This window comes from Leucoraja erinacea, chromosome 17 (genome assembly GCF_028641065.1).
Source record: "Leucoraja erinacea ecotype New England chromosome 17, Leri_hhj_1, whole genome shotgun sequence".
Taxonomy (NCBI): domain Eukaryota; kingdom Metazoa; phylum Chordata; class Chondrichthyes; order Rajiformes; family Rajidae; genus Leucoraja; species Leucoraja erinaceus.
Genome location: NC_073393.1, coordinates 37,710,000 through 37,782,088, shown reverse-complemented (window position 1 = coordinate 37,782,088; position 72,089 = coordinate 37,710,000). Strand labels below are relative to the sequence as shown.

General features: G+C 43.4%; 1 protein-coding gene across 1 annotated transcript; it reads right to left on the bottom strand.

Annotated features, from left to right (window-relative positions):
- Positions 1-36,457: 36,457 nt before the first annotated feature.
- tmem231 (transmembrane protein 231) lies at positions 36,458-63,190 on the bottom strand. The gene is made up of 7 exons (XM_055648978.1): positions 62,965-63,190; positions 54,872-55,038; positions 51,734-51,862; positions 47,591-47,734; positions 44,509-44,590; positions 44,296-44,399; positions 36,458-38,762 (listed from the first exon to the last, which is right to left on the bottom strand). The coding sequence occupies exons 1-7, from the start codon at positions 63,101-63,103 to the stop codon at positions 38,598-38,600; spliced, it is 930 nt and encodes a 309-aa protein (XP_055504953.1). The 5' UTR covers positions 63,104-63,190; the 3' UTR covers positions 36,458-38,597.
- Positions 63,191-72,089: the final 8,899 nt, after the last annotated feature.

Genomic DNA, 72,089 nt, shown 5'->3' with positions numbered 1-72,089 from the left:
GTGGCGCAGCAGTGGAGTTGCTGCCTTACAGCACTTGCAGCGCCAGAGACCCGGGTTCCATCCTGACTGTCCGTACGGAGTTTGTACGTTCTCCCCATAACCCTCCGAGATCTTTGGTTTCCTCCCGTACTCCAAAGGCATACAGGTTCATAGGTTAATTGGCTTGGGTATAAGTGTAAATTGTTCCTAGCGCATGTCGGATGGTGTTAATGTGCTAATGTGCGGGGATCACTGGTCGGTGCAGTCTCGGTGGTCCAAAGGGGCTTTTTCTGCGCTGTATCTCTAAGCTAAACTGAACTAAACTAAACTTCAGAAGTACTTTGCTGGTATGGGAATATTCTGAAAGATGTTATATAAATGCAACCCACACTTTTCTACTGGGTGCTGTGCTTCCAAATGGTAGTAGGAGCAATTCTTGCAGGAAATGTGATCTCTCTCACATATTTGAGGCACAATTGAACAAGGACTTCAATAATGGTTGGAATTTATAGTAATTTGAGGATAGTATTATTCTATGAACTTAAGGGCTTGGGTCAGGACTGCCTGCACTAATTGAATGTAAAATTCATTCCGTCAGCAAAACAAGGATTTCTCAGTTTTCAGCAGATTTAACAGCTAAGGTGTGAGTGGCTGAACTGGAGATGTCTCAACCGACTGCCAGCCGGGGTCGGGCGGTCAAGGGTGACAATGCACAAATGGGGCTACATCGAGGGCACAACAACCTGTGACTGTGGCACACGGACCCAGACAATGCAACACCTACTGCAATGCCCATTGCTGGACAATCCATGTACTACTGCAGACCTTGCACTTAACACTCCAATAGCGCAACGATGTGTTCAGCAGTGGCCAGCCACTATACAGCATAAGGACATGAAAAAAGAAGCAGATTTAACAGCAGGTTCTTTGAGTGGAGTGGGTGGAGGGGGGAGGAGGAGAGGATGGAGACAGGGCAGGGACAGAACACAGGGTGAACAAACATATTCAGCTGACTCTTGCAAAATTGCTAAAAGAATGGAAGTGCAGAAAAATCCACATTTCCCTAAAATTGCTTTTTGAAGATTACCCTGGAAATGAGATTTTTGCATGTGAATTTGCATAATAATATGTCCAGCAGTTTAAATGAACATAATTTATGCGTTTTGGGTGCGATGAAGAAGGCAGTACACGTTGTTGACAATGTGCCCATGAGAATTATAATAAAGAAACTTCATTTGGAGATGTAGCAGAATCTGGCATCATTTCTTTTAATTTTACAATTGACAGATTGCTCAAATTTGCCCTAACGCATGGGAGTTGGAAATGAGTCATGGCATTCATCCAGCAATGTGACCTGCTGGCAAATTTATCCACAATGTAAGGATGTTAGTTTGAATTCTCCAGTTGTTTTGTTTGCGCTTACAGTAGTGCAACTGAGAAACTCCTTCTGTATAAGTTTAGTTTAGTTAAGAGAAATAGCGTGGAAACAGGCCCTTCGGCCCACCGAGTCTGCGCCGACCAGCGATCCCCACACATTAACACTACCCTACACGCATCTGGGACAATTTTACATTTACACAAAGCCAGTTAACCTGTACGTTTACACAAAGCCAATTAATCTATCTATTTGGAGTGTGCGAGGAGACAGGAGAAGATCTTGGAGAAAATCCATGCAGGTCACGGGGAGAAGGTACAAACCCCATACATCCATGTGTTCAGGATCAAACCTGGGTCTCTGGTTACACCATTGTGCCACCCTAAGTATAAGTGGAAGAAAAGGAGCAACAGCTTTTTTAAATATTTCGGTCCTACCTCTTAATCTTCAAATGGTCCAAGACCCTTTAAGGGCCTCAAAATGCAGTCTATATCTATAATAGACCTATCCGGACAATGGGAGGATTGCCAGGGCATCCTAGGAACATTCCTGCCACGTGTCCAGTCACTGTATACAAAGGTGTATAAATAGGTATTCCCCTTGGAAGAAAGTATGACTGAGAGAAAGAACAAAAAGAAAAAGAAGAGGACTATGTGTAAGTGGAGGAGGAACAAGGATCTCAACATAGAACAGTACAGCACAGAAACAGACCCATTTGCCCATAATGTCCCTGCCAAACGCAATGCCCATTTAAACTAATCTCCGCTGCCCGCACATGATCCATGTTCCTCCATTCCCTGAATATCCATCTGCCTATCTACAGTGAAAGCCTCCTAAATGCCCCCAGTGTATATGCCTCGATTACCACCAGCCAGCGCGTTTCAGGCACCAACCATTCTCCAGCACAAACATCTATCTACATCTATCTATCTATCTATCTATCTATCTATCTATCTATCTATCCTCTTCTATCTATCTATCCTATCTATCTATCTATCTATCTATCTATCTCTCTATCTATCTATCTATCTATCTATGGCAAGGAGAATAAAATCCCCGGAGATGGGGCTGAGTCCACAAGCCGTGCTGAGTGAGCCCGCAAGTGTGGAGTCGGGGAAACCGCTGTGCGGAGTCGGGAGGTGCTGTGTGGTGCCGCGCGCGGACGGTGGCCGCTGAGTGGATTCCCTCCCCCCCCCACACACACACACACCCTCCCCTCCTCCACACACCCACACCCCCTCTTCCCCCCCCCCCCTCCTGCATCAGGACACTCTTGCGGGCTATTTTTTTCTTTTTCATCTCCAGAGAACTGGAGGGGAGGAAATATTACTGAATAATTTCTGGAGCGCCATATTCGCGTACAGGAAAATATTCCTCTGGAGGATGTCATCTCTCTTGCAGTACATTTAGCCCTGGATCGTCTTGACAACAAGAACATTTATATCAGGACATTATTCATTGACTACAGCTCAGCCTTCTTTACCTTAACCTCAAATAGATTGATCCCTAAACCTCAGGACCTTGTCCATCTGTAACTAGCTTCTGGACTTCCTGCCTGACCAAACTCAATCATTTAGAATTGACTGTATCATTTCCTCTACCCTGAAGCTCACCTCAGCTGCCCCTCAAGCTTGGATGCTCAATCTCTGAAAGCAAGAGAGTGAAGACAAACTTGTCCTTGTCAGCAGAGCTGCTGTAGAGATTGTGAGAGGTTCACGTCCTAATGCCCCTGTCCCCTTTAGGAAACCCGAACGGAAACCTCTGGAGACTTTGCGCCCCACCCAAGGTTTCCGTGCGGTTGCCGGAGGTTGCAGGTGGTTGCAGGTAGTGGAAGCAGGTAGGGAGACTAACAAAAACCTCCGGGAACCGCACGGAAACCTTGGGTGGGGCGCAAAGTCTCCAGAGGTTTCCGTTTAGGTTTCCTACGTGGGACAGGGGCATTAGGCATCCATATCACCAGCAACCTAACCTGTTCTTTTCACACTGTTGCAGTGATTGCTTTCTTAGGCATCTGAGAAGGTTGGGCATGTCCACAAGAATTCTCTTGAACATATTGATGCCATATGGAGTTGAATACTTTATTGTCACATGTGTCAAGGCACAGTGAAATTCTTTGCTTGCATAGCTAAGGTATGCAAATAGCGGCCAGCTACGGTGCTAACAAAGTTGCAAAGTACGCTGGTCCTCCTTTGTTCTGCCCCACTCCCCACAGCAGACCCCCCCATGCTGGGTCCTCCCATTGTCCCCCCCCCCCCCCCCCCCAACCCTCACGGCGGACCCCCAAGCTCTCATTGATCACCAGTTGCGGGTCAACCTGTCAGGCTTTGCAGCCGCCGCCAAACTTCATCACAGCCGAGACTCCACCACCACTGCCGAGGCTCCACCGCCGCCGCTGAGCAACTACAGAAAGTATTCTCAGTCTGGTGTGACAACTGCTCTGCTTTTCACCACCTGAAACTGTAGAGACTGGCGAACACAGCCCACTTCATCCCTCGTCAATTCTTCCCTTCCCTCTCGTACCAACCCCTCCCCGGGCACTTTCCCTTGCAACCGCAAGAGATGCAACACTTGTCCCTTTACCTCCCCCCTCGACTCCGTTCAAGGACCCAAGCAACCGTTCCAATGCGACAGAGGTTTACCTGCATCTCTTCCAACCTCATCTTTGCGTCCGCTGCTCTAGATTCTCAGCAGATCTAATCGGTGAGACCAAGCGGAGGTTGGGCGATTTTCGCCGAACACCTCCGCTCAGTCCGCATAACCAAGCTGAAGAACCGGTGGCTCAGGCACTTCAACTCCCCTCCCACTCCTGTCTCCGACCTCTCTGTCCTGGGTCTCCTCCATGGCCACAGCGAGCAGCACCGGAAATTGGAGGAACAGCACCTCATATTCCGTTTGGGAAGTCTGCATCCTGGGGACATGAACATCGAATTCTCCCAATTTTGTTAGTCCTTGCTGTCTCCTCCCCTTCCTCAGTCCCCCTGCTGTCTCCTCCCATCCCTCAGCCTTCGGGCTCCTCCTCCTTTTTCCTTTCTTTGTCCCCGCCCCCGATCAGTCTGAAGAAGGGTTTCGGCCCGAAACGTTGCCTATTTCCTTCGCTCCGTAGATGCTGCTGCACCCGCTGAGTTTCTCAAGCTTTTTTGTGTAACCTCCACTTCATCACAGGCTTGTCACTTCCATCCAGCCCATCGTCAAGGTGCATTGCATCGGGAAAGCTGAAAGTATCCTCAATGACGACCGTCACCCTATTCTCGTTCCAACATTCTGAGATAAGGTACAGGAGCTTGAACAGGAGCTTGAGGGCATCCAGACTTAAGAACAGTGTATTGGCCGCTGCTATCTGACTCCTGAACAATCCCTTCTTTCACACCCCATTCCAGGAGGTGCTGCATCATACTTTTACTTTTAGCTCTATTGCATTTAGTTATTCTGTCATTGTACTTTAATATTCTTCTGTACCACGGGTTTTGTACTATAATTGTGCATCTTTCTGCTCTTTTGCACTTCTGATTGTATTTATTTTTGTATTTATAATTGCCACTTACTTTGAGCTTCATGGCATTTCATACTTTCATACTCATAAATTAGCATCTTGTTCCCTATTGCTTTTCCATTGACAACACAAAAGCTGTGATTGAGGACAGTCAAAATCCCATAACTTTCTTAAAAATTAAGGGAACAATTAAATGTTCAGTTATTATAGATTGAAGCATTCTGAAACAAATATAAAACATCTTACTTGGATGACCTGAAATTAAAGCATATAATTAGTTAGTTACCTAATTGTAGCTAATTACAAAATTGACCGTTGTGACGGAAATAGTAATAAACACCCAGAGTGCCTTGAAAATTCAAAAATGTGATATTCTCAAGATCAGAACTTTAATATTATTGTATTATTTGCTGTGAGTCCGTAACAGACAGGTAAAGAAATTACAATTTTTAGCAAATAGACCAAGTCTTTATGGAGAAGATCCATTGCTAGCTGGTATATTGGCAGATCATAATCAGTAGCATCATCATACTCCTCAGATTGTAACCAATAAACCAACCTTGTTTTTCCTCAACTTTTCAATGTTGGCATTGTAAACTACAAGTTTTTGCTCTTCAAACCATGCATGGTATGCCTTTCTGCCCACTACTTTCCCACTAAGAATGTCCTGTAGATCATCACATTTGGAGTAGTTCAAATTCAGATCATCTCTGCAAATATTGCTTAAATCACTTTCAATTTTTTCCCTCGTTTTTCCCTCTCTTTCGTGTCTCGAGCATGCTCCCTGTCTTTCTGCCGCTTGGTGATTTCTGCTCGCATTCCTTCCGTCTGTTCCTCTGCACTCTCCCCCATGTCACTGCCTTACAGAGTACCTCCTCCCTACGTTGCTCCTCGAGATTATCAAGGAAGTTGACTGTTCTATTCTTGCAGGCCCGCATCCTAGATGACAAATAACACATGGTGGCATTGGGAGATTTCTGTTTCGATGAGCTAAACATCCCCATTATCTCCTCCGCATCAATGTTGCGTGATCTTGCTGATGCAGTCTCCTCCTTCAGTTTCTCAGTTACATCAAGTTCAAAGTATTTACTAGACTGCCTCTCCAACACAGTGATGACAGCTTGAAGACAGCTCCTCATCTTTGAACTGAACTGTGGATGTACTGGTAGCTCCCGAAGTTTTGTCTACGTGGCATCAAGATGCACCTCCTCACTGAAGAAGTCTTCCTTTGCCAATATCAAGTTGTCTGGATTTTCTGTGGCTTCCTTTAGAGCAGCAATCACCCCTTTAACCACTTTGATGCCACCAATGTGGTTGATCTGATTCTGGCTTGAAGTCAATAGAGCTAATATGACTTGATGTTTCAATCTCTGTAGTAAGTCGGCCCTCTTGATCAAAGATTATAGAGGAGCAAGATAGACCACTCCTCCGAAATCCAATGGACTGGCGTGTAGTACGTGACGGAACGTCACGGCCGCCATTTTTTAATGCGACACGCATTAATGTCACCCGCTGTGATCCAAAGCAAAGATTATAGAGCTCCGCTATAATCTTTGATCCAAAGCAAAGATCCTCGAGTATCTTGTAGCGGGAACAGCCCCCTCCTTTGCGTAGTTTCCCTTGCATTGTATTGCTTTAACACACACTGCACAAAATTAAATTTAACGTATACATATTTTATATATTTATATGAATGTGTGTCTGTGTGTGAGAGGCAAGTTAGAGATAATTAAGTTTATTCTCATGGATCAGAAGCAACTTTGATTTAAATAATCACTATTAATTTATTTGTCTTGTAAGATGATATACATAAACCATAAAGGCAATTATATATATAATTATATAGTAATAATATATATATATGCATATATATATATTTATACACACATATATATACACATACATATATACACACATACATATATACACATACATACATACGTATACACATACATATGCACACATACAAATACACGCATACATATGGATACATTTATATGCATACATACACACATATAAACATATATATACATACATATATACACACATATACATATACATGCATATATACACATACATGCATATATACACATACATATATATTTATACATATGATTAACATGTAGAGGAACCAACGAGAGAGCAGGCTATTTTAGACTGGGTATTGAGTAATGAGGAACGGTTAGTTAGCAATCTTGTTGTACGTGCCCCCTTGGCAAGAGTGACCATAATATGGTTGAGTTCTTCATTAGGCAGGCAGTGACTAGTGGGGTACTGCAAGGCTCAGTGCTGGGACCCCAGCTATTTACAATATATATTAATGATCTGGATGAGGGAATTGAAGGCAATATCTCCAAGTTTGCGGATGACACTAAGCTGGGGGGCAGTGTTAGCTGTGAGGAGGATGCTAGGAGACGGCAAGGTGACTTGGATAGGCTGGGTGAGTGGGCAAATGTTTGGCAGATGCAGTATAATGTGGATAAATGTGAGGTTATCCATTTTGGTGGCAAAAACAGGAAAGCAGACTATTATCTAAATGGCGGCCGACTAGGAAAAGGGGAGATGCAGCGAGACCTGGGTGTCATGGTACACCAGTCATTGAAAGTAGGCATGCAGGTGCAGCAGGCAGTGAAGAAAGCGAATGGTATGTTAGCTTTCATAGCGAAAGGATTTGAGTATAGGAGCAGGGAGGTTCTACTGCAGTTGTACAGGGTCTTGGTGAGACCACACCTGGAGTATTGCGTACAGTTTTGGTCTCCAAATCTGAGGAAGGACATTATTGCCATAGAGGGAGTGCAGAGAAGGTTCAACAGACTGATTCCTGGGATGTCTGGACTGTCTTATGAAGAAAGACTGGATAGACTTGGTTTATACTCTCTAGAATTTAGGAGATTGAGAGGGGATCTTATAGAAACTTACAAAATTCTTAAGGGGTTGGACAGGCTAGATGCAGGAAGATTGCTCCCGATGTTGGGGAAGTCCAGGACAAGGGGTCACAGCTTAAGGATAAGGGGGAATTCCTTTAAAACCGAGATGAGAAGAACCTTTTTCACACAGAGAGTGGTGAATCTCTGGAACTCTCTGCCGCAGAGGGTAGTCGAGGCCAGTTCATTGGCTATATTTAAGAGGGAGTTAGATGTGGCCCTTGTGGCTAAGGGGATCAGAGGGTATGGAGAGAAGGCAGGTACGGGATACTGAGTTGGATGATCAGCCATGATCATATTGAATGGCGGTGCAGGCTCGAAGGGCCGAATGGCCTACTCCTGCACCTAATTTCTATGTTTCTATGTTTCTATTATTTTCCAACGATCAATAGATTTACGATCAGTTCCTGTGGATTGGAGGATAGCTAATGCTATCCCACTTTTCAAGAAAGGAGCGAGAGAGAGAAAACGGGGAATTACAGACCAGTTAGCCTGACTTTGGTGGTGTGAAAGATGCTGGAGTCAATTATTAAAGATGTAATAATGGGGCATTTGGATAGCAGTAAAAGGATTAGTCCAAGTCAACATGGATTTATGATTTTACAATGCATTTAAGCCTCTCCCATTTTTATGAGATGCATTCCTGGAATATGTAGGAAGTTTATTGTAACCTAGTGCTACTTGCCTGAACAATGGATGATATATCACTTAAATGCAATTGTTTTCAGTTGTGTGGAGAGACCTGTATATTGAAAATGCGTTTTGCCTCTAATATGTCAATTTACCTTAAATGTAGAAGAGCTTATTAAAATCTTCTTACAAAGACCATTAAGTATTTTCTTTCTATCCTCTTTTGGACCCAAGGCATAGCAGAGCTGCCAACTCTCACGAAGAGGTAAGGGAGGGAGAGATGGAAGGGAGGGAGAGAGGGAAGGGAGGGAGATCGCGAAGAGAGGGGGAGAGAGAGAGAGAGAGAGATCGAGAGAAGAGAGGGGAGCGAGAGATCGAGAGGAGAGGAGAGAGAGAAGGAAGGGGAGAGGGAGAAGGGGAGAGGGAGAAAGGGGAGAAGGAAGGGGAGAAGGGGGACAGGGAGAAGGGGGACAGGGAGAAGGGGGAGAGGGAGAGTGGAACGATAGCACATTATAACGCGCAGCCGTCCCATTCCGACCAAAGATTATAGAGCAGAGCTCCACTAGTATCTTTGATTGCGGCCGCCGCCACCGAACCCCCCGACCCACCATTGCACCCAAAGATGATAGAGCAGAGTTGTATAATATTTGATTGCACCCTTCTTCACGGCGGGCTTGTGATCTTTGCTTGTGATGTCTCGACAATTCGAGGGATATAATGGGTAACAGCCGCCCATTCTCGGACTTGAATCTGAGCTCGAAAAATCTCCTGGTCACTGGACCTGATGTGTCCGCGGGCCATATTGTGGAGACCAATCCCTTACAAGAACAAAACCAAAAACGTACAGAAGTGTTAAAATTGTCTTTATTATTATGGTAAGTAAAGATCTATTAAAAATAAGTCTAATAACTTTCTAATGTACCGACAAACCCAGTTTCCCAATGGCCGTTGATGGGAGAACAGAAAATAACATTTTCACCACAGAATATCGACTGAAAATAATAAAAATATTTTCTCACCTTTCTTTTTTATTGGGGAACCTAAAGAATGACAGGTCGGGTCGTTTAGATTTACGATTAGAATACTTGATAGCAGAGCAGTGAGATGAAATTTAGATAAGGACGCCATGACAGAAGCCCAATAAAATGCCTCAAAAAATGGCGTCGACGATCACACACGTGATACTACGCGTTTTTCGAGGAGTGGTCTATCTTGCTCCTCCAGGATCTTTGCTCTTGATGGTGGCAGTGGGATTGGAGTGGTGAAAGGTAGGGTTGGTACGTCATTGGGGTCTACAGGTGGTCACCCTCCTTCTTTGATGTTTCATTGATAAGCCCACAATGTCTCCAGAGTGCTCAACAGTGATACCTGGCATCCAAGGTACCCCCGTGCTCAACAGTGATACCTGGCATCCAAGGTAGCCCCGCAGTTGACGAAAATGTCAAAGAATGATGTGCTAGTTGCAGAGGCTACTGGGGTGAAAAACCTGACGGGGTGAAGTGTATCATTCATCGGCAGTTCTGCCAGGTGCAACAGCACAACCAATCATAATACAACTACTAAAGGTTCTGGCTACATCAGAAGAACTGTCGCCAGTCCTGGGTGCCATACTTCAGATAAGATGTAAAAGCGTTTCCCAAATGAATCCGGGATGAGAGATTGGAGAAGCTGGGTTGTCCTCAGCAGAGGTGAGGAGATTTGATAGAAGTATATAAATCATAAATACTTTAATGGCAGCATGGTGGCTCAGTGGTAGAGTTGCTGCCTTACAGCGTTAGACACCCGGGTTCAAACCCGACTACGGGTGCTGTCTGTATGGAGTTTGTACGTTCTCCCCGTGACCACGTGGGTTTTCTCCGAGATCTTCAGTTTCCTCCCAGACCAAAGACGTACAGGTTTGTAGGGGGGCATGAACATTGAATTCTCCCAATTTTGTTAGCCCTTGCTGTCTCCTCCCCCTTCCTATCTCTCCCTCAGCCCTTGGGCTTCTCCTCCTCCTTTTTCCTTTCTTCTCCCCGCTCAACCCCCCACCCCCATCAGTCTGAAGAAGGCTTTGGGCCGGAAACGTTGCCTATTTCCTTTGCTCCATAGATGCTGCTGCACCCGCTGAGTTTCTCCAGCATTTTTGTCTACCGTTGTAGGTTAAGTGCCTTGGTATAATTGTAAATTGTCCTTAGTGTGTGTATGATAGTGCTAGTGTGCGGGGATCGCTTGTCGGTGCGGACCTGGTGGGCCGAAGGGCCTGTTTCCACGCTGTATCTCTAAACTAAACTAAATTTATGAAGGGTACAGAGTAGAAAGAATGTGCTGGACTCATCAGCCAGCTTTTTCCTGCAGGGTTGGTGTAATTTCCCAGGCCAATCTTCACCTATCTCCAATGCCACCGTCCTTAATTTTCAGGAAATTTGGGAAACTTGGGTCGCTCATTCATGAATCAATACTGTCTCTTCGTGAACTTTTTATTTAAACATTGAATATCCACCACTCCAAAGTGGCCCAAAGAACAAGGATTAAACGCAGAAACCTTTGTCACTTGCAGCATATTTAGCCTCTCAGCTTCTAAAAATCATCATCAGTCTGATGTCTACCAGACTAGTCAGGAAAGGTGGAGTTTTTTAAATGATCTCATGCCTTAATGCTGCCAAATAGTAAGTAGTTGAAATATAATGACATAACTGTTTGTATTCAATGTGTTTATTATTCAGATCATAACTTTAGGCACATGGGATGTTTTTTTTCCAAAATGCATGCCAGATCCTGTGGATTATATAATTAGATTCTCTTTTATAGTTTTGTTCATTTGGTTACAGTAAAAGTACAGCCAGGCATGACTAAAGTAACTGATGTAGCCATATAGTACACAAACTAAGTGTAGGGAGGAACTGCAAATGCTGGTTTAAACCGAAGATAGACACAAAATGCTGGAGTAACAGGCAGAGAAGAAATGGGTGACGTTTCAGGCCGAAAACCCTTCATCAGCCCAAAAGTCACGGGAAAGGGAAACAAGAGATATAGACGATGATGTAGAGAGACATAGAACAAATAAATGATATACAAAAAAGTAACAATGATAAAGGAAACAGGTCATTGTTACCAGTAGCTAGCTAGGTGGGAATGAAGAGCTGGTGTGGCTTGGGAGGGGGAGGGATGGAGAGAGAAACGCTCTCTCCACAAACTAGGCTTGTAGTGAAAAGAGTTAGCAAGACTGAGCCATATATCATTTGGTGAGCCTCAGGACTGGGTGTCAAACATGTTATTTATGATAAATCACTGCATTTCTGAATGCTGTCCACATCTTGCTCCATCCAGCTTGGTCGGCTTTATAGTTTGGGGAATTGTTGTTGGAACTCAGCGTTGAACAATTATCCAGCAAACATCACTACTGCCATCGTATGATGGTGATGGCCATTCTTGAAACATCTGAAAATGGGCAGGGATAGTTCATAGACCAGAAGGATTCATTAAACTGTGGAGTAAGAGGATTCGGGTGAGAGAAAATTTAGAAAGTTAAAGACTGTACGTGACAATAGTGCAGTGCAGCAAAATGGATAATAACCAAATTGCATTAGGAAGGAAAAGAGCATATGAACACAAAGGCAAACTAAACCCCTGTCTCACGGTGCGAGTCCACCCACGAGTGAGCCCGAGTTTAAAACAAATCAAACTCGTGGTAATCACGTAGAATTAACGTAGCGGGAACGTCGGAACTCGTAACGCTAACGGCAGATACTCGCGAAACTTGTTAACTCGTGAAAATCTTTCAACATGATGAAAGATTTCCACGAATCAAATTTACTCTTGAAGTAAAAATTTTAAAGTTTTAAACTCGTTGTAAGAACGTAGTAGCCCGTGTGTTTTACTGAATTGACACGCGAGTCTACCGTGGGCACTCTTTAACTCACCGGACAGGCAGCATCTCTGGAGAGAAGGAATGGGTGACGGGATGACGTTTCCAAAATCCTGCTGCGTCTTTGTGTTACTCCAGCACTGTGTGTTCACTTTTTGTCAACCAGCATCTGCCCTTTCTTGTGTATGACATTATTTGTATCCGTGGCAGTTGATTGTCGCTCCCTTCAGTTTCCCAGGGAGTCGGACAGGACTGGAGTTGGGAGGGAAAGGTGGGGGGGAGGGGTGACTTAGTACGGGAGACAAGTGTAGGGGAGGTGTACTGACTGTGTGGGCAGACACTTTGGTAGTGATTGCCCATGGGGTTCACTGTCGAAGACTTCATAATGCAGAGAGCATTATAAACAGTGGAGCGATTAACCCTGGAAAGGGGGGAGACATCTCTCTGAGTTGGACCCAGGAAACTGAAGCAGGCTCACGTAGACTTAATATTTTCTTGAGGTTATTAACGACAGATAAATAGATGGGAAGGGTTTAGAGGGCTATGGGCCACATGCAGGCAAATAGGACTACCCCAAGATGTCATCTTGGACGGCACGGCCAAGCTGGGCCGAAGGACCTGTTTCCGTGTTGTACAGCACCATGACTAAGGCCTATCCAGTGGGATATGTTTTGTATTTTTCCTTTCTAAAGATGCAGTGTATTTTGGTGACCATTGCACACTGCAGACCAGAAGCTCCTTCAATACCCAGATATACCAGATCCACACAAAATCTTTTTTTGCGGCAACTGTTTATAATGCTCTCTACATTATGAAGTCCTCGACAGTGAACCCCATGGGCAATCATTACCAAAGTGTCTGCCCACACAGTCAGTACACCTCTCCTACACTTATCTCCCGTACTAAGTCTAGGTATGTTACAAAATGTACCTGAATCGTGGCTGAGCATCTGCCCCACCCCTTGTGTGTGATTTTGGCGCTGTTTAGAGGGGGGCGGGTTTAAAACGCGATTTTTACTAGGCTGTTCCAATCAAAAATGTTCAGCCTAGTAAATCATTAACGGAAAATCGCTGAAAGTCCCCGTCGCAAAAGGTATTATTAGTTTTTATGGCCTTGTATAATATTTATAGTAGTTTAAAAATCACTCTCTCACTCCGCAACCTCTCGCAGCCCCAGGGTTTTATAAAGCAAACAATTAAAGGTATGTACCTTATTTTTACATTAAATGGGACTTCTTAAGAACCCTGTTTATAAAGTTTTCTATAGCGAGTAGCTCATTTTGGGCTCTTTATATACCGCAGTATTTTTCTGGGCACTTCAGAGCACAAATCCAGCGCAATGTGAACGTTCTAAACCAGCGCGTTCACAGGAACCCACTAGAAAGCCGATTTAAATTGACTTTAATTTACAGCAAATGAACACTAAATTCCTTCCATTTGGCCTATAAATTGATGTAAATGAGATTTAAAAATCATGTTTTATTGTGAATTATTTGTGAATATTATTTGAACACTTAGGCTATTTAAAAATGTTAATCATTTATTAAGAAATCGATAGATGTTTAGACTAGTAATTGAAGTTTGAAATTAGCTACAATTGGGTAACTAACTAATTATATGCTTTAATTTCAGGTCATCCAAGTAAGATTATTTTATATTTGTTTCAGAATGCTTCAATCTATAATAACTGAAAATTTCATTCAGTTCTCTTAATTTTAAGAAGGTTATGGGCTTTTGACTGTCCACGATCACAGCTTTTTTGTTATGTCCATAGAAAATCAATAGGGAACAAGATGCTAATTTCCGAGTATGAAAATGGCCATAACCTTTTTATTACTTGAGATATGAAAGTGAATTAGGTGTCAATTTAAACTTATTGTTATGCTTTATCTGATGGGATAAATTGCAGACTTTTTAAATCTCAAAATTTTGTAACATTGCTACTAAGTCACCCTAACCCCCCCCCCTCCCCACTCACCTCCCCCCCACCTTTTCCTCCCAACTCCAGTCCGGTCCCGACCCCCTGGGAAACTGAAGGGAGTGACAATCAACTGCCACGGATACAAATAATGTCATACACAAGAAAGGGCAGACGTTGGTTGACAAAAAGTGAACACACAGTGCTGGAGTTACACAAAGATGCTGCAGAATTTTGGAAACGTCCCATCCCGTCACCCATTCCTTCTCTACACAGATGCTGCCTGTCCCGCTGAGTTAAAGAGTGCCCACGGTAGACTCACGAGTCACTACAGTAAACCCACGGGCTACTAGGTTCTTACAACGAGTGTAAAAGTTTAAAATTTTTACTTCAAGAGTAAATTTGGCTTGTGGAAATCTTTCATCATGTTGAAAGATTTTCACGAGTTAACAAGTTTCCCGAATACCTGCCGTTAGCGTTAAGAGTTCTGACGATCCTGCTACGTTAATTCTACGTGATTACCACGAGTTTGATTTGTTTTAAACTCGGGATCACTCGTGGGTGGACTCGCACCATGAGGCAGGGCCATAAACTGGGTCAGAGTAGAGAAAAAATGACAAAAAGACAAATTAAAGGCACTTTATCTGAATGCATACATCATGGATGAAATGACAGGACTAATAGAAATAAATGGGTGCAATCTAATAATTATGCAGCTATAAAAATAAAAGGCTGGAAGCACTCAGAACTGAGTGCAGAAATAGAAATAGCAGGTAAGTTGCAAACCAGAGACTGTCCATTAGAATTGGAATGAGGAGAAAACAAGTCAGTTCTAAGTTGCTGAGCAGAATTATAAACAGGGCAAAATGATATATATGGGTGAGGTCAGGTTCATGTAGGGATAAACTATTGCTCCATTTGGTCACTCTCATCGTAGCTCTGGAATTCAAGATATTCCCCATGTTTGGACAAGATTATGATGAGGTCTGGAGCAGCAATGTTAATACCGTGGCTAGACTGAGATACAATGAAAAGCTTTGTTTTGCATGCAATCCAAAACAGATCAGATATATCATGCACAAATATAATCAAATCCAACTCGAGTACAAGGGGTAGAGCAAAGGGAAAGATACAGTTTGTAAGTTCATAAGTGATAGGAGCAGAATTAGGCCTATTCTATCCTACAAGGCCTACTCTATCCAGGCTCTGATCAGGAAAAATAAGGCCTATCTCCAGTATAGGCAGCTGGGATCAAGCATGCCTCTTGAGGAGTACAAGGAATACAGGAGCACACTCAAGAAAAAAAATTGTGAGAGCAAAAGAGAACATATGATGTCCTGGATAGACCCAAAGAGCTGGAGTAACTCAGCGAGATAGGCAGCATCTCTGGAGAGAAGGAATTGGTGATGTTTCGGGTCGAGAGTCTGAAGAAGGGTCTCAACCCGAAACGTCACCCATTCATTCCCTCCAAAGATGCTGCCTGTCCTGCTGAGTTACTCCAGCTTTTTGTGTCTATCTTCGGTTTAAACCAGCACCTGCAGTTCCTTCCCACACATATGATATCCTGGGCAGATCGGGTAAAATGGTGCAAGTTCACAACACTGTTATGTTTTTCTTAACAACAATTCAGATTGTCACTTCATCTACCACTCTATTCATTCCCTTCACCTACATAAGTGGTGCATTTACTCATTAAAGGGCCTGTCACACGTGCGGGGTCACAAATTACGCAACCTCGTGGTCGCGTTGAGGCGCAAGGGCATCGTATGGCCGCGCGAGGCCGGTCCCACTGAGAAGCGCGGAGGGGTATGTGGTTGTGAGCGACATCGCGCGGCGTTCCGAAATTGTAGCGAACAAAATCTTCGCGCGCCAACGGCCTGTTGCGTAACTGACGGCCAAAGTGGGACAGGCCCAAGACCCTGGCGTGACGCAATGTCTCACCTCCAACAGCAGCAGAAGCAGGCAAACATTGTCGAAACTCGGCCATTTTTTCCAGGATGTCGTCTGCACACCAAAGCTCGCGTTTGGCGCCAAACTTGACCCAAAACGACCCACGGTCAACCCAGGTCTGTACTACTGTCGCGGCTGCCTCCTCCCCGGAGACCGGGGAGACACTTAAACATCTGTAAATCATTGCTTAAATGTTAGTCAGTTAGTTTGGAGGGCTTTTATGTGAAGGGGGGGGGGGTTAAAGGGGTAAACTTTAATTCTTCGTCCCCTACCTGGTCGGAGAGGCGGGGAGCGGTCAATGCCTTACCAGGTCGCCGTGCAGTAAGCTCCGCAGCGCTGTGGCCGCCAACTCCCAGCTGGGGCTGCGGGCGGCGCCGGTTGTAGCTCCGACCCCGGCAACTCTACCCCTGGCTGCGAGGCGCTCCAAATCCAGCGCCGCCCGCGACCGGAAGCCCCCAGCTCCGCAAATGGTATTTTTTAACAATAACAACAAAGAAATTAAATTGCTCCCCTGGGCTTAAATTAATAATTTGCAGTCTGCAAAATCTTTCCTGCAAATAAAACAGGTTTTGCCAACGGCTTATTATAAAATTTCTGAACGGTCTTCCCCCCCCACCATCCTGCTGTAGCCAGGATGTGGTTTATTCTTTTAGCCGTCGACGTGGATGCTCCCTGGAGGAATAAACTTTGTACATGTTAGTTTTTATCCCAGCAGAATTTAGCACCTGCTTGAGCCATCTCGAAATGGCTCGTCACCGGACCATAAGGTTTTTTATGACTGACCCACAAGGCTTTTCATCTCCCTCGAATATTTTGGTTGTGTCTATGTGAAACATAAACATACAAACATACATAAATTAGGTGCAGGAGTAGGCCATTCGGCCCCTCGAGCCTGCACCGCCATTCAATATGATCATGGCTGATAGAAACATAGAAAGTAGGTGCGAGAGCAGACCACCAGGTCCATCGAGCCCGCACCGCCATTCGCTCATGGCTGAACACTAAACAGACACACTTACCCACAAACAGTAGACACAAGACACAGAACACAAGACACTACCCTCCCCTTTATACCGCTAAACCCCTCTCCACCCCAAGAACCTCGTGATCTCCTGGGGGAGGCAAAAAACCGGATAAAAACCCAGGTCCAATTCGGGAAAAAAAACCGGGAAATTCCTCTCCGACCCCAATCTAGGCGATCGACACTTGTCCAGGAGATCACTCAGGTCTTACTATACTAACCATACCTAGGTCCATATCCCTGCCCTCTCCCCGTAGCCCCTTATCCCCTTGGCAGCTAAAAAAACATCTATTTTAGTCTTAAATATATTTAAAGTTTCTGCTTCCACTGCTCCCTGGGGCAGTGAATTCCATAAATTAACCACCCTCTGGGTGAAGAAGTTCTTCCTCATCTCAGTTTTAAAAGAGCCCCCCCTTATTCTGCAACTATGTCCCCTAGTTCTAGTTTCCCCGATCATTGGGAACATCCTCGGTGCATCCACCCGATCAAGGCCCCTCACGATCTTATATGTTTCAATGAGATCGCCTCTCATTCTTCTAAACTCCAAAGAGTAGAGTTCCAGCCTACTTAACCTTTCCTCATATGTCAATCCCCTCATTGCAGGAATTAATCTTGTAAACCTTCGCTGCACTGCCTCCAGGGCTAGTACATCCTTTCTTAAGTATGGACCCCAGAACTGTACACAGTATTCCAAATGTGGTCTCACTAATACTGTGTACAGCTGCAGCAAGACCTCCGTGTTTTTATACTCAATCCCCCTAGCAATAAAGGCCAAAACTCCATTGGCCTTCCTGATTGCTTGCTGCACCTGCATACTAACTTTCAGTGATTCATGTACTAATACCCCTAGATCCCTTTGCGTTGCATTACAACGCAGCTCCTCTTCATTTAGAAAATAACTTGCCCTATCATTTTTTTTCCCAAAGTGAATGACTTCACATTTATTAGTATTAAATTTCATCTGCCAAGTTGTTGCCCACTCACCTAGCTTATCTATATCCTTTTGCAGACTCTTTCTATCCTCCTCATCCCCTACTTTTGCTCCCATTTTTGTATCGTCCGCAAATTTTGATATATTACACTTGGTTCCCTCCTCCAAATCATTTATATAAATTGTGAACAACTGGGGTCCCAGCACCGACCCTTGCGGAACCCCGCTAGTTACCGGTTGCCATCCCGAGTATGAACCATTTATCCCCACTCTCTGCTTCCTATTTGTTAGCCAATCCTCTACCCATGCTAATATATTACCCCCAATCCCATAATTTTTTATTTTTAGCAATAGTCTCTTATGTGGCACCTTGTCAAAAGCCTTTTGGAAGTCCAAGTATACCACATCCACCGGTTCCCCTTTATCCACCCGGGTTGTTACTTCCTCAAAGAATTCGAGCAGATTCGTTAAACAGGACTTCCCCTTCACAAAACCATGTTGGTTCTGTCCGATGAAGTCATGTTTATCCAAGTGCCCCGTTAGTGTTTCTTTAATAATTGTCTCTAACATTTTACCCACCACCGATGTTAGACTAACCGGTCTATAGTTACCCGCCTTCTGTTTACTTCCTTTTTTAAATATAGGTGTTACATTGGCCATTTTCCAATCCACTGGGACCGTTCCTGCCTCCAGGGAGTTTTGGAAAATTATCACCAATGCATCCACAATCCCCACCGCTATCTCCCTCAAGACCCTTGGATGTAATCCATCAGGCCCAGGGGATTTATCCTCCTTCAGTCTCATCAATTTCCCTAATACCACCTCCTTGGTGATCTTAATAGTATTAAGCTCCTCCATTCCTACCGCCCCCTGTTTATCCAGCGTTGGAATATTTTTTGTGTCTTCTATGGTGAAGACTGATACAAAATACTCGTTTAATGCCTTTGCCATTTCCATGTTCCCCACCAACAACTCTCCAGTCTCACCCTCCAATGGACCAACGTTCACCTTAGCCACCCTTTTTCTTTTTATATAGCTATATGTGGGATAATAGGGTCATGGCACATAACCGTGTTGCTGGCGGGTAAGCCCGGAATTCCACATCTGGATTAGGTGTTCCTGGTCTGCTCAGTTTGATCATTCCCTGGATAACGACAGAGATCTGGTCTGGAGCTGTGAGCATGCTGTTCAGTCGCAATAGGTGTAGTGACTGAACCCTCTGTGCAGCTACCAGTGCCATCAACATGAGTGTATTAAGCATAGATTGTTCCAGGTTGAGGGATCTGGCTGGTGGCCATCCCCTGAGGTATGTCAGGACCACACCGACATCCCATATATGGGTGTACCTTGGTCTAGGGGTTAGAGTTGTAAATACCCTTCATAGTTTGACCACCAGCTGGTGGGACCCCATGGCCTGTTGTCCTGGAGCTGGTTTTAAATAGACAGGCAGGGCAATTCTAGCTGTGTTGATGGCTCTGTAGCTGAGTCCTTCATCGTGGTAAAGGTTCGCCAGGAATTCCATTACGTTGGTAACTGTAGCGGTTGAGTAGGTGGTCCCTGTATCCAAGCAGTACTTCTCCCATTTTTTGATGCTGGACAAGTGCTGTTTTTTAGTGGATGTTCGGAGGGATGCTGACATGGTGTTGACGGTTTGTTATGATAATCCCAGTCCCAGAAGTGGTTTGTGCAGAATCTGCAATCCAGGAGTTTGATTTTTTCATGGCACGGGTGGCTTGTGCCCGACACTGGGTGTTAATGACTCTTGGTCACTGGGGAATACCATCGGAGTTCCAACAACCATGTCATGGAGTATTTGGGAACCATGTCTGTGTAGGCCAGTCGGGTACTATCAAAATACCTGAAGCAGAGTCCATTTGTATTGTGCGTAGTCCCCGACTGATGAGGCAGAAGGGAGGAAATGAATAGAAGAAAAATGTCCCCAATCCAGCGCGAACGCATCTACCGCTGCTGCCTCAGGGTCTGGTTCCCACGGGACATACAAAGGTACCTGGTGATTTAGTCTAGATGCAAATAAATCGATATCTGGCGTGCCATATTGCTTGATAACCTTTGTGAAAAATATATATTTTTGGGGTTTTAACATCCATTCGATGTTGTCATTAAATTTACGTGATCTGGTGTCTGCCACTGTATTTAGCTTACCTGGCAGGTAAGTTACTGATAGCCAAATATGTCTTTGGACACAACATTGCCAAATTGTGTTGACCAACTTGTCGCATGATACCGATTTTATACCGTCCATATGGTTAATGTAGGCCACCGCCGTAGTATTATCTATTTATAACCGTACATGCAAGTGATGCATATTTATACATATGCTGTTAAACCATAACAAGTCACCCAAACATTTCTAGATAATTAATGCCCAGTGTAAGTGGTAACAATGATTCTGGGTTAGTCCATCTACTACTTGTGCTGGATATAGAGTTAGTTGCTCCCCAGTCTTGAGCACTGGCAACTGTTTGGATAACTGACGTAGGGTTAGTGACGATAATAGGCTGAAACTATGTCAAACGTTTTTTGCCCACCACTGTAGTTCTGATATTACTTCAGTGGGTAACTTCATGAAACGATCATAATGACCTGTATGTCGTTTTTGGTACAAAGGTCCGAATTATGTAGCTGGAAATGCTGCTACCATTATCCCAATTACTCTGTTACTTGTCGAGTAGTTGGTAGTTTGCTGACCATAAAATTGTTGTACGATTGTGCCAATTCAACTATGTTGTCTCTTGGCAATGTTACAGTCACGTAGACTGAATTAATTGTGAAGCCCAAGTAGTCCATCATAGTGGATGGCTTCAACTTAGATTTATCTGGATGTAAGACAACCCCAGGGTTTCGAATAACTGTTTGGTAGCTGAACAGCTAACATAGTCAAATTCATGGTCTTGCCTACCATTTAGGATATCATCAAGATATGCCATGACAATATGTTTTTGTCTTCTGAATATTGCCAGAGCTGGTTTTAGTGTCTGGGTGACACTCTTGGGCTGATGTGAGCCCATTGGGTAACGCTTTAAACTGCTATAGCTGCCCCATCCAGGTAAATTTCAGGTATCTGCGATGATCCTTGTGAGTGGTACTAAATGGTAAACATCTTTAAGGTGAATGCTTGCCATGAAGTATCTTTTGGAATTTAGTTGTTTGGCAGTAACAACCGGTTCCATTTTGAAATGTATATACTTAACAAACATATTTAGTGAAGTTAAGTCAATGATGATGGGACATCCACCATCTTTTTACGGTTTAGTGAATATATTTGATACGAATTGCAAGGGTTCAGGTTTCCCCATGATACCCTTTGTAATTATTCTCACCAGTTCAGCTTGTCCATCTTGTTTCTTTAACGGAGAGAGGAAAATCCCCTCCGGGGTGAATGTTGACCTGGTGGCTATTTTTCTAGTATGAATTGTATTCACTAATGCCATTGAGTATATACTGATCACTTGTGATTGTGATCACGTGGCGTTACTTCCAGCCCGCTGCTCAGGCGCTAGCGGGGCTGGGCTCGGCGCGGTGTCGGGATAGTGGAGCGCCGGGTAAGCAATCCTACCGCCTTGTTGCTGCCCCCGCGATGGAAACGCTCCTCCGTTGAGTCGAGCGGGGAACAGGTCTGTTCCGTTGCTGCCCCCCCTGAAGGAAGGCTCCTCCATGGAGTCGAGCGGGGAACAGGTTTGTTGCAGAGCCTTTCTTCTCTGCCGGACAGCAGAAGGCTCCCTGTGAAGGAACCCGACGTCAGCTTACCTGACGGTCCGTTCTTTCACCTCCATAGCGGGAGCGCCCGACTCCCGCTGTGCCGCTGTTGCTCTGCTGGACGTAATGCCGCGCATGCGTGCTGAACGGGTTCTTCACGGAATCACTCGCGTGACTCCGAAGTAAAATACCATATTTCCCATCAATACTCTTAAACCAAAAATTAATAATCTTTACAAATCTGTATACAGAAACTGAATAGAGTCCAGCCAATCTTTCAGATACAGCGCTGAAAACTTTCCCCATAAAGGGTCTCAATCCGAAATGTCGTCCATTCCTTCTCTCCAGAGATGTTGCCTCACCCGCTGAGTTACTCCAGCATTTTGTGTCTCCCCATAACTAGCCATTCCTCAAGTTAATTTATTCCAGAAGACCATTAACATTATTAAATATTAATTTATTCCAGAAGAGTATTAATATTATTGAATATTAAAAATTGTCTAACGACATCTTGTCCATGAAATGCTGGACAAATCTCCTCATGCTAACACAACCCTATTAGTTTTTTCTTGTTCTTAATCAACAAGGACCTATGGACCTTCGAACAGTGCAATCAAGCTGTACTCACATGTCCACACTTCTGCCAAGGCAATACAACTTCATACCTCATTAATCCTGGTTTTCACATTGGTAAAATCATTGTATACCAGAGGTGAGTCTGAAGCAGAGTATTGACCTGAAAGGTCACCCATTCCTTCTCTCCAGAGATGCTGCCTGTCCCGCTGTGTTACTCCAGCTTTTTGTGTCTATGTGAGGTCAGACCAATTGTCTTTGACATCAAGACATTTCTTGATTTGATGGGTCATGTCTTGCATAAGACATGACAATGTTCGGTTGTTGGAAGCTAGTCATCTCAGCCCCAGTGCAGCAGCAATGCCTGGGCTACCCCGTCCTCAGCTGCCTCCACAGGTCACAAGTAGAATGCTCAGATCCAACCATTTACCAATACAGCAATCTCCATTTTTAGAAGTAGTAAAATGGCACACACTATCATATCTTCTTGTTTATAAGACACTTATAAGATTTGCCTCTAATTTTTGATAATGTCAACACTGTTCTATAATTATATGGATATCATTAATTAAGTGCAGAAGTAAACATTCATAAACATTTTAACAGTGGGATTGTGAAGAACTAGCTAATAGGGGGTTAAAGTATAAATGTTGCACAGCACATCACAAATATGCAACATAGAACATGACAACAGTTTGTGCAAAACATAAAGCCAAGATAAACTAATCTCCTCTGACTGCACGTGATCCAGATTCCTCCATTCCCTAAATATCCGTGTGCCCACTTAAAAGCATCTTAAATGCCACTATCATATCTGCTTCCACCACCACATCTGGAAGCGCATTCCAGATTTTCCCCGAGTAACCTTAAAGTATGCACTCTTGTCTTTGATGTTTTTACCCTTGGAGAAAAGTTCTGTCTACCCCATTTATGCCTCTCATAATTTTATATACTTCAGTCAGGTCTCCCCTCATTCTTAGAATCTCTGTACATATACTTCCCCCTTGCATTCAAAGTGCAACCTCTCACACTTGCTCGGATTAAACTCCTTCTGCCATTTCTCTGCACATGTCTGTAACTGATCAAAATCCTGTCATTTCCTTTGAAAGTCCTCTTCCATTTTTTTTGTCATCTGCAAATTTACTAATCCCCGTCTACATTTATGCTCAGGTTATTTATTTGTATCATAAACAACAGAAGTCCCAAACAAGGGGCATGCAGAGCCACCCTGGTCACAAACCTTCAAACTTCTACCACTACCCTTATCTATAGGTAAGTCAGTTCGGAATCCAAACTATTCTGGATCCTACACATCTTAATCTTCTAGATCAGCCAACCAAAGAGATTTTATCAAATGCCACTAAAATCCATGGACACAGCATCCACTGCCATGGGCCTGTCCCACTTAGGCAACTTTTTAGGCAACTGCAGGAGACTATGCAGTCGCCACATGTTCGCAAGTGGTTGCCGGGGAGTTGCCTTCACGGTCGTGAGGAGTTCCCGCATTCTGGGAACTAGTTGCGGCCTCATTATGGTCGTTGCAAATTTTTCAACATGGTGAAAAATTAGCATGGAGAGTAGCGAGAATTCTCGTGCCATAGAGGATCTAGTGGGTTGCCAGGAGGTTGAAGGTTCTCATAGGTTCTCGTAGGTTGAAGCCGGTGCTGACTGGTGAATCTCATTGGCTCATTGCGGGAAAAAAAACCATAAGCAGTAGTTTTCAGAACCAAGGATAACCGACCGGTAATGTTAAATGTCCTTCGAGCTTCACAGCCGTGTATCTCTTGCTCCCGCCTTCTCACCCCCCCCCCCCCCACCCCTCTTTTAAAGGACTTACCATACACTGTGCTCTTTCCTGTTCATCGCGGTGTGTATCACATTGGTTTTGCACCTTGTGAATTTCACTCAGACAGCGCTCCCCCCGCTTGCCCTGTCCCCCGCCTACATAACGGGCTGGTGACGGAAGTTGTGTGTGTGTGTGTGTGTGTGTGTGTGCGTGTGCGTGTGCGTGTGTGTTCCACTCTGACAGTCGCCGTTCCAGTCGCTGGCAGTCACCTGAAAAATCACCTAAGTTGGACCCTCATCGATTACCCTCATTGATCACCTTCATCACCTCCTTAATAAAACTCAATGTAATTAGTAAAACAAAGCCTGCGGCATACAAAGCTATGCTGATTGTACCCAATTAACCCATTCTCTTCCACAATGTATGTCAATCCTCTCATGAAGAATCCTCTCCAATGGCTTCCCTACCACTGACCTGAGGGTCACTGGCATATCATTTCCAGGATTATCTCTACTTCTTAAACAAAGGAACAACATTGGCTACTCTCACATCCTCTGGGACCTCACCTGTGGCTAGCAAGGAAGAAAGAAGATCTTTGACAAACTCCTTGCAATCTCCTCTTTGTCCCTCAGAGAACTTTGAACATGGCACAGTGGCGCAGCTGATAGAGCTGGTGTCTCACAGTGCCAGAGACTCGGGTTCAATCCTGAGCTCACGTGCTGTCTGTGTGGAGTTTGCATGTGCTCCCTATGACAGCGTGGGTTTCTTCCAGGTGCTCGGGTTTCCTCCCACATCCCAGAGATATGTAGGTTTGTAGATTAATTGGCCTCTGTAAATCACCCGTACTGTTTAGGGAGCGGATGAGAAAGTGGGATAACATAGAACGAGTGTAAACGGGTGATCGATGGTCGGTGTGGACTCAGTCGGACAAAGGGCCTGTTTTCTTGCTGTATGACTAAACTATGCTAAACTAAGCAAGAGCTTTGCAAGCCTGCTCTGCTCCTCACTTTAATCATGGCTGATCTACCCCAGGTTGCAAACTCCACTCCTGTTCCATTTCCCCATTGCCCTCAAATCATCAGTCTTTCAAAAAATTACCTACCTCAATTTTAAATATTTAATTGATCTGGCCTCCCCATTCCTTTGTGACAAGAAATTCCTATGTATACGTTTACCCTTTTTATGGTTAGTATATTATTTCTATCAAGTTATACTGATCTTTAAAAATGTATCATTAAGATTCAAAAGACTAGGCTGTCGGTCTATTGCAATTATAAATTATGTTAAGATACAAGAAATAATGTTAAAATAAAAAGCTATATTTATAAAATAGTGAATGACACAAATTAATATCTAATTGAACCCTAAGCTGTGACAGGCGAAAACAAAATTCCATCCTGGCATTGAGAGCACAGCTTCCTTGTTCAACTTGTTGAAAGATGAGACTTTGTGAATAAGCAGCAGAGCCTCATATGATGATACACGATTAATGATGAGTGAATGAAAATAAGGAAAAATAAAGCCAGGCGTGTTTGTTATTTTAAGCCGGGGTTTGTTATTTTTAATATTGACTCCCTCTATTGTTTTATTGAAACGTTCCACAAAGACCATCCCACCAATTAGTTGGCAGAAAAAAACGGCAACCAGTCCAGTCAAGTTCCACAGCGCTAGACTTCATGTGGTTTGGTGACATTTGGCCATCTTTCCAGGACCACTTGATTTCTGACAGCGTGGGTTTCTTCCAGGTGCTCAAGTTTCCTCCCACATCCCAGAGATATGTAGGTTTGTAGATTAATTGGCCTCTGTAAATCACCCGTACTGTTTAGGGAGCGGATGAGAAATAACATAGAACAAGTGACAACGGGTGATCGATGGTCGGTGTGGACTCAGTCGGACAAAGGGCCTGTTTTCTTGCTGTATGACTAAACTATACTAAACTAAGCAAGAGCTTTGCAAGCCTGCTCTGCTCCTCACTTTAATCATGGCTGATCTTGACTTCTGAATTTTCACATTTGTTCCAAATGTGGCATTTGGTCATAATCTGACTGATGCAATTAATTTCAAGCTCTAGTGTTTGTCCATTTAAGTCGCACAGTAAGCATCTTGTACATGGGGAAGGAGCAATGACCACTCCGTTGGCTAGCAGATTGCAGGTGACAGAAATACAAATACCTCTGACATAGTAATATTCAGGTTGCTCAGGCATTGGTGGAACAAGAAATTATGCAAACATCCACCTGAAAAGGGTGGCCATCTTCTTAGAGCATTGAATACTCTTCAGCACCTGGACAGCATTCAACACCATTGTGCCAGAGCTACTACACTCCAAACTTTCCGAATTGACTGTGCCTGAACCCCTCTGCCGGTGGATCACCAGCTTCATTGACAGACAGGCAGCAGCATGTGAGGCTGGGAAAGCACATCTCGGACCCGCAAACCCTCAGCATAGGAGCACCGCAAGACTGCGTACTCTCCCCTGTCCTCTACTCTCTCTACGTCAACGACTGCACCTCCACAGACTCCGCTGTCAAGCTTCTCAAGTTTGCGGACAACACAACCCTGACTGGACTGATCCAGGATGGGGAAGAATCTGCCTACAGACAGGAAGTGACACAGGAAGTGTCGTCCTGGTGCCATCGCAACAACCTGGAGCTCAATGCTCTTAAGATGGTGGAATTGATTGTAGACTTTAGGAGAGCTCCCGTTCCCCTCACCCCACTCACCATCAACAACACCACAGACACATTTGTGGAGTCTTTTAAGTTCTGGGGAACCATCATCGCCAAGGACCTTAAATGGAGGGCTACCATTGACTCCACAGTAAAAAAGGCACAAACGAAGTACTTCCTACGGCTGATGAAGCACAATCTGCCACAGACAGTGATGGTCCAATTCTATACGGCCATTGTAGAATCAGTCCTCACCTTCTCCATCATGGTCTGGTTTGGCTCAGACACCAAGCACGACATCCGAAGGCTGCAGCGGATCGTCCGATCAGCAGAGAAGGTTGTTGGCTGCAACCTTCCCTCCATTGATGAACTGTACCCTGCAAGGGCCAGGAAGCGAGTGGGTAAGATCAACTCTAAGACCCCTCTCACCCTGGCTACAATCTCTTTGAATCACTTTCCTCTGGAAGGCGTCTCCAGACTGTCAAAGCTGCCACAGCCAGACATAAAAAAGGTTTTTTTCCACGAGTAGTAGCTCTACTCAATAACCAAAAATCTGTCACCTCCTTTTGCTCTGGTATTTTATTTAATTCACATTTTTAATCAATGTTGTATTATTAATGTTTAATGTTTTATGTATCATTCCTAACCGTCACTGTATGTCATGTTGTCACTTGCGGGTGGAGCACCAAGGCAAATTCCTTGTATGTGAACACTTGGCCAATAAACTTATTCATTCATTCGTTCATTCAATGAGCCCATGTAAGCCACAAGCTTAAATGTTCAGTCATTGATTGTCACCATGGTTAAATTATATATCGTAACACAACTTACAAATCTGATATCCTGCAAATTTACACTCCTGCAGAGGACATGGAGTGAGATTTAATTGAGTACAGGAAACACATCTGCCTTCCTTCTCTCCAGAGATGTTGTCTGCCCTGCTGAGTTACTCCAGCATGTTGTGTCTACCCGGTTGTTCTCGTCAGCTGCCTCTCGGACAGTCGCTGAATGTTTGCAGCAGCCGCCACGTCCATCCGTCCAGGGGCCAAAATAAGGAACTAAACTTCTTTTAACCATCGTTATATGTTAAAACAGGGTCTCAATATTACAAGCAGTCGTACCCAAGCAGTCGTTCCAGGTGCGACAAAGGTTCACCTGTATCTCCTCCAACCTCATCTACTGCATCCGCTGCTCTAGATGTCAGCTGATCTACATCGGGGAGACTAAGCGTAGGTTGGGCGATCGTTTCGCCGAACACCTCCGCTCAGTCCGCAATAACCAACCTGAACTCCCGGTGGCTCAGCACTTCAACTCCCCCTCCCATTTCCAATCCGACCTCTCTGTCCTGGGTCTCCTCCATTGCCAGAGTGAGCAACACCGGAAATTGGAGGAACAGCACCTCATATTCCGCCTGGGCAGCTTGCATCCTGATGGCATTAACGTTGAATTCTCCCAATTTTGCTAGCCCTTGCTGTCTCTTCCCCTTCCTTAACCCACGAGCTGTCTCCTCCCATCCCCCCCGCCCTCGGGCTCCTCCTCCTCCCTTTTTCCTTCCTGCCCCCCCTCCCCCTTCAGTCTGAAGAAGGGTTTCGGCCCGAAGCGTCACCTATTTCCTTCGCTCCATAGATGCTGCTGCACCCGCTGAGGTTCTCCAGCAATTTTGTGTACTCTCAATATTACAAGTTATGTATTTAATTTATTCAGTTTAGTGTTTGTACCCAAGTAGAAGTTGTAATGAAAAAGCAATTGATGAAATTAAGAATCTTGAAAGTATTTCCAAACTCAATACAAGAATATTTTCTACTCAAATTTGAAGCAGGGAAGTATGTAAAAGGGCAGCAAATGTCTTGTCTAATAATCGTATTAAATCAATCAAAATTCACACAATAAAGGAGCAGCCAACATTGGCTCACAATTAATCTCATTTGGTATCTTATTTTAAAATGAGCAAATGAAGCAAAAACACTTTTTTTTCATTTTCATTGTGTTCAATGTTTCCATGGTGCAATTCCAACCTTTTTGCAACTGCTCTCCCTGAAATTCTTCAATGTCACTCCCACCTCTCATGTTGCCCCATTGATAGTCAGAGTCATAGAGTGATACAGTGTAGAAACAGGCCCTTTGGCCCAACCTGCCCACACCGGCCAACATGTCCCAGCTACACTAATCCCACCTGCCTGCTTTTGGTCCATATCCCTCCAAACCGGTCCTATTTGTGTAATGATCAATCCATCCTTGATCATCATGAATCATCAAAACATCATCCATGTTTTGGCAGGCATTCCTTCAGCTGCTTAGATCCAAAGCTATAATTTCCTCCTACACATATTGGCCTCCCGCCATCAATATACTCTTCAACACTTCCCTCTTTCAACATGTTTAGGCCTCTATTTTATAGTCCTTGGGTGATTCCAATTCAAATCTTGTCTCATAATTCTCCTGTATTATTTAAATGTACTGTATATATGTTAATTGTTGTTGAGTATTAATAATGAGTGTACCTCCGTTTATGACACCTTTGCATTTGCTTTTACGAAATAATCCTAATCAATGAAAATATTAAAACTAGATTGCTATGGCTATTTGAGGTGTGATTGTAGTGGGAAACCAGCTTTCCCTCTTCCGAATAACCAGCCAACTATTGTCCTGTGGGCCAACACCCGATAATATAGGTGATGCTGGGGAAAAAAAAATACTTGACTCATTTGTAGAAAACTGTTCTGGACTCCCCCAACATTGGGAACATGCTTCTTGCGTGTCCAAACCCTTAATAATCTTACATGCCACTGGCTCTTCCTTGTCCATTATCCTGATAACATTCTCAAAAAAATTCCACAAGATTAGTCATGCATGATTTCCCCTTGATAAATCCATGCTGACAGACCAATCCTGCTACTGCTATCCAAATGTGCCGCTATTTCATCTTTTATTATTGACTCCAGCATCTTCCCCACCACCGATGTCAGGCTAACTGGTCTATAATTCCCTGTTGGGAATTATAGACCAGATGGTTTAACATTAGCTACCCTCCAATCCACAGGAACTGATCCTGAATCTATAGAACATTGGAAAATGATCACCAATGCGTCCACGATTTCTAGAGCCACTTCCTTAAGTACCCTGGGATGCAGACCATCTGGCACTGCTGATTTATCAGCCTTCAGTCCCATCAGCCTACCCAACACCATTTCCTGCCTAATGTGAATTTCCTTCAGTTCCTCCACCACCCTAGATCCTCTGGCCACTAGTACATCAGGGAGATTGTTTGTGTCCTCCTCAGTGAAGACGGATCCAAAGTACCTGTTCAACTCATTTGCCATTTCTTTGTTCCCCATAATAAATTCACCCATTTCAGTCTTCAAGTGGCCAACTTTGGCCATAACGAGATTTTTCCTCTTCACATACCTAAAGAAGCTTTTACTATCCTCCTTTATACTCTTGAAAAGTATTTGTGGGGCTTTCACCTCTTACTACACTAGTCCACGGCCACGGGCTGTATGCATGTTTGTTAACCTGAATGAGTTCTGCATGCACATGTGTAAGTAAAGTTGTGTAAAGCAACGCAAACCAATGTTGACCAACATGTTGACAATGGACCAGACAACAAGCGTTGACGAGGTTTTCCTGTAGATCTTGCTTGTGTGTACAAATGCAGCTGTCAAGAGAACTGTCATTGCACGGGATGCATCCAAAAACAGGACATCAACAAACTGACCGACAAAGTTGAAATGTTGGAAGGCATGGTAGAAGAATTGAAACTAAAACTGAAGAATGCTGCAGCTAAAAAGCGTTTTTGTAGCAACATCATAGACCGACAAAAAATGTGAGAAGATTGACAGGGCTTTCTTCGAAGGAAGACTTAGACAACCTATGTGAGTATGTGAAGCATAAAGCAATGAAAATGCGATATTGGGAAGGGAAGAAAAAAGTCGTCAGTATTAAAGTGCCGAGACCATTTAAACAATCGCCAAAAACGTCTGGACCCAGATCAAAACTCAGCATCAAGGATGAAATGGAACTCGTGTTGATGAAGCTGCACCTTGGGCTGTCAATGGTGTTTCTCGCGACTTTGTTTGGACTCAGTGGGGGTACATGTTCTAAAAGATTCAATACTTGGATTAAATTCCTAGCCATCCAAGTGAAACCCCTGACTTTCTGGCCAGATTGTGATTTGATAAAGTCCATGCAGCCAAAACAGATAATACATAAATGCCCAGCACTGAGATGCATTCTTGACTGCACAGAGATATTTATAGAACGACCATGGCATCTACAGATGCAGGCTTTCACATGGTCTGACTACAGGAAACATTACATTATTACACTAAGTGGCTTTCATTCCAACCGAGGGCGAGTGGTGCCATCTGCATTGCACAGTTTTGCTCAAGGGTAAGCAAGGTGGATGAGCAGTCCTCTCCCAGCAAGAAAGAAAGAACACAATGCACAACAGAAATTAAACATAAAACATCCACCAGAGTGGGACCAGCACTTCCCGCTGTGATGGAAGGCACAAAAGCTCAGTCAGTCATCCTCGTTCTGTGGACCCGTGGTCGGGGCCCTGAACCCTCCGTAGTCGCCACTACGGATGGCCCAATGTACAAGCCCTCTCGCCGGGATGATGGAAACTCCGACGTCAGGACTGATCGGAATACCGCGCAGCTCGGAATTCCCGAATCGGCTGCTTCCTACCGGAGACCGTGGCTTCACGATGCCAAGTCACGATGCCCAGCGGTTGGGGCACCTCTTCAGGTGATCCTCAGTGAAGGTCACAGGCAGCTCCACGACGGCAAAGTCCATGCCACGCCCGCGGCTAGAGGCTCCACAGACCGAGCTCCATGATGTTAGAGCAGGCCAACACTGGAGCTCCGCGACGTTGAAGTCCATGCTGCGCCTGCTGCTGAAGCTCTAGGCTCTGGGCCAGTCTCCAATCGGAAAGACCATGTTTCTATACAGAGCTCATTAATTCATAGTATACAAACAGGTGGATTTTTTTCTGACAATATGACAGTACTGAAATACATTTAGTTTATGAAGGCCCAATGTAGTTTCATTTGCAAAAGAAAATTAAGAGAATTTGTTTTTTCAAGCCACAATGACTAATAGTTGTGCTGTATGTGTGTCTGGATTAGTTCCAGGATGCATGTCGGGATTTTGTTTTACAATAGCTTGGTGCTGGGACCGCAACTATTTACAATATACATTAATGATTTAGATGAAGGGAAGTAGCAAACTTTAGCAAATTTGCATATGATACAAAGCTGGGTGGCAGTGTGAACTGTGAGGAGGATGCTAAGAGGATGCGGGGTAACTTGGACAGGTTGGGTGAGTGAGCAGATGCATGACAGATGCAGTTTAATGTGGATAAATATGAGGTTATCCACTTTGGTGGCAAAAACAGGAAGGCAGATTATTATCTGAATGGTGTCAAGTTGGGAAAAGGGGAAGTACAATGAGATCTGGGGGGTCCTTGTTCATGGGCCACTGAAAGTAAGCATCCAGGTACAGCAGCCAGTGAAGAAAGCGAATGGCATGTTGGCCTTCATAACAAGAGGTGTTGCGTATAGGAGCAAAGAGGTCCTTCTGCAGTTGTACAGGGCCCCAGTGAGGCTACACCTGGAGTATTGTTTAAACTTTGGTTTCCAAATTTGAGGAAGGACATTCTTGCTATTGAGGGAGTGCAGCGTAGGTTCACGAGGTTAATTCCCGGGATGACGGGACTGTCATATGTTGATAGAATGGAGCGGCCGGGCTTGTATACTCTGGAATTTGAAAGGAAGAGAGGGGATCTTATTGAAACATATAAGATTATTAAGGGTTTGGACATGCTGTACGCAGGAAACATGTTCCCGATGTTGGTGGAGTCCGGAACCAGGGCCCACAGTTTAAGAATAAGGGGTAAGCCATTTTGAACGGAGATGAGGAAAATCCTTTTCACATATAGAGGATTGTGATTCTGTGGAATTCTCTGCCTCAGAATGTAGTGGAGGCCAATTCTCTAGACTTTCAAGAGAGATTTGGATAGAGCTCTTAAAGATAGCAGAGTCAGGGGATATGGGGAAAAGACAGGAACGGGGTCCTGAGTGTGGATCAACCATGATCACAGTGAATGGCGATGCTGGCTCAAAGGGACGAATGGCCTACTCCTGCACCTATTGTCTATTATCTGCTGTGTAGTTTTTAATAATTCCTCATGAACTAGGTAGAGATAAAATGTTGGGGAAAATCCTAGTGCTTTGGAATTGCAAATAATTGTTAAAAACATGCTAGATGAATATTTAGGAGGTGGCATGTCAGGGTTGTTTGCTAGCATTTTAAGATAAAAAAAATAAACGGAATATAATTCTTAGCGACTTAAAGGAGGGTGCATGGTAAAGTGAAACCCACATGGATGATTTAAATTTTAATTTCTACATGTTTTTTTAAAGAATTAATAATAGAAAATAAGAACATAAAGAATGTTCAGTTGTGTTTAAATCTACTATAAGAAACAATGAAAGCAGTGAAAATTAGGATTTTGATGGGTTATTGACACTTGCTCTCATCTGCTCTCATTAAATGAAGATAATTCTACATTAACAGTGGCAACAGAGAAAATTAAGCCTCTGGAAAAGCCTCGGAAAATTAACAAAATAAATCATGAAACAGATCAAATGCATGCAAGGTTTATCACGTTAGTGGAAAATACAGTATCATATAGATCTTTTTCGTAATCCTTCTCATGTTCTAATACTATATTCAGCTATCAAACCACTTTCCATATATAATTTCTTCATTTGCAATCCTAGTTAATGAGAACTACAGCTGCGCAGGATACTATGATATTATCATCTTCACATGTTTGAATCAAATATCATTGCATAGAAACCTTGGTGCCGAGATTAATTGTAGTATAATCACTGCAACCCTAACAGGGATTAATTGAGGACAAATCACAGGTCAAAACTCAGACCGCTGATACATGTGCATTTCCTTAGTTGCACTTTCACTTCTTACAATAATAGACAATAGGTGCAGGTGTGGGCCATTATGCCCTTCGAGCCAGCACCGCCATTCGATGTGATCATGTCGTGGTTTTAAGACTCAAAGTTGGATAAGATGACACAAACACAGAGAGTTCTTCAAGAAGTCGAAATACTTGATTTGCAAATTTTTGGCTGGAACATTCAGAGATGATGCCACCTGTCCGTTCTCTAAATGCTCTCCGATCCACAGAAACAGGCAGTTCTTTATTAGTTTTCAGCCTTATCTCTGCTACATTACCTTTCATGCTGTACTCCTCTTGCATCAATGTCTTTAATTCTAATATTCTCTGTCTCGCCACCATTAACTTCCGACCTTGGTTCAGTCTTTACATTTCTCCTCATATCTCTTTCTCTTTCGGCTGCCCTCAAATTCCAAACTGTTACTTCTAATCTCCCAGCTATGTTTTAGCTAAAGCCAAAGTTACACACACTATTTTATACTGTTACATATTAGTTTATGTTTAATACAAGTATATAAATGGTTTTATTACGAATACAAAGGTGCAAAAGTAGAAATAAGTAACTTGTTTAGTGTCTTGATTCTTCGATAAATGATTTAATTAAGTGCTGCTAAATGGCTAACAATCATGTGAAAATAAGCTGATGTCCGATTACGTAAAATAGCTGACATCTGCTGGCTATGATAAATGTTAAAATTAATTGTTCTTCTATATAACTTCCATACAACTCCCTCCTGTGAGACTCAACCGAGTCTACTCTGATAAAGAAAACCACACACACATCCCCCAGGTCAAATCACCCATATCGCCCTAAAATGCAGGCTCTTTTAATTAAGTTAGTGTAATTCTGTGTAGAGTTCTTTCTCTGTCTCCCTGGGAGACTGGGCCTAAAACCCACCCCCATTACGTGAGGCAGGAAGAGAGATCCAGCTTCCCTTACAGACTTCGTTTAGCATTTTCCTAACACTTCTTCTCCATTGTAGTATAATTCTATCACCGAGGTCCATTTTCCTTGAGGGCCAAATTAGTCTTCACCCGTTATCATTGGTAGTTTCTTCACAGTAGCTTTCACCAGTAGAAACTTAATACAGGGAAAGTACAGCACAACATAATTGCCACTGCAAGTCGTATGACCCCAATGGTCAAACCAATTATGATCAGCCATGCTCCCCAACATGCTCTCCAGCCACAAAATAATTGGTGTCCGAACCCTGCGTTTCCTTTAACCTCACTCCTTAGGTTTTTAGCTTATCCATGGCTTTAGTGAAAGACCCCTCCAGCTAGTATTATTAGGTATGAAGGTGAATCATTGTTCCCCAAACAAGACACATACACCCCCTCATTCTGACCTTATTTACACCAGTCTCACAGTCACTAATGTCTCCAAAAACCTCACATTATCTTGTTAGAGCTCTGCTCTTCCCTCACTTCTTTGTCCTCTTGTTCACTTACCTCAGGGCTATTATCTAGTTGTACCTGCAGGACAGCCCTCATGTAAGGATTGAGATGTTACCAGGTAGATCAACCTTCTACCTGAACAGCGGTGGGTGGTTTGGAAAGCTCATACATACACCTTGTCTCCAGGTTTAAAGGGTCCTTCCTCCTGGTCCAACGCCAACTGCTTTTGCTTTTCCTGTACATAAATAGACTTGTATATCCTCCTTTTTAGAACAATTTAGTGCCAGATTCTTGGGTTGGAGAGACCTTCTAACTACTCTGGCCCCAATCCTCTGGCTTCCCGCTCATCTTTGCTATGTTATATTTCTTCACTTTTATTTTTATACTGTCCCTGACTTCCCTTGTCAGCCACGGTCACCTCTTACTTCCCTTGGAATCTCTCTTCCTCTTTGGAATGAACCGATCCTGCACCTTCTGTATTATTCCCAGAGATACCTGCCATTGTTGTTCCACTGTCATCCCTGCTAGGGTATCTTTCCAGTCAGCTTTGGCCAACTCCTCCCTCATGGCTCCGTAGTCCCCTTTGCTCAACTGTAATACCAACATCTCGGATTTACCCTTCTCCCTCTCAAATTGTAGATTAAAATTGTAGATTGTATATTATGGTCACTACCTCCTAATGGCTCCTTTACCTCGAGTTCCCTTTATCAAATCCGGTTCATTGCACAACACCTTCTCCCTGGTAGGCTCCAGTACAAGCTGCTCTAAGAATCCATCAGGGAGGCACTACACAAACTCCCGTTCTTGGGGTCCAGTTCCAACCTGATTTTCCCAGTCTACCTGCATGTTGAAATCTCCCATAACAACCGTAGCATTACCTTTGCGACATGCCTATAATACCTTTATCATTTTTTGCAATTTTAACCTTCTTTCTGACTTTCAACTCATTTGTAGAATACATTGCTGATTACCCATCTATGTTCTCCAGAAATGCTGCCTGATCCGCTGAGTTACTCCAGCACCTTGCGGCCTTTTGTGTATTAATCTGCAGCTCCTGGTTTATACATTTTGACCCCCCTACTGTTCTATGTACTCAACATCTCTGCAATATGGAACATTTCTGCGCACCTTTGCTTTAAAACCCAATAGATAAAATCAAAGCATAAAGGAAAAACACATTCATTTACATAAAGAATTACACATTCAAAATATCAATAATCTCTTTTATATTATCCTATTTTTTATCATCTAAACCAATTCTGATCATGTAACAGCATTAGATCATTCTTTAATCATGACATCTGCAAACACACTCAATGTATTGTACAAAAGGATCAGCAGCTTTGAATATGGTGTGAAACTGTACATTCTCCTTCCAAAATGGTTATAACACAAACATTTCTGAAATTACATCAGCAGTCATTGTACGCTCTAATTCAGGTAATCATACAATAAAAGTTGTAGCAACATTAAATGCAAGGTCCAGCCTAACCAGAGTTTGTATTGAAAGTTTTGATGTTTTTTTTATAATCTCACTAAACGTCATTATGGAAAAGAAAATAAGATTTGCATTTTGTGGTCTAAGACCCCAAAGGGCATCAGAGCCACTGAAGAAGGTTTCAACTATGGCTACTGTTCTAATATGGGAAACAACTTGTCCACCAGGGGTGCTGTACGATTGGCAGCCTCGATCTGTCTTATTTTTCGTCTTTTTTTTGTTATTTCAGTGTGTTTTTAAAGTTTGTGTAAATGATGCGATTCGTTTTCAGGTCGTCTCTCCGGAGCTGGAGGCCTCCTCGGAACTGACTTTGAGCCTCACCGTGGGGCATGGATTTACCATCGGGGCCGATCACTTGCCTGGGATCGGTCCAACCGTGGCTTGCGGATTTTACCATCAAGGGCTCACAGTCTCTGGAGAGACAGAGTCAGGGAGTTCCAATGACACAGAGGTTTGACCAGCCCTAACCCAGGGTCCGATCACCACGGAGGAGCTGAGATCCCCCTCCCTGATCGCCCCGATGCGGAGGGCTCGACCGCCGGCTACGGGGGTAAGATTGTCCCGTCAACGGAAGGCTCGAGGCCCCTGACCGCGGGAGAACAAAGAAGGGAAGAGATTGAACTTTTTTTTGCCTTCCATCACAGTGAGGAATGTGGAGGAGTCACTCTGGTGGATGACCGACTTGGAAAATGAAGTTCCTCGTATGTTGCAAAACATATTTGACTAATAAAGTATTATTGTATTGTATTGTACACAAGATGTTTGTGCAGCAATGTGATCACTGGTTCTCTCGATTTGTTAATTGACAGATTAATGTTGGTCGCTTCTTTCCCCAAAATAGCACCAAGGAATCTTTGATGCTTGGCCTTACATTTGAAAGGCAGCACATTATCCTAAGAGTGAGTGTCAGCCTTAACTTTAAGTAGTATGCCCACTACAGCTTGTGCCCAGTTAATGAGCGCCAGGCTTATGCCCAGCCAATACATACAAAGGATCGTTTGGGAAACCAGCGGGATGGATTTGATGTCTGTTGTAGGGCTGCCGGTGACAATTCTTGACACTTGTTAGAATAATGCCACATCAAATCCAGAATGGATGAATACATTCTAATTAGTGAATCTTTTCTTGAGACATACTGTCTGGATCAGCAACAGTTTTTTTTTTAAAGTCAATAACAATTACAGCCTCGTCTGCATTAACATCTTTCAAAAGAATATCATTAGCTTGAGATAAGCTCAGGTTAAATTTGTAAATGTCAACTTTTCTATTAAGAAATACAAAACAAGATTAGAAAGGCTTCCCCACATTATATATTCTTATGGGACAACCCACCTCTGCAAGAATTTTCTGCCATGAGGGAACTCTGCTTCCGACCATATTTCTGATCTTTCAACTGTTCAAAGTACAGAACTCTGCCATAACCCAAGAATGGCGTGCAATTTCATTTAGACACTAAAAGGAAATCATAATTGTGGAGCATTATTGTGGGAACTAACTGGAACCACAACAGTGCAAATCAAATTATTTGTTAGTGTTCTTCACCATTCTCGTTCCGTGTAGGATACAAATAAATTTCAAACATTGATGCAATAAAGAGAAATTGGAGAAATACTTTATAAAAGAACATGTTTATAAAATAAGGAAGATGACGCCTCATGCGGAACATTATCACCAATATGTTTGTTGAGGGAACATGTTTGATGATTGACGCAGTACCTTTCCTATTGATGTAATTACCCTTTAGTTCATACAGGTAAAACAAAGTAAAGTCGACACTTAAGTCAACAGATAACAGGACATCAATCTTAAGAATCAAATGGTGATGCAAGATGTTGATTATTGATTGCTATTGTTTCTTTGTAATGATATTTGGAGCTCCTTGCCAGCTGTCCTTTTTTTTAAAAAATGGGTTAAGACAGGTGCTGCTTATATGGTTGTACCATTGTTGCAGTTAATACATGATTTTCAAAGACAAATATCTTGATCTTTTCAAAGACCCACAAGAAGATAAGAAGAATGCTGACATATTGGATCCAAGCAGTCTTTATCATTTCCCAGAAACCAGGTCGATAAGTAAAAAAAAAAACAATTAAGGAACAATAGTCAGCAAGAAGATAATTGATACTTAGGAAAAAATTAAACACATAAATGGAAGGTCCAAAATTATTTGATATTTGTTTACCTGGCAGGATTACAAAGGTCCAAAGTTTACTATAATTTTTTAAATCAAAGATCTAATAACACCAAGCAGTAAGCATGACAGGCAAGACAGATAGATAGGTAGACACAAAAAAACTGGAGTAACTCAGCAGGACAGGCAGCATCTCTGGGGAATGTTTTGGGTCAAGACCCTTCTGAAGAAGTTGGAATTACTTCAGCTTTTTGTGTCTATCTTCGGTTTAAACCAGCATCTGCAGTTCCTTCCTACACAGATAGATAGGTACATGGCTTGGGGATATTATAGGTTTAACAGAAACATTGCTGAGGGAGGGACAGGATTGGCAGCTCAATGTTCTGGGTTCCAGAGGGATAGAGGTGGAGGTAGGAGCGGAAGGGAGTTGCATTTTGGATTGGGGAGTATATCATGAAAATACTTAAGATAGGTCATTCCTGCTTGAATATGGGTGGAATACAGGCTCTGTGGGTGGAATGAGAAATAAGAAGGGAATAATCATTTTTATGGCATTGTGCTATAAGCTCCTCAATAATCAGCAGAACTTAGAGGACAGGATATGTAGGGAGAGCACAGGTAGCTGCATGAATAATATAGTTGTAAGAGCAGGGAATTTCAAACTTTCCAAATATTGACTGTGACGGTGCTAAGGGCTTGTATACAATGCTGTTTAATCAATGTGTTCAGGAAATTTTTCTCAATCAATATGTCGATAGCTTTACTAAAGAAGGGAAAAAATAAATCTCCTCTCAGGAAATAAGGCGGGGGAGGTGTCTTAAGTGTTTGTTGGGGAGAACTTTTGAACCAGTGACCATATTTCTATTTTATAGCCATGTTAAAAGGATAGGGCTGGTCCACAAGCTTGTCTAAAATTGGGGAAGGCTACCTTTGATAGTGTGAGACTGAAACTTGCAACAAGTTGATTGGGAAATCTGTTTGAAAGAAAATAAATGTCTGTCAAATGGGAGGCTTTTCAAAGTGAGATAGGGAGCTCAGGCATGTTAGAGTGAAGAGCAAGCCTGGCAAGAGTAGGACACTCTGGAAGACAAGATATTGAAGTTCTGGTCATGAAAAATGAAGCTGCAAATGTCAGATGCAGGCAGCTGCAATCAAGCTGAAACACTTGAGGAGTAAAAGCAAGAGTAATTAAGGAGTGAATTGTGCCCCTTAAAGATCAATAAGGTAATCTATGCGTCGAACCACAATAGTTGGGCACGGTCATAATGAATAATTCATTGGCAGTGATAGATGCATTATTGAGAGACACGGGTGAGATGCTGGAGGACTAAAGGATGCAAACGTTATTCCTTTATTTAAGTGAGCCTTACTTCACTGTGGGTATGTTACTAGAGGGGTTTCTGAGAGATAGGACCTATATGCATTTGGAAAAGGAAAGGTTGATTAGGAATGTCAGCATAGCTTTGTGCAAGGGCAATTGCGGCTACTGAATTTGATTTGAGGTTTTTGAAGATGTGGTAATATTGTCTATATTGGTAATAATGGACATTGGTAAGGCCTTTGACAAAGCATCAACCCTGCTTTGGAAGGTTTGATCACATGGGACCCAGAGCAAGTTAGCCAATGGGATTAATAAATGGCTTGAAGGTAGGAGACAGAGGGTGGGGTGGAGTTTTTTTTTTCCAGACTGGAGGCCTACAACTTGCGTACCACAGGGATCAGTGCTGGGTCCACTGTTGTTTGTTATTAACAATTTGGATAACCATGTAGGTGGCATGGTTAGTAAACTTGCACAAGACAGTAAAATTAGTTGCGTAGTTGTCACTGAAGAAGATTTTTTAAGATTACCGTGGGATTTTGATCAATTGGGTCAATGGGCCAGGAAACAGCAGATGGAGTTTAATTCAGATAAAGACAATGTGCTGCATTTTCTTAAGACAAATCAAGGCAGGTTGTCAACAGCAAATAGTAGAGCCATTGGCAGTGTCGTAAAATAGACAGACCTAGGGATGAAGGTACAAAGTTCCACGAAGGTGGCAACAAATATGGACATTGTGGTAGATGTAAATTACATGAATGCAAACATTCATTGGTCAGAGTACCGAGTACAGAAATTGGGCATCATGTTACAGTCTAAAAGATTCACGTACAACAGCAACATTTAAAATAAACTTGGACAGGTACATGAATAGGAAAGGTTTGGAAAGATATGGGCCAATGTAGGCAGATGGGACTACTTGGTCGACATAGGCCAGCTGGGCTGAAGTGCCTGTTTCCATGTTGTATGTGATTCTAGTTTCCCTCTCCCCTGACTCTAAGTCTCAAGAAGGGTCTCGACCTAAAACATCACCCATTCCATCTCTCCAGAGATGCTGCCTGTTCCGCTAAGTTACTCTAGCATTTTGCGTATCTTCTGTGATTCTATAACTGTATGTTAGTAAGGCTACATTTGAGTACACAGTACAGATAAATGGTTGTAGTTGCCCTGCAGTAGGGGGGGTGTTATTAAACTGAAAATGGTGCAAACAAGATTTAAGAGAATATTGCCAGAACTGGAGGGTTTGCGTTGAAAGGAATGGCTGGATTGGCTAAGGTTTTTTCCTTCGAGTGTAGAAGAATGAGGGATGTATAAAATCATGAGGGGCAGAGATAAAGTGAATAGTCATAGTCTATTTTCTAGGGGAGGGAAATCAAAAAGGTTTAGGTTCAGATTTATTATTGTCACATGTACCAAGATTTTTTTATGGTGAGAGGGGAATGTTTTAAAAGGGACCTGAGGGGCAACATTTTTAGAGGGTGGTAGACATGGTAGAGGAAAATCCAATTATGACCTTTAAAAGATGATTGATACATGGTCAGGAAAGCTTTGGAAGGATGTGAGCCAGATACAGGCAAGTGGGGATAGCTCAGTTAATCAACATGGATGAGTTGGGCTGAATTGCCTGTTTCAGTACTGCATAGCTCTACAACTTAAAGTTACCTGGCTGACAATAAAGAATTAATTATTCTAAACCACAAATGATAATGTGCATATTTAGCATGAATGCTGTAGACATAATTGACAATAATTAGAATTAGTTTAACTTAACAAACCTGGGGAAAAATATGGGTGCAATGCATGACTACAAATCAGCAATATGGTCATAAAGTACATAAGATCCAAAAAAGATTTGTTTTTAACTTGTTGGAAATTGTAATCAAAACATGTTATTCCCCGCTATACTTTGTATCACTGGCATACAAAGTCTATCATATGCTTATTTTTATATATGAGTCTTTTTACAATACTGGAGAGATTTTGACAAACGATTTTGTTGGTACTTCGGTAAGTTAAACCACGGAGACTTCAAACCTCTAATGCTTTTCAAAAACCCAACGAGATATCCTATGGTAGTAGTGATTTTTGGGCAAGTTAATTATTTTTTCTTATTTTCCAATTTAATGTATCAAATACATTGTGGTGTCAAAAACGCAACGACTGTTTACGATATATTTTCCAACTTTTTTAAATCAATAAAAATGTTTTGGACATAAATTGGTCAACAAAACTAAGAAACGGAGCCTATCTTCAGTTTGACAACTCACGTAGACATTTTACTTCCATAAAAAACATCCCAAATCAAACCTAGTAGGACGTCATCCAAAATCAAACCTTCTGATGAATCATCTGTCATCGATATAGCTCAAATCCATAAGGTGATGTATCATTTAGATCACATTGGTAAAAATGTTTGGTTTTCGCTAATAATGTAACGTTCGTTTTCTGGGACACCAAACCTTTGAGTGTCCACCGAAACGTACGTTTGTGTATATGATGTGTAACTCGCGTTGCGGTTTCCACTCAGGCGGATGCAGTATTCTACTACATGATCAGGTGAATGAAGTGCAAACGGTGTTTGCAATTTTATTGTTCCATGTGGTATTCATAAGCATAGAAAGGAATAAGAAATACACGCACTTACTGTGCCAACCAGGTCACTAGTGGACACCACGTGACAACCGTTACACAAAATGTATTTGTGTATTCTGATGCTTTTTTCGGAAACCTACCATCAATATGCTGTCTCTTCGCATATTTTTTGTTGATGCTATGTTAGTCATCAACCCAATAAAGTGATTGTCAACTTTTTTGAAAGAATTTGAAGTTTGATCCCCTTTGTCACATTATTGTGTGCAGTTTTGTAAAAAGACACATATGGATGCCTGACATGCAAAGCTGAATGAATGCTTATGTATAAGGTGGATAAGTCTGGTTAGTTTACTTTGATAAAGGGACCGTATGCGTTAACAACTTTTCCTTCCTTCCAGTTTTTGACAGATGGCCCTTTCTGATTTTGGTAGGAAAAGAAATGGCATTCCAGAAAGCAACTGCAATTCAAGTAGCTAAAAGATGGGTTATGTTCTGTCTGTAAGCACCAAGGTAAATCATTACATGGTTTCACTTGTGAACCATGTAATGAACTTGTGCTTGCACAGGTAGTCTGCAAATGAGCTATCAGCAGAATAAAAAAATAATCTTTACGGCAACCCTCTCAGAAAGGATTAACAGCAGTTGACAATTTAACCCTATTCCCGTTTCATTCAATTATTCCTGATGGAATTATTCTTCACCTTCTTTTAAGTACATATTGTTTGATACCCTCTGTAAAAATCTATTGATATAATTCTTATCCCAGGGTCCTTAAGCTTTTTAAAGAGAGAATCCCAAACTTCTACACTTGTTTCTAGTCACTGATATAAGATTAGTCCCGTTGCTTAATACTGTACAATATTTGTACAAAAAAATGCTTCCTGGTTTTTCCCTGCAAATAGTCTAACCTTGATATTCAAATATTGCCCTTCCATGGATTTTTTTTTCCACAAACTGGAAAAAAGGTAGCTACCTTTTAAAATTAAACATTGATGAATGTAACAGATTCCCCTAAGAATCCTTCACAAAGAAGAGCACATAAACTATGCATTTAAGTCCTAAAATCATTCTGGAAAACCAGTGTTATGTCTAACCAGTGTTAATACGTCTTTCCTGAAGTGCGGTGGCTAAACTGAAAATAGTGATGTGCATCACTTTTGGTCAAACTGCCACCAACTCTGATTCAGTAAACAGTTGTTACATTAAATATAGTGACAATTTTGTCAACTTTTGTTTTTGCCTTTCCCAAGCAACTACATAAAGACATCAGATGGTAGAGAGAGGGACAGAGAATAGGTGGGATTCTACTAATGTATTTCAAGCCATGATGGATGTGGAGCAAGCATGATGGAACAGCTGTTCTTTTCCTACCCTTCACTTTTGTGTGTTTATAATTCGAGTGCTAATAACCCTGAGAAAATGACATACAATATAATTTCACAGGAGGAAAAATATTGGCATCATTATATAATGGTTTGTGTCTTTCACAGAATGCAAATTTAATCTACTGAACATCAATTTTCAGTGTTAGATAACATTTCTTTGCATTTAAAAAAAAAGGATATGTGATGATTTCCATGGGATATTTGATGACTGCCTTAATAATAAATGGGGCATTGGCAGCTCGGATTGGTGTCCAAACCGTATATTGATTGGCAATAACGGTTGTTACTAAAAACAAAAGAGTTGGAAAAAAATTAAGATTCAGGGGGTAAAAATGTAGTGCTAAGAAGATCATTTTCCATTAATAATTCAAAAATGCCACTAATAAGAATCCTACCATTTCTTTCTTGATATGATGCAGTGATATCGACCAGGTCATAGGAACTGGCAAATGGGCTGTCATCGTCAACCACTGAAATCTGTGAAGTAAAATGATTACATGTAATCCAACTTCAAATTTGTTTTTTCCTTCCATATACAATAACACTAGGTTGGTCACTGGTTCAGTCTTTTTGTCAACTCCCCAAACTCAAGACTTCAGAGTTATTTACTTAATTTTTTTTATTTTAAGAATTAGCTCTTGAAAGGTTTACCTTCTGATTTTGAAGGTGGGAGTAAAACTATTAATTAGAATACAAATAACCAATTTATTGACACTGAACGCATGGTTGGAAAGTGAGCTACAAGGATACTAAGATGGAGAGGTTATCTGAGTGATGACAGAGCATAATGTGGGGAAAATTTGAAGTTATACATATTGATATAATAATAGAAAACCTTTTTTTATTGCTAATGCAAGAAAAATGGAAGCCAGTTGTCTGTATAGCACATAAAGCAGGTTCTGCCATTTGGTAAAATCATGGTTGATCCTTTGTCACCTACTTTGCTACGCTATACAAGCGATTCCCATGTTACAAGAAGGGGCCTGGATGGTCGCAGTGAAAACAGTGATTTTCTTTAACTCAAAGCTACACATGTCAAAAAAATATGAATTAGGAAAAAAAGGTTTTGTTGATTTATTTACCTTTTTTCCCCCCTCAGGGAGAGTGAACTCTATTCCGTATTTCAATTTGCTGGACAGAGATTTGCAAATTCTGCAGGGATGAACTTTGATCATCTGAACACCTATAATGGGAGGTCACCTATATCATATCCTCCAATTCATTTAGCGTCCAAAAATCTATTCATCTCAGCCTTGAATACACCTCAGAATGTGCATTTAGAACTACATCAAGAATTCCAAAGATTTATAACTCTTCACCTCAGTCCTAAATGGTTTTCTGCTTAAACTGAGATCATGCACCCAATCTCCAGCTAAAGAAATTATCTACCCGATCAATCTCTCTCAGAATTACTCCTTACTCCATCCAGTAAATGCAGGCCAATCTATTCACTCCATATACGTGTTGTTTTGAAAATGTATTCACTTAGTCTCACTCTCCATCCTATCTATCTCACCGTGGTACCAGAAATGGGCTGTGATTTTCATTATGTGTCCTCCTCACATTTGATACATTAATGCAAGGAGCAGCCAGGGCATGCTCAATGGCTTCCAGAAGTAATGCACATCTGGATGCCACTTACCAGATTTTGGTCAATTCATGAGTACCACTCAAACAGGATAGACAGGAGCACAGCAGAGAGCAAGGAAAGACAATTGGATTTAAAAGAATGGGTGACGTTTCGGGTCGAGACCCAGTCTGAAGAAGGGTCTCAACCCAAAACGTCACCCATTCCTTCTCTCCAGAGATGCTGCCTGTCCCATTGTGTTACTCCAGCATTTTGTGTCTCTCTTCAACTTTAGTAAGTTGCTGTCTAATACCATCATAGATGGCTTTGCCCCAATAACTTGTTGGTGGTGTATTCCACTGGGAAGAATGACACAAAAAAACGTATTCAGTAAGTCTGCCGTTTCTTTGTACCCCATTACTACTTTTCCAGCGCCATTTTCCAGTGGTCCAATTTCTACTCATGTCTCCCTTTTACTCTTTATATATCTGAAAAATACATTTGGTATTCACTTTTGTATTACTAGCTGGCTTGCCTTCATATTTCGTCTTTTCTCACCTTATTGCATCTTCCAAATCACTCCCAGAAACTCCTAAGATTGCTGCTCCACCATCATTCCTGCTAGGGTCCCCTTCCAATAAACTTTTGCTAGCTCCTCTCTCAAACTTATAGTTACCTTTCCTCAACAGTAAAACCAATACGTCCAATTTCAGGTTCTCCTTCACAGACTGCAGGTTAAATTAAATCATATTATAATAACCACCTCCTAGGGGTTCTTTTATCTTCAGCTCCCTAATGAAATCTGGTTCATTACACAACACTAAATCCAGAAATACCTTTTCGCTAATGGACTCGACCATGAGTCATCTTTTAGGCATTTCCACAAATTCATGCCATTACCAACAAAGTTTTCCCACTCTCCCTGCACATTGAAATCCCTTATGACCACTGTAACATTGCCTTTCTTAAACGCCTGTTCTGTCTCCTACATCCTGGCTACTATTTGGAGACCTGTGTATATAACTCCCATCAGGGTCTTGTTACCCTTGCAGCTTCTTAATTCTTCCCACAAGGATTCTACATCTTCTGATCCCGTGTCATTCCTTGCCAACAGAGCCACCCCCTCTGCTCACCTGCCTGCCTTGCCTTGCCAATAGGATGTGTATCCTTGAAGGTTCAGCTCCCATATCTGATCCTCTTTCAACCATGACTCTGATGCCCACAATGTCATACCTGCCAATTTCTAACTGTGCTATAAGCTCTTTCACCTCATTAGTGTATTTCAGGGGTGGCCAACCTACGGCCCATGGGCCGAATGCACAGGCGGATTTTTTTCCCCCATAATCATCAGCTCTGGCTGTACCACATCCTGCGAAAAGCTGCCGGCACGGCCGCCCGCGCACCTTCAGTGAACACGTTTAAGAAAGAACTGCAGATGCTGGAAAAATCAAAGGCAGACGAAAATGCTGGAGAAACTCAGTGGGTGAGACATTGCTGCCTCACCCGCTGATTTGATGACTGCCATCCAGGGCGGGATCCATGTGAACACGTGATAGATGTGGCCCGCCATCTGCTCAGACATGCGTCCTGGCCCCAATGCAGAACAAGGTTACCGACCCCTAGTGTATTCCTTGTTCTACTTATTGTTGGAAATATCATTACCATGTAAAATGTTTACTCTGTAAGCATCATGCAAACACGGAATTCTATTGCACCCTGGAGTACAAGACAATAAATTAAACCGAATCTGATTGAAAATACAAGATACCAACTTTGGCTTTGGGCACTTCAGAATTTTACAGGTTGTCAAACAAAACATTTATTTTCTTATTACACCACATCTTGTTAAAGCACCATTATAGGCAGCATACAACCAATATGGCCAATTATTTGTACAAACAGAAACTTACATTGTAGCGTGTATCAAGTCCTCTGTGTTTAAGCGGCTCTTGCTGATGTAACTTTAGGTCACCAATCACAGTAAGCTGAGATCCAGAAATGGGAGATGAGAAGTGGACATATGCCATACTCTGCATAATGAATGTCGACATCCTCTGAAACCAAAGTTTTAAAAGATTTAAGCTACTATGAGCAGTCATTAAACTACAAATTGAACACCGATTTTCCAGCACCCTTAGTTACAGAGCCTGTCTGGATTATCCATTTTTCTGGACCGACAGAGGTCACATGATAATGATATGACAATACATCCTTGGCTCGGTAATGACAACCCTCCCGTGTCTCTAAAGCACCATGGCGTGCCAGAAACTTAAATAAAATAAATATAAAATGCGAACTGAATGTGAATAGAATGACCTGCCGGCCCATCCTCAGTTCCCACAGACTCCCCGGCCATTTAAAGCCCCAGCTTCCGACCCCACTCCTGACTCGCAAGGTGCACCAGCGAGCTCTTCTTCACCCACCAAAAGGGCACCAAAAGAGTTTAGGCAGCAGCTCTCCATATACATCACGTAGAAATGCTTTAATGAATCCAATGTGGTGTTAATGGAAACATATTTCCCATTCAGTACACAGGGGGGGAGAGGGAGGGGGAGAGAGGGGGGAGAGAGGGGGAGAGAGGGGGAGAGGTGCGAGGGGTGCGGTAATTCCCTCTCTCAGAGAGGGGGAGAGGGGGGAGAGGGGGGGAGGGGGAGAGGGGGGGGGGGGGGAGGGGGGGGGGGAGGGGGGGGGGGGGGGGGGGGGGGGAGAGGGGGGGGGAGAGAGAGAGGGGGGGAGAGAGGGGGAGGGGAGAGAGGGGGAGGAGAGGGGGGAGAGAGAGGGGGGGGGAGAGAGAGGGGGGGAGAGAGAGAGAGAGGAGAGAGAGAGAGAGAGAGAGAGAGAGAGAGAGAGGGGGGGAGAGAGAGGGGGGGAGTAGAGAGAGAGGGGGGGAGAGAGAGAGAGGGGGGGGGAGAGAGAGAGGGGGGGGAGAGAGAGAGAGAGAGAGAGAGAGGGGGGAGAGGGGGAGGAGGGGGGATTAGTGTATGTAACAAAGGGTAGAGTGACTGAATGCCTCAAGTTTCATTTAATCTGAGAGAGACAGGGTTGATTTAAAGATTATAGGCCATGCTATGACATTTGTTTTTGTGTTTTGAATGGTGACTCAAGTAACAGCCAGGTATTTACGCATTTTTTGAAGGTATTTTATAAAATCCTTCATAAGAGATTACTGACTAATGTCAAAGCTCGTGGAACTGAAGAGTTTGGTTGAGCAGCAGGAAACGCAAAGTACAGAAAATAACCACGTACTCTTGGTCGAAGTCATTTAAATTCTATGGTCATGTGCAGAAAACAAATACCTGTATAATGTAATGCTGTCCTTAATATCCGCAACAATGGAAAATGAAAGAAAATCGCCTAAAGGTAAGTGATTTTTTTATTTTTTTTTTAAGTACTCATATGTGTATAGAATGTTAAAAATTTAGAACTCCTCAGCAAAAAGCACTTAACATTAGGTTAATTTTAAGTTTGAGACTTTTGTTACCCAAAATAATGTGAGCCGAGGCATACACGTGATTTGATTTTTAAAAAGGGTTTGGAATGATGTTTTGGCTTTTGATTTTGTCCTTGTTTCAAATAGATGATATAATAATCAGGAACAGAAGGTAATGTGGAATTTATAAAGTAAAGTGGTCCATGAAACTGTAGTCCTTAAAATTAGTCACAGATTGCTGGCCAGAAGGGCTTGGTATATTGCCTTCTCCCCACCACATCTGGTAGAAAGGACTGGGTTAGCATGATAATCAGATTGTGGAGCACTCAACAACATCCACAATTTCAAACACCATATCTGTTGTGCACTGTATGGTGCCTGCAGAACATTCCAAGCAGTGGAACCATTATTTAACCATGTCAATGCATTATGTTTAAGAAGGAACTGCAGATGATGGAAAATCGAAGGTAGACAAAGACAAGGTCTTCTGCGGACAGTGGTCATTGACAAAACCACACCTGACTCCTGAAGAGTGTTTCTGATCTGTCGGCAGGTGTTTGGGCATTTTTCTTTATAGTAGAGAGAATTCTTCTGTCATCAGCTGTGGAGGTCTTCCTTGGCCTGCCAGTACCTTTGTGATTAGTAATGCCCCTGTCCCACTTAGGAAACCTAAACGGAAACCTCTGGAGACCTTGCGCCTCACCCAAGGTTTCCGTGAGGTTCCCGGAGGTTCCCAGAGGTTCCGGTCACTCTCCATGAGTCACCAGAGGTTTTGGTCACTTGCCTGGAAGGCCTCGACCGAAGCGCGAGCTGCATATACTGATCAAAGATCCCATAGGATCTTTGCTACCGACCGTACACACACACACACACACCGCGAAGGTGGGGGCCAGGGACAGCGGAGGAGCACTGTCTGCGCGATGAAGAGGAAGGTAAACGGCTGCCACAGAGCACGGTAAGTCCTTTAGAGAGCGCGGGAGGGGGAGAGAAGGGGAGAGAAGGGGAGAGAAGGGCAGAGAAGGGCAGAGAAGGGGAGAGAAGGGGAGAGAAGGGGAGAGAAGGGGAGAGAAGGGGAGAGAAGGGGAGAGAAGGGGAGAGAAGGGGAGAGAAGGGGGAGAACGGGGGGGGGGGGAAAGGAGTGGAGACAGTTTTAAGAAGTTTAATAAAGTTCACGGGCATTTTACCTTCCGGCGGATCTTCTAGGTCCAGAATCCAAAGATCCGACAGGATCTTTGCTGAAAACTCCAATGAGCCAATCAAAATGGCCGGTCAGTGAAGGAGATTGCCTTCGACTGCCTGTAAGTAAATAGCGACCCCACTCCACTGGCTTTGACCAAACGGCAACCTATTTTTAGTCGAGGCCGGTTTTGGTTTTTTTGAAATAATCACAGAAACATAGAAGAAGCCTCAACTACGCAGAAACCACTTTCCACCATTAGGGAGAGTGACCGGAACCTCCAGCAACATCACGGAAACCTTGGGTGGGGTGCAAGGTCTCCAGAGATTTTCGTTCAGGTTTCCTGAGTGGGACAGGGGCATAAGCTTATCAGTGCTCTCTTTCTTAATGATGTTCCTAACTGTTGATTTTTTTTCTATTACAAATTTCAAATTGTGGAGTACAGAGGAAAATAAATGATGGATTTTTGTCCCAAACATTATGGAGGGCACTGTATTTTGCCCTGAGATGCAACCAGTTCTGGAGTATGTCGGCAGTTCTCACTGGGATATTGTTGGTCTCTCAGTCATAGCTGTATGCAGTGTTCACAACTATTTCTTTATTGCCCATGGAGTTATTCGCCAATTTTACAATGATGGCAGTGAGCTTAGGAAGAATCCGAAGTGTCCCTTGTTGTTGGAACTAACATTGAGAATGAAAATATTTTGGAGCCTTCACTTCCAAATCGATGTTCAACTATAATCTGTGGACCAATTAAACGTCCTATTTTATGCTGCCTTAGCGGCTCAGGATGGAGGCATACAGTGCTTTCGTTTAATATAAAATGACAGCTCACATTTGTAATGTGTTCTTCCGCATGCCTCAATGATCCAGGGTTGGTAGGATGGCAATGGTAACAGGATCAAGGATTCTGTAGCAGCTACTCTTCCCAAGACAGTTAAAAATGCTGCTCGTGTAAGAGGTGGACTTGTAAAGAATTAAAGATATCAAGGTCAAGTTTAAGATAAATGTCAGGAAGTATTTCTTTCAACATACTATTGTTTATACTTTGTATAAAGGATTTTCAAAAGGTCGGAGAAGTCCAAAGCATAAGAACTGATCAAAAAAAAAAATAAGGGCATGATGAGTGGTGTACTTGTGAGAATGAGATAAATTTGTGAAAGGTTGTTTCATCCAAATTTGTAAAGTAGAATATCCAGAACTACAACAACCAAAGTTATCTTTCCAGAATTCAAAGTTCTGAAAGTATTTACCAAACGCACATTTATTCACTAAAAGTATTTGGCATCAGAAGATCTAATAATAGTATTCCTAAAAAATATGCACGTAATTTCAGTTTGTTATCACAGAATAATATTATTGTAATAATATTATTGTAATAAATAAAGTATCTGCAATAAAGTAAATTTCAATGCAAGATAAAGGGGAACCATACCAAATACTTACAAAAAGCTGATATGAAAAAGTAAGAAGAAATTGCACACTATATACATGCTCAGATGGTTGAAGTGGAAGCTCTAGACGAAAATTCAGAAGATCCATTTTCCCATCATGATTTTTGTCTTCCTCCATTGCCTATAAAAAGATAAATGTATCATATTAAACAACTTAACATTTCTTATCACATTTTGAGAATGCAGAAGCACGTAAAAACATTAGTCTACAAATAACACATTATGTAATAGCATTACACATTATCTCAGTAAACAAATTAATACATTTCACTCCATTTCACCCCTGTCATCTGGAAGAATGTAAACTGTAACATCCAGGTTCAGAAACAGCATTTTCCCTACAGCCATTCGACTATCTTCTATATTACTAAAAGTCTGTTCTTGACTGCTTTTGACTTACTGTGCTGTGATTTCCTAGAGAACGCCGCCACTTACGGCCGGCATTTTTGACCACCTCGCTCAGAGTACCCCTCCGCCGGACTGGACCGGAGAATTTTTCCCATCGATGAAAAATCAGAGCGATATTAATGTTTTAAAAAAAATTGCCATTCTCTCTGCTGCCCCAGCTGGTGGGAAGGGGGAGGGACTATAAAACCCGGAAGTGTCGTGCCTCACTCAGTCTTTGCGAGATGGAGGAAGCAAGAGGGTCACGGCTCTCTGAGCTGCGAATAACTCTGAACGCACGTCTACTCCACAGTGAGTGCCCTTATTGTGGTTCTAAAATGTTCCGTGTCTGGTGAGTGTCTTGGACGTTATTTAAAGCATGTTTTTGCTTCAGCACCAGCAGCCTCTACAGGAGGCTTTAAACATTAATTTTACTCACTGTATATTCAACACGTTCTGAAGTTACTTGCCATTTTAGTATTGGGTGAGTGTGTGTGAGTGAATGAGTGTGTGTGTGTATGAGTGTGTGTGTGTGTGAATGAGTCTGTGTGTGAATGAGTCTGTGTGTGAATGAGTCTGTGGGTGTGAATGTCAAGGAGCAGAGTGGGGGGGGGGTGAAGGGAGGAGGGGTGACTGAGTGAACTGCCAGCGTACCAGGCGTGAGTGACTGCACTGCCAGCCCACCAGCCGTGAGTAAGTGAACTGCCAGCCCACCAGCCGTGACTGAACTGCCAGCCCAATAATCCATTCAGTCCACCCTCCCCCCCTTCTCTCTCACAGTCTGTCACCTGTTTTGGGCAGAATTTCTGGCAGTTTCTCAGCTGCCAGCCTGCCAGGTCCGAGTGACGGTACTGCCAGGCCTCAGACTCATTGCGATGTGATTTCCGAGAGAACGCCGCCTCTTACGGCCGGCATTTTTGGCCGCCTCGCTCAGAGCCCCCCTCCGCCGGAGGATTTTTCCCATCGATGAAAAATCAGAGAGATATTAATGTTTTTAAAAATGTCACCATTCTCTCTGCTGCCCCCGCTGGCCGCAGGGGGGAGGGACTATAAAACCCGGAAGTGTCGTGGTTCACACAGTCTCTGCTACACGGAGGAAGCGAGAGGGTCACGGCTCTCTGAGCTGGCAATAACTCTGAACGCATGTCTACTCCACGGTGAGTCCCCGGGATGTGTTTTTCAGCAAATGTGTTTGTTGTTTGCAAAGTGGTTGTCCAATTAGGTTGGCTTTTTAAAGGGCTTTAAGCAAATGTGTTTTGTTGGCTTGCAAAGTGTTTTTGTCCAATTGGCTTGGCTATTAAAGGGCTTGCTTGCAAAAGTATACGGATGGATAAAGCGTGAATAAAAATGTTATTAGATCAGGACTGTATTTAATTTCAAAATTGGCACTCATTCTGTGATTTTCGCTTAGTTGCAAGATCGCGCCGATGACGTAATTTCCGGTTAGCAGCATGCTGGTGCTGAGCGCGTCATTTCCGGTTTGTGGCAAGAAGCGAGAGGGTGATGTCAAGATGGCACCGAGTATAGGTGCCGTTGAATAATTCAAGAGAGCTGCTCTGTCTATGGTGAGTGTGTTTGTTGGATGTTATGCTTCAGCAGCAGCAACCTCTACAGGAGGCTTTAAACATTTGTTTTACGCACTGTGTATTCAACACGTTCTGAAGTTACTTGGCATTTTAGTATTGGGTGAGTGTGTGTGAATGAATGTGTGTGTGTTGTGTGTGTGTGTGTGTGTGTGTGTGTGTGTGTGTGTGTGTGTGTGTGTGTGTGTGTGTGTGTGTGTGTGTGTGTGTGTGTGTGTGTGTGTGTGTGTGTGTGTGAATGAGTGTGTGTGTGTATGTCTGTGTGTGTGTCTGTGTCTGTGTGTGTGAGTGTATGTATGGCTGTATGTGTGTGTATGCGTGTGTGTGTGTGTGTGTGTGTAAATAACCTTCTCTACACCCAAGGTTATCTCCTACAGCTATCCATGTCTACAGGCAACAGCAGCCGGCCAAAATCCATGCCTTAATTGATATAGCAAATAACACCCCATCATTTATCATCCAATGATCAGAACGGGCAAGAGGAGGTCTAATCACCTGCCCTTGAAAAACAAATTCAAACTTATCACCTAGACAAGTGCTGCTTCAAGAAAGACAGTAGTTTGCAACTCATCTAGCCCTTAAATCATACAATCCCTACACCACTGTCACATTGTGACTGAAGTTTTCATCATCTCGGAGAGGCACTGCCATAATACACCCAGGCCTCTTCAACACCTTCCAAGCCTCTAACTTTTATCATCCAGGTGGGGAAGAACAACACGTGCACAGTAATATTAATATTTAGCTCTTGTCCAAGTTACATGGCATCCTGACGGAAATGTATGTAGATTTCTGTGTGAATAGATTAAAATCCTGGAAATCCCTACCTATCAAGAGTTCCTTCACAACTTGTACTATTGTTGTTCAAGACAGTGCCTCACTGCCATCTCAAGAGAAGCTAGAAGTATGAAATATATACTGGCCTTTCCAATAGCAACACCTCGTGTATTAGTTTAAATTAAACATGTCTTCCTAACAAATTATTCTGAAATAACTGTGCCACATAAATGCTTTCAATTATTTCTGAATTATACATTATCAAAAAGCTTGCTGATACTTATCAATTAATCTAATCCATGAGAAGGACGTTTTTAAAAACTATTAAATTAGATTTGTCACTTTTGCTTGGATTAATTATCCAAATATCATGTTGAATTACTTACTGTCACTAATGGAACTCGAAGATGGTCCCCTTGTAGATTATTAAAATTTTCATATGTACTCCATGCCACAAAGTCACCACTTGTGCTGGTTGCAGTTATCATTAAAACTTGGTACTGGAATCGGACATTTGGCTGCTCTTCATAGGTGTTTACTTTTAACCAAAATCCTGAAGGAAGAAAATCAGATTTACTCAATGACATGTACACATCATACACAAACTTAAATCAAAGTAAATGTTTGCCATACTTCCCTCAAACTCTAATGGCATCTCGCAAATTTATATCATAATATTTATTAGAAGTGTCTCGGAAATTCATGAAGCACAAATAGTTAACTAAATAAAGCTGAATGGCATAAACATAATATCCAGGCAGCTTACCAACGCACAAGCAACAACCTGACATAGAAATTTTAAAAAGCAAGCAGAATCTGATGAACTATTATATCAAGAAGAAAAACAAATGGAATTGTTCACAACAATTTCTGAAAATACTTTTGACATATGTTTATTTTTTTTCTCAGTAATCTAAGCAAAACTTGTTCTAAGAAAATCGTGAAGTAACAAAACACAGTCAACTTCAAATGAATCACCAGTGTTTGTACTATGAATAAATATATTTACATGGAAAATCATCAAGTAACCTTTGTCACAGACACCAACTGGATTTCACAATCCTGTATTTTATTCTTCTGCCTTGTATTGTTCATAAGAATCTTAGGAATGTATACCCCACGTAATGCATGCCGACTATGATGCTGCATAATACCACCGATCCACACATTAGGTCATGTCCCTATACTACTTTCTTATTCAAGTACATGTCCAAATGCCTTTCAAACGTTGTAGTATCTGACTCCATCTTCTGTCAGTCTACAAACTTAATGTCATAACCCCTACATTCTCATTCAAGTCATTTATATATTACAAACAGCAAAGTCCCAGCACTGGCCCCTAAGGTACAGTGAAGATAGACACAAAATGCTGGAGTAACTCAGATGATTTTCTTTTTTGTCAATGTGTATGTGCGAAAATAAACTCAAAATGAGTTTACGCAAAAATGGCGGTACTCCACTAGTCACTGGCAGCCAACCAGGAAAAAAAACCCTAAGCAGCCTAATGTGTGGCACATTATCAAAGGCTATGTGAAAATCTAAGTACACAACATCTACTGACTCTCCTTCTTCACAGAATTCCAGCAAATTTGTCAAGCAAGACCTCCCCTTCACAAAGCCACGCTGACTTCGGCCTATTTTATCGTGAACTTATAGGTACTCAGTAATATGACTAAGTACTCCGATCATGACAGAAGCCTCCTCGTGGCAATCCCCAGAAACGACGACACGATGCACTCTGTGACCAGTCGGGCAACCAATTCTGTCAACATGTTAGACGACGACAGAAGCCAACAGCGAGCTATACGTCGTCCGACACACAGGCGAACGAACCTCATCCTTTATAATGGACTGTAAGATCTTACCAATCAATACAATACAATACAATACCTTTATTTGTCATTTGAACCTCACATGAGGTTCAAACGAAATGTAGTTTCTGCAGCCATACAATAAAAGAACCAAAACACACACCAACACTATTCACATAAACATCCATCACAGTGGCTCTCCTCCTCACTGTGATGGAAGGCAAAGTTCTTGTCTCTCCCCTGCACTCCATTTCCCTCCCGAAGTCGAGGTCAAAGCCCCCGGCGGGCGCTAGTCCGCGGCAAATTAAGGCCGCGCCGGGCGTTGTAGGGCCCCCCTCCAGGTCACTCTCAACCCCGCAATTCGGGCGGGAGAAGTCGCCGCTGCCGGTGCCCCGCAAAGCAGCCTCCCACCGGGGATCCGCGAGCACCCGGTGTCACCATTCACTGGAGCCGGGCCGCAGCAACGCGCCACCGCCGCTCTCCACGCCCCGAAGCCGGCCAGCTCCACGTAGGTAAGTCTGCAGCAGCTCCTCAGCAGCTCCACAGCATGCTCCACAGCAGGCTCCACGGCTCCACAGCAGGCTCCACAGGCTCCGTGACTGTGACTCCGTGAGCCTCCAGGTCGTTCCGGTGGAGGCCGCTCCACGGCGCTAGGCCCCAACGGCAACGGAGCTCCGACAGGGAAAAGGTCGGGTCTCCATGCAGGGAAGAGATTAAAAGTTTCCCCCACTGAAACCACCTCCCACCCCCCACACATACACATTTAAAAAAAAACCCGATAAACAGCTACAAACTAAACCCTCAACAGGACAAAAAAACAAAAAAAACACAGACAGACTGCAGAGGCCGCTCATCAGTCAGAGTAACCGGCCTTAAATTCCCACTATTCTGCCTTGCTCTCTTTTTGTGCAGTGGACTAATATTGGCAATCTTTCAGTAATTTGGGATTAAAATGAAGAAACTCTTGCTATCCTCTTATATATTACTAGACCAAGTGGGACCCGCTGGTTCAATGTTATTCGCAGCTCAGAGAGCTGTGACCCTCTTGCTTCCTGGGTCTGGCAGAGACCGAGTGAGGGACTACAGCTCTGGGTTTTATAGTTCCTCCCCCCACCAGCAGGGGCAGCAGAGAGAATGCGGAATTGTTTTTAAACATTAATATCTCTCTGATTTTTTATCGAAGGGAAAAGTCCTCCGGTCCCGGAAGGAGGAGGGGCGCTCCGAGCGAGGTGGCCAAAAATGACGGCCGTAGGTGGCGGCGTTCTCTCGGAAATCGCAGCACAGCGAGCCAAAAGCGGTCAAGATCAGACTTTTAGTAATATAGATTGGCTAGCTTACCTTCGTATTTCCTGTCCAAATGTATTTTAGATTCTTTTAGGTACTTGGTTGGATACTTACCTGCCAGGGGAAAGATCACGATCAAAGCTTCTCAGACGTTTGGCAGCAATCAAGTATAATATCGCAATGTTCTGAGTCAGAGGATGATCCATGCTGATTGGGGGACCAACCTAATACGTCTTTCCAGCTGAAAATTTGATTCAACCAGGATGGCTGCAGCATTGGGTTCTATGGGAGGTCAGGGGGTTCAGAACACACTTACTGTGTGTGCTGTATCCATCAGGAAGGACGAGAGAATAGAAGGGGTAATGTTGACAGGCAGTGGGGCCACTCAGATCAAAACCTCCCCTTACATGGACAATGTTGCTTTTAAGATCCACGGTGGATCCACAGATTCTCTCCTTCCTCCCTTCCTTCTCTCCTTCCCTCCCACACACACACATAACGCACAGACAACTAACACACACACATCACGCAGACAACTAACACACACACACACAACTAAGTTAGGATGAGGTAAAAGCCCAAAATGTAATGCCTGGACTGGTTTTTTGCCAATGGTTATTGGTTTTCCAGGATCTAGTTAATTAAACTACTTTTTTTTTCATTTCAGTCACTAAAACAAGTGGTATTGTAACTATGTAACTATGTACTTTTCAGAGGTCCGCCAAAACCACATGCAAAAACGCCGAGATTTTTTCCATTTTGCTACCCATTTCACTTTTACATTCGCAAATCCACTCCTCATTAAATTTCGTCATTTTTATATACACATTTTCAATAAAATCCTTCACCCCAATCCCCCCCCACTCACTCATTTTTTCACCTCCTGCTGGCCAGCCACCATAACGGCTGCTGCTGCCCGGCTCTCCTCCAAAAACGGCAGCATTTTTCCCATTTCGCTAGCGATTTTCGCTGCTGCCACCCGGCTCTCCTCCACTCCCGCCCACCTGGCCCGGCTCTGTCACGCTGACGGAAGGCACAGATCGGCTGTCCCCCGCTGCTTTTCGATGTCCCCACGGGCTAGCACTGTCCGAAAATCCCGCGTATCAACGGCCTGTCGGCCCGCAGGCGCATTGAGGGCGTACGCAGTGTCTCAGTGGGCATACGCAGCATCTCGACGTCGTAGGCAGCGTCTCGACGTCGTACGCAGTGTCTTGACGGCGTACGTCTAATGCGTGGCGTTGCGTGATGACGTCAGGCCACCCACCCTTGCAACCGTGCGTTGCGGGAACATACCCAACTTGGTCTAGTAAAGTCTATAATAGACTTTATTTATATTTCTATGATTCTACAGACCATGGCTGGGAACCTGAGGCTCACCAAAATTGTTCACAATTGGACCCTGCACCTTTTAAGGCCAGCCTGGTTTGGAGGGGCCGAGGTGTACACAAGAATTGACCGGAGTGGATGCCCAAGGTCAAGCAAAAATTGACCGATTCAAATAGGCAAGGACAGCAAACCAATCAAACCGGAATACAAGATCAGCACCGAAAGGTTGACTCTTAACTCTGTATCACATTCAGTGCATATACTACAAATGGGGCAAAGGTCTACTAAATTCAGGATTCTTGTGGAATTGGCAGACTTTCTGGATAGTTAATGCTCTAAACCACTTTAAATTCAAATTTTCTTACAATCTTACACAATATTATAAATTTCCAGTGAAGCTGGGAGGTTTTAAGGGTCTATGGGAACCAAGGCCCAGTGAGTTGCAAGAGAGTACACAAAATATCACTTGAGATCCAGGTGCTGAACCACAGGCATTTCAGAATGGCAGGGCTGCCAACTCACGCTTTGAGCATGAGACTCACGCATTTCGACAAATTCTCACGCTCTCACGCTGATCACAAATTTCTCACGCTCTGTCGTGAGAAATTCTGTGATCAACGAGAATTTCAAAACACATATCAAATGCATGGGCCGTGGGTGTTGGAGAGCCGGGGCTGAGGGAGGGATGGAAGCAGACGCAGCGGCGGCGACAGATGCAGATGGGGAGCCGGCCTGGCGAGTGTTTGCCAGGCTGGCGAGTCGCTCGCTGCAGCTCCGGCCATGGAGCAGTGCAAGAGTCCCGGGCTGTCGGAGGCCTCGCGCCGCTGCCGTTAATCTCTATGCCGAATTCGCCCTGAAGGCCACGCCCCTTCCGGAGGGACTATAAAACCCGGAAGTGTGGAGGTGCCTCAGTTTTCTGCAAGATGGGGGAGCGAGAGGTTGCAATTCTCAGTCTGAGCTGTGAATAATTCTGAACACATGTCTACTAAACTGTTAGTGGTTTTACTGACCTGTCAGTACCCTTAATGTGGTTTCAAAATGTAGTTTAAAAATGCAAAAGTGTTTATTGGTTTGAAAATGCAAAAGTGATTTTTGGTTTGAGAATGCAAAAGTTGCCTTGCCTAATTGAAAAGTCGGTTTGAGAATGCTAAAGTTGCCGTGCCCAATTGAAAAGTTGGTTTGAGCATGCTAAAGTTGCCTTGCCTAATTGAAAAGTTGGCTTGAGAATGCCTTGCCAAATTGGTTTGAGAATACAAAAGTTGCCTTGCCGAATTGAAAAGTTGGTTTGAGAATGCTAAAGTTGCCTTCCCTAATTGAAAAGTTGGTTGGTGTGAGCGGCTTGCTTGCATTTACCGGATAGCACGCAACAAAACATTTCCCTGTACCTTGCTACAGGTGGCATTCGTAAAGTAAATCAATCTATTTACATGTATCTGTGTGTTGTTGCTTTAACTGGCCTGTTAAGGTGCAGCAACTGAGAATGTAATTGTTCTGATGTCGCTGCACGCGACAACTAAACACTCTTGTCTACACTTGAAATCACCAGTCAGGCAGCATCTCTGGAGGGAAGGAATGGGTGACATTTCGGGTCGAGACCCTTCTTCAGACTGAAGGTCTGGTTAATTGGCTTGGTATGTGTCAATTGTCCCTAGTGTGTGTAGGATAGTGTAGTTTGTGGGGATCACTGGTCAGTGCAGACTCGTTGGGCCGAAGGGCCTGTTTCCACATTGTATCTCTAAACTGAACCCTGTCCGGCTAGCAGGGCTGTGTAGAGCCGAGTGCCGGGACACGGTGACATCTGGCTCTGATCTCCACAAAGCCAATCACGTATCGAACAGCCACACAGATCAATGGGCCACTGGTGCTTGGAGTCAGTCCACAGACACAGAGAGGAAATTGACTGTTACTCCGGCTTTTTGTGTCTATCAGTGACTTGAAGAGTGGGCTGGACAACGAGTGACGCAGCTGGTCACGGCTCCCCTGATCTACGCTATTCCCATGCGCTTATGGGCCTGTCCCACTGAGGCGACTCTTTAGGCGACTGTCGGGGACTAGTTTGACTAGTATTCACCTACGACACCTCGCGACAACCTCCAACAGCAAAAATTGTTGCCATTGGAGTCGCCCAAAAGATCGTCTGTGGGAAAGGCCCTTCAGGCTGCAGCTCGGTGCATCCTGGAGGACAACCAGTGGCTGCTGGAAGTAGGTACGAAGCACTGGGTAGAAACGGTGGAAGATAGCGGCCTTCAAATGGGGGTGGTTGGAGAAAGCATCCTGCTTGCCTGCTACATTTTCACTTACTGTAACTGCAGGAAACATGTTCCTGATGTTGGGGGAGTTCAGAACCAGGGGTCACCGTTTAAGAATAAAGGGTAGGCCAGTTAGGACTGAGATGAGGACAAACTTTCTTCACCCAGAGTTGTGAATCTGTGGAATTCTCTGCCACAGAAGGCAGTGGAAGCCGATTCACTGGATGTTTTCAAGTGAGTTACATTTAGCTCTTGGGGCTCGCGAAATCAAGGGATATAGGGAAAAAAAACAGGAAATAGGTCCTGATTTTATATGAACAGCCATGATCATATTGAATGGCAGTGCTCGCTCGAAGGGTCGAATGGCCTATTCCTGCACCTATTTTCTATGTTTCTATGCTTGAGTATATGGCAATAAAACTCGACCACTTGATTTTGAAGCATTCATGCATGGTGGAGGTATAATGTAGTCATAGAGTGATACAGTGTGAAAACAGGTCCTTCGGCACAACTTGCCCACACCCACCAACATGTCCCAGCTACACTACCTGCTTTTGGTCCATATCCCTCCAAATCTGTCCTATCCATGTATCAGTCTATCCGTTTCTTAAATGTTGGGATAGTCCCTGCCTCAACTTCCTCCTCTGGCAACTTGTTCCATACACCCACCGGCACCACCCTTTGTCTGGAAAAAGTTACCCCTTAAAAAGTTACCTCTTAAAAATACTTCAAACAAAAAACATTGAAATCATACTTCTACAATGCACTAAAACATGATTTTAAGCCAAAAATTACAACTGCACTATATAAACCTTAAAATACCATAGACAACATTTTATGCACTGTATAAAGCATTTTACCAGAATGCATCACAGCATGGTTTGATCCATCCAGGACCGCAAGAATTTGCAGAGAATTGCAAATTCCAGACTATCACACAAACCAATCTCCGTTCCATTGACTCCATTTACATCTCACGCAGCCTCAGCAATGCCGCCAGCATCCTAAAAGATGAGTCACATCCCGGCCAGGTATGGAAGTGTGATAACGCACAACCTCCAGATTTATGAACAGTTTCTTTCCAGCTATTATCAAGGCCATTGAATCATCGTACTGATAACTAGCATGCAGTCCTGAGCTACCATTTACCTCATTGGAGACACTTGGACTATCTTTGATCAGACTTTACTGGACTTTACCTTAGAGTCATACAATGTGGAAACAGGTCCTTCGGCCCAACTTGCCACACGACCAAGTGCTGCCTGCCTGCATTTGGCCCGTATCTCTCCAAACCAGTCATATCCATATACCTTTTCAATTGTTTCTTGAACGTTGCAATAGTCCCTGCCTCAACTACCTCCATACACCCACCATCATTTGTGTGAAAAAGTTACCTCTCAGATTCCTATTAAATCTTTCCCCTTCACCTTAAACGTTATCGTGCACTAAACGTTATTCCCTTCATCATGTATCTATCTGTACACTGTGGATGACTTGATTGTAAGCTTTTCACTGTACCTCAGTACACATGGCAATAAACTAAACTCAAACTTAAAATGTATTACGTACATCATAATATCATATGGTCAACTTCACTGCTGCCTGATATGGTTTCACCAGAGATGCTGCCTGACCCGCCGAGTTACTCCAGCTTGTGGATGCGTCTATCTTCAATAATAAAATTAAATAGTTCCAATGTTCAATTCGAATATTGTAAGTAATTATTTCCAGTCATAAAATGTCCAACATTTAGCTATAGTTAGACGCGAGCAGGAATGGCGCATCGCTTGGCGGTCGTCAGTCACTCACCGTGACTCCTATAGGCAACCAAAAGTGGAGAGATGTACGTGAGCGCCAAAACTATCAGCAGAAAGAGCGTTGCTTTTGTGAAAATGCTTGTCCTGTACCGAATTAGCGAGGGATGCGTAAAGACTTCATAAATGGCCATCTTTAAACCAGCTTCTTTCAGTCAGTTGTCGGTTCGGATTGGCGCGCGCGGGTTGCCATAGTTTCCCGGGGCAACCGATGTCGGCGGGAAGAAGGCGGGTTCATGCGAGCGGCAACAACAATGGCGGACAGCAGGTCGGGTCGGGTTAGGGAGGAACTGCAGATGCTGCTTTACACTCAGGATAGACACAACTCAACAAGCTGGAGTAACTCAGCGGGTCAGGCAGCATCTCTGGAGAAAAATCAATAGGCTACGCTTCGGGTCGGGTGTGAAGAAAGGTCTCGACCCGAAACGTTACCTATTCCTTTTCTCCAGAGAAGCTGCCTGCCAAACTCCTGCATTCTGTGTCTGTATTCTTCAACTGGGGTTAGGAGGTTGAGACAGATCAGCCATGATTGAATGGCGGACTAGACTTGACGGGCCGAATGGCCTATTTCTGCATCTATCACTTATGACCTAACTGTGTTTGAATTGGTTGTGTGGTAGTGGGTGTCTTTGCATTTTCTCAAAGTGTACAGCAGGTATGTGGCAAGGTCAGTGTGTACTAGAAATTGGATTAAATAGCAAAAAAGTATGTGTAGGAAGGAACTGCAGATGCAGGTTTATACCGAAGATATACGCAAACTGCTAGTGTAACTCAGCGGGTTATAGGGAGGTTTCACGGCAGTCGGGTCACGACCCATGACCCGTACTGTTGCTACGCTACTCCAAATGGATTACACGCGATGAACTGCAGGTAGGCACTTACCATAGTTTCCACCGTAGCGGGCCCGTTAAAACCGGCTGAAATTGTCAATTTTTGCGCTGAAAATAATTATGGAAATCGAGATAAGCGTGAGAGACATTTAGCCTACTTCAGAATTCCAAAAGTGAGGAGAAATGACGGTAGATAGAAACGAGAGCTGAAGGGACAACAACAGCCAGAGTGCGAACATTGGCCGTTTGCTCATTGCATTTCATCAACAGTAAGGCATTATTTGTGTTTTTTCTTGATTCCTTTGGCATCTAAAAAGTTTCAGAAGTGATAAATCTGGCTGTAATTTTTTTTAAATCGCCCATGGTTCTCGTGGGTTTTTACATACAAAATGAAAACGCACCTGAAGAAAAATTTACAGCCAGATTTATCACTTCTGCGAATTTTTAGATACCAAAGGAATCGAGAAAAAACACAAATAATGCCTTACTTGATGAAATGCAGTGAGCAAACGCGATAATTCCCAATATTTTCAATGTTTACCAAGCACTTTAGCTGCTGTACTCCCATAGAAACATAGAAATTAGGTGCAGGAGTAGGCCATTCGGCCCTTCGAGCCTGCACCGCCATTCAATATGATCATGGCTGATCATCCAACTCAGTATCCCGTACCTGCCTTCTCTCCATACCCCCTGATCCCCTTAGCCACAAGGGCCACATCTAACTCCCTCTTAAATATAGCCAATGAACTGGCCTCAACTACCCTCTGTGGCAGAGAGTTCCAGAGATTCACCACTCTCTGTGTGAAAAAAAGTTCTTCTCATCTCGGTTTTAAACGATTTCCCCCTTATCCTTAAGCTGTGACCCCTTGTCCTGGACTTCCCTAACATCGGGAACAATCTTCCTGCATCTAGCCTGTCCAACCCCTTAAGAATTTTGTAAGTTTCTATAAGATCCCCGCTCAATCTCCTAAATTCTAGAGAGTATAAACCAAGTCTATCCAGTCTTTCTTCATCAGACAGTGCTGACATCCCAGGAATCAGTCTGTTGAACCGTCTCTGCACTCCCTCTGTACTCCCTCTATCCCTTCAGTTCTCGCTTCTCTATACCTTCATTTCGCTACACGTTTGGAATTCTAAAGTTGGGTACATGTCTCTCACACTTACCCCGACCCCCACAATTTTTTTCAGCGCAAAAATTCAACATTTTGTCGGGTTTTTAGGTAGGAAAGTACGCGTTTCTAGCATTAATAACATATACCGGAAGGATGTCTTAAAGTTGGATTTAGCGGCTCCGTGTGTCGAGCCCTATGACTCAGTGACCTTTCTTGGAACCCCCCTATAATGACCAATGACAGGACAGCCCCTCTTGCCCTCAACACAACAAATCCAATCGGTTAAAAGAAAGCACAAATAGTTGGAGTAACTCAACGGATCAGGCAACATGTGTAGGAAGAAACTACAGATGCTGCTTTAAATTGAAGATAGACACAAAAAGTTGGAGTAATGCCCCTGTCCCACTTAGGAAACCGGAACGGAAACCTCTGGGGACTTTGCGCCCCACCCAAGGTTTCAGTGCGGTTCCCGGAGGTTTTTGTCAGTCTCCCTACCTGCTTCCACTACCTGCAACCAACCACCTGCAACCTCCGGAAACCGCACGGAAACCTTGGGTGGGGTGCAAAGTCGCCAGAGGTTTCCGTTTAGGTTTCCTAAGTGGGACAGGGGCATTACTCAGTGGGTCAGGCAGCATCTCTGGAGAGAAGGAATGTGTGACGTTTCGGGTCGAGACCCTCCTTCGGACTGAGAGTCAGAATGGGAAATTAGAAATATAGACGATGATGTAAAGAGATATAGATCAGATGAGAGCAGGTGGAATAAAGCATCCCTGGCGTTTCGTGTCAGGACCCTGCTTCAGACTGAAAGGTGGAGGTAGTAGGAAAATTGGTGTGGGCAGAGCAATGCCTGATGAGTCATGGGTGGATACACGGGTGGGAGGAACAAAGGGCAGAGATGAAATGACAAAATGTATGATTTAAGGAGTTAATAATATAAGGGGTGTGAAATGTAAATCTGAAGGAAGAAATATCGGTGGCTGGGAGAAGTAGAAAAATGGGTGTGAATCCTGGTGGGGCACAGGGAAAGGGGGGGGGGCGGTGAGTAGGGGAAAGGGGGTTTGCAGATTAGTTATCTAAATTAGGAGAAGTCAATGTCCATGCCTAAGGTGAATATTGAATGTCCTCTATCCAATGTCACAGCTCAATGATCAGAAGAGGTCATATTGATGTGGGGAGTGTTGTGGATATTATCTACACGGACTTTTAGTAAGGCATTTGACAAAGTTCCATGTAGTAATCTGGTCCAGAAGGTTGGAGTCCATGGGGTCGAAGGCAGGTTGACAAATTGGATCCAAAATAGACTTTGTATAGGAGCCAGAAGGTTTAGTTTCTGACAAGAGGTCCGTGACAAATTCTATACCACAAGGATTGGTGCTGGGACTCTTGAGGTTTGTGATATGCATTAATAACTTGGATGTGAATGTATGAAGCATAATAAGTACTTTTGCAGATGATTCAAACATTAATGATAATGTAGATTTGAAGAAAAGTTATTTAAGGCCACAGCATTTTATTGAACAGCTGGAAATTTGGCAGAGCAATGGCAAATGAAATTTAATTATGAAAATGCAATGAATTTTGGAACGGCAAATAAGGACAGGATTTGCACGGTAAATAATGGGGCCCAGAGGTTCTAATTCATGGATTAATGAAAGTGGCAGCACAGATGGTTAAGGTGGTAAAGAAGGCATATGGAATCCCTGCCTTCGTGGCACATGGCACATAATATGAGAACTGGCACATCACCATGAGAAGTTAGTGAGCTGTGTTCCTGAAACATTAATATGACAGAACTACCACAGATCTATTAGAAAAGGAATTCCAGGATTTTGACTAAGCAATAATGAAATAAGTACACCTTTCATTACACTTCATGATTCAGAGTAAATTGAAATCTAATTAGCCAGATTAGATTTGTTCTGCATTTTATGGATAGGACATATGTAGAAAATGTAACATTGTATTTGATATTTCCTAGTCCATTTCTGTATTAGGATACTTGGATCGTGGTGTAATAATTTAAGTTGTATTAAAGTAAGAGCATGCACCATGTGCAGGGCCTCATCCCAAAACATTAACCATCATTTTTGCCTCCGTGCTGCTTGACTCATTGAGTTTCCCCAGCAGTTTGATGGGTTTTTTTGGTTAAGATTTCGACTTCTACAGTCTCTTATATCAACATCTTGCTACTATGCTACAAATTCTCTTCGTCATGCTGACTTTAAAGAAGTTCTCTTTTCAATGGCAGTTATGTGAATCCCTCTGTCCCTGTTGCCTACTGTTGTTTCTTATACTCTTTGCAATTTTCCACATCACTTACCAGCCCCTGTCTCACTCCTCGCTGTCAACACTTTATACTGACTGCCTTCTCTCTACTCACTCAGTCCTGATACAAATCTCAACCCAAAATGTTAACCATGTATTTGCTTCCATAGATGCTTCTTGATCTTATGAGTTTCTCTAGTAGTTTGTCTTTTGCTCTAGATTCCAGCATTTATAGTCTCTTATGTCCCCATGTACTGCGTTTATCAGATGCAGCCATCTTTGTTTTTCAAATCCCCCTTGCCAGTAAATTCTAGTAAATTCAATATACTGCAAGCAATACTGCATGTCTGGATTATTTCTTATATTGGGAGAGGATGGACTTGCAATAAATGATAGGGCAGTGAAATCAAGAAATGGCTGAGCATGCTGAATGTGCCAAAGTCTATAGGCTTTGAAAATATCCTGACAAAGCAGAGCTTTCTGTATAGCCTTCCAATACAATACCAGTAATAAGATTTTTTTTAATTTACATTGAGCCCAGGAGTTGCAATGGAGACATCAGTTACATTGTCTAAAAGTTATTCTGTAAGTATGATTTGTGGTTTGGGTGTAGAAGGAGTATAGGAAGTCGACCGAGAACACATCCTTGCAGGTCATCGATGTTGAGAATTATTGTGGTGGAGGTGGTGTCACATATCCTCACTGATTGTGGTCTGTGGCTCAGAAAGTCAATGATCCAGTGGCCAAGAATGGTGCTGCTTCCTCGGACCAGGAGTTTGCATAGGCTGGAGATACTGTGCATCCTGAACAGTCCCTTGAAACTTTTTTTTTTATCACCAGGATGATGGTAGATGTCTTGAAATAGATGGGGACCTCGCAATGGAGTAGTGAGAAGTTAAAGATGTCTGTGAATACCTCTGCCAACTGACCAGTACAGGTCCCGAGGATGCAGTCAGGAACTCTATCTGGGAGTATGTCAATTTTGCTACAGATCCACAAATGTTTGAACAGGAGGTCAACCATTTGGTAACTCACAAAATTTAGGCTGCGAGTTAAAAAATAAATATCAGAATAGTCAACCATTAATTATAAGACTAGACTAAGTGGGACCCATTGGGTCCCTGTCACACGGGAGGCTTGGTCGGTGTTCGTCACGGTGGGCACCACGAGTTTCGATGAGCTTGTGGAGAAGATCTCCGAGAAGGCAGTGAGGGTTAGTTATCACAACGGTGGCGGCGAGAGAGACGGACCCGGGGGGGGGCGGGTAGACTGGACTGCCATTACCGCAGAGAGCGGCCGGGGGAGATTGGTGAGTGATGAGGGAGAAAGAGATGGGACCAGGGCCTCCACTGAACCAGCCCCCTCCCCGCAGCGGCCGCCGGTGGTTGGGGACACGATACACAAGCTACTGTGAGGAGGGGAGAGAGGAGCTTGTGAGTGAGGCAGGACAGGCCACCGCCGGTGGGGCAGGAAGGGGCGTCGCCATCCCAGCCATGGCATTGACTGACTGATTGACTGCGACCAATCTGCTGACTAAAAGAACCTGCGCACGCGAGTTTTTAAAGATTTTTAAACGTTGATAACTTTTACAATATACCACCGACCGAAACGAAACTTGTTGCACTCGCAGCACAAGAGAATGGTAGCGGAACCTGGTGGAAAATCGTAGCGCTATCGCATACCGTTTTTGCACAAATAGAAAAACCCCGCAAACCGTAAGAGCGCAAGATCAGTTTTAGTTATGTACTAGACTGAGTGAGACCCGTTAGGTCCCATGTTCATACTGGAGGGCTGGTCCCCTAATGCAATATTTCACCTCTCCAGCAATTCCAATATTGGTGACCAGTGGGGGGGGTTTGGCTTTCTGGAGCGCTGGTATGGATGTTGTGGGCTGAATGGACTGGTCTTCAGAGGGCTAATATGGACAGTGGGCCAAATGGATTCTTGGGGTGGCAGCTCAGTCCCTCAAGCCTGATGTGCTGGCAGCTCACTCACGGCTGGTGGGCTGGCAGTTGACTCACGGCTATTCCTTGAAATTCCATTTCAAGTAGGGTGCAAGGCCACCAAATTCAAATCGATTTCCTACCATTTCATGCAGGGTGCAAGGCCACCTAATTCAAGTGCAGTTTCTCACCACTTCAAGCACGGTGCAAGGCCACCAAATTCAAGTGCAGTTTCATACCACTTCAAGCAGGGTGCAAAGCCACCAAATTCAGGTGCAGTTTCCTACCACTTTAAGCAGGGTGCAAGGCCACCAAATTCAAATGCAGTTTCATACCATTTCATGCAGGGTGCAAGGCCACCACATTCAAATGCAGTTTCATACCATTTCAAGCAGGGTGAAACCACCATAAAACCACACAAAAGACCACACTCACAGTTCAGTAGATATTCAGTGTGTTCAGTTGATTCACAGCTCACACAGAGTCGTGACCTCTCCCTCCCCCATCATGAGACTGAGCCACACCCACACTTCCGGGTTTTATAATCCCTCCCACCGGAAAAGGTGTGGCTTTCATGGCGTGATTGACAGGATCAACATTTTTTAAACACTAATAACGCTTTTATTTTGCATTGATGGGAAGAATCCTCTGCACCTGATGAGCGGAGGGGGACTGAGTAAGATGGTGAAAAATCACAGCCGTAAGTGGTAGCGTTTTACCTAAAATCAATATACAGTGCAAACAGGAAGTTGTCAAGTTTAGACCACCAACCATTCGCAGTGCTTTTACTTCAACCCCCACCAACCATTTGCAGTGCTTTTACTTAAACCCACCCCCACCACCAACCATTTGCAGTGCTTTTACTTCAACCCAACCCCCCCCCCCAACCCTAACCACCTATTGCAGTGCTTTTTACTTCAACCCAAAATCCCCCCACCAACCATTTGCAGTGCTTTTTACTTCAACCCAAAATCCCCCCACCAACCATTTGCAGTGCTTTTACTTCAACCCAAAACCCCCACCAACCATTTGCAGTGCTTTTACTTCAACCCAAACTCCCCACCAACCATTTGCAGTGCCTTCAACCCAAAACCCCCACCAACCATTTGCAGTGCTTTACTTCAACCCAAAACCCCCACCAACTATTTGCACTGCTTTACTTCAACCCAAAACCCCCGCCAACCATTTGCAGTGCTTTACTTCAACCCAAAACCCCAAACCAACCATTTGCAGTGCTTTTACTTCAACCCAAACCCCCAAACCAACCATGTGCAGTGCTTTTACTTCACCCCAAAGCCCCACCAACCATTTGCAGTGCTTTTACTTCAACCCAACCACATTTTTATTTTCAAACCACATTAAGGGCACTCAAGGTCAGTAAAGCCACACTCACAGTTTAGTAGACATGTGTTCAGTGATATTCACAGCTCAGACTGAGAGACGTGATCCTCTCACTTCCCCCATCTTGCAGAGACTGACTGAGGCAGAACCTCGAGGGTACTGATCTCCGGATTGCTACCTGAGCCACGGGCCAAATCGGCGAGGATACGTAAAATTAAGAAGCTAAATGCGTGGCTCAAAGACTGGTGTGGGAATAATGGGTTTGGTTTCTTGGGCCACTGGCACCAGTACTGGGACAGGGGGGATCTGTTCTGTAAGGACGGACTTCACCTGAACGGTGCTGGGACTGGGGGCCTGGCAAATCATATAACTAGGGCAGTAGAGAGGTCTTTAAACTAAGTAGCGGGGGGGGGGTATCAAGGGGGGTAATAACGGCAGGGGTAGAGGAAATAGAGCAGGGTATCAGTGGGGAAGCGGAAAGTCAAAATGTGACAGGAGACAGAATGTGTGAAGATAAAGCTTTAGATGTAAAAGGGGCAAAAACGGAAAGGAAGGGTAGTAAAAATCATCTGAAAGTGCTTTATCTAAATGCACGGAGTATTCGTAATAAGATAAATGAATTAACGGTGCAATTAAGTATATATAGTTATGATATCGTGGCCATTACGGAGACATGGCTGCAAGGGGATCAGGACTGGGAGTTAAATATAGAGGGGTACTCGACAATTAGGAAAGATAGACAGGAAAGAAAGGGAGGAGGGGTGGCCCTTTTAATAAGGGAGGGAATAACGGCAATAGAGAGGAAGGATATTGCGTTGAAGGATCAGGATAGTGAAACAGCTTGGGTACAGATAGAGAATAATAAGGGGAAAAAAACACACTAGTGGGTGTAATTTATAGACCTCCAAATAGCTGTGACGCTGTTAGTCAGAACATAAATCTGCAAATAGTTGACGCATGTAAAAAGGGAAACTGCTGTAATCATGGGGGATGTCAATTTTAATATTAATTGGGCAAACCAAACTGGGCAGGGTAGACTAGAGGAAGAGTTTATAGTATGTATTAGAGCCGGGTTACTAGAACAGTATGTCACAGAACCGAAAAGGGGGGAGGCAATCTTGGATCTGGTCCTGTGTAATGAAGCAGGATTAATTAAAAATGTCATAGTTAGGGACTCGGTTGGGAACAAGTGACCACAATATGGTCGAATTCCATATTCAAATAGAAGGGGAGCAGGTTGAAACTCAGGCTAGGGTGCTTAGTCTAAATAAGGGGGATTATGAAGGTATGAGGACTGAGCTGATCAAAGTTGACTGGGATAGCAGACTCAAGAATAAGACGGTACATGAGCAGTGGTGTACGTTTAAGGGTATACTGTATAACCTTCAAGAAAAATTTATTCCTATGAAGAAAAAAAGGGGTAAGGGTAAGAAACAGTCAGCCATGGCTCAGTAAAACTATAAAGGATAGTATTCGGCTGAAGGCAAGGGCATATAAGGTAGCCAGAGATAGTGGGAGGGTAGAGGATTGGGAAGCATTTAAAGGTCAGCAAAAAATAACTAAGAGATTAATTAAGACGGGGAAAATAGACTATGAAAGGAATTTAGCGAACAACATAAAAACTAATAG

Excerpts from the sequence above, each read along its gene's own strand:
- tmem231 (XM_055648978.1), bottom strand. The coding sequence starts at position 63,103 with ATGGCCATTTATGAAGTCTTTACGCATCCCTCGCTAATTCGGTACAGG. Across the intron at positions 44,591-47,590 it reads GACTTGATACACGCTACAAT|ATTTCAGTGGTTGACGATGA; the intron begins GTAAGTTTCTGT and ends TTTACTTCACAG. Across the intron at positions 44,400-44,508 it reads ATCATATCAAGAAAGAAATG|TAACAACCGTTATTGCCAAT; the intron begins GTAGGATTCTTA and ends TTTTGTTTTTAG.